The sequence below is a fragment of the Oncorhynchus tshawytscha genome, linkage group LG08 (assembly GCF_018296145.1).
Source record: "Oncorhynchus tshawytscha isolate Ot180627B linkage group LG08, Otsh_v2.0, whole genome shotgun sequence".
In the NCBI taxonomy this organism is placed as follows: Eukaryota; Metazoa; Chordata; class Actinopteri; order Salmoniformes; family Salmonidae; genus Oncorhynchus; species Oncorhynchus tshawytscha.
The window spans coordinates 70,455,825-70,527,913 of record NC_056436.1 but is presented as its reverse complement, the minus strand read 5'-3'; positions in this window follow the sequence as shown (position 1 = coordinate 70,527,913).

The following is a 72,089-nucleotide window of genomic DNA, read 5'->3' as shown; positions in this document are numbered from 1 at the left end:
CAATGGTCATTATGGCCAAACAGCTCTACTTTTGTTTCATCAGACCAGAGGACATTTCTCCAAAAAATACAATCTCTGTCCCCGTGAGTAGTTGCAAACCGTAGCCTGGGTTTTTTGTTGCGGTTTTGGAGCAGTGACTTCTACCTTGCTGAGCGGCCTTTCAGGTTATGTCGATATAAGACTCGTTTTACTGTGGATATTAATACTTTTGTACCTGTTTCCGTGAACATCTTCACAAGGTCCTTAGCTGTTGTTCTGGGATTGATTTGCACTTTTCGCACCAAAGTACGTTCATCTCTAGGAGACAGAACTCGTCTCCTTCCTGCATGGCATGACGGCTGCGTGGTACCATTTTATGAGGTATTGGCTGATTTCGTCTGATTTTCCCATGATGTCAAGCAAAGAGGCACTGAGTTTGAAGGTTGGCCTTGAAATACATCCACAGGTACACCTCCAATTGACTCAAATGGTGTCAATTAGCCTTTCAGAAGCTTCTAAAGCCATGACATAATTTTCTGTAATTTTCCAAGCTGTTTATAGGCACAGTCAATTTAGTGTATGTAAACTTTTGACCCAGTGGAATTGTGATACAGTGAGTTATAAGACAAATAATCTGTCTGTAAACAATTGTTGGAAAAATGACTTGTGTCATGCACAAAGTAGATGTCCTAACCGACTTGCCAAAACTATAGTTTGTTAAAAGACATTTGTGCAGTGGTTGATAAACAAGTTTTAATGGCTACAACCTAAGTGTATGTAAAATTCCGGCAATTACATTTACTTGTGATACTTTTGATACTGAAACCAAATACTTTTCGACTTTTACTCAAGTAATATTTTACTGGGTGACTCACTTTTACTCGAGTAACTTTCTATTCGGGTACAGTGCCTTGCGAAAGTATTCGGCCCCCTTGAACTTTGCGACCTTTTGCCACATTTCAGGCTTCAAACATAAAGATATAAAACTGTATTTTTTTGTGAAGAATCAACAACAAGTGGGACACAATCATGAAGTGGAACGACATTTATTGGATATTTCAAACTTTTTTAACAAATCAAAAACTGAAAAATTGGGTGTGCAAAATTATTCAGCCCCTTTACTTTCAGTGCAGCAAACTCTCTCCAGAAGGTCAGTGAGGATCTCTGAATGATCCAATGTTGACCTAAATGACTAATGATGATAAATACAATCCACCTGTGTGTAATCAAGTCTCCGTATAAATGCACCTGCACTGTGATAGTCTCAGAGGTCCGTTAAAAGCGCAGAGAGCATCATGAAGAACAAGGAACACACCAGGCAGGTCCGAGATACTGTTGTGAAGAAGTTTAAAGCTGGATTTGGATACAAAAAGATTTCCCAAGCTTTAAACATCCCAAGGAGCACTGTGCAAGCGATAATATTGAAATAGAAGGAGTATCAGACCACTGCAAATCTACCAAGACCTGGCCGTCCCTCTAAACTTTCAGCTCATACAAGGAGAAGACTGATCAGAGATGCAGCCAAGAGGCCCATGATCACTCTGGATGAACTGCAGAGATCTACAGCTGAGGTGGGAGACTCTGTCCATAGGACAACAATCAGTCGTATATTGCACAAATCTGGCCTTTATGGAAGAGTGGCAAGAAGAAAGCCATTTCTTAAAGATATCCATAAAAAGTGTTGTTTAAAGTTTGCCACAGGCCACCTGGGAGACACACCAAACATGTGGAAGAAGGTGCTCTGGTCAGATGAAACCAAAATTGAACTTTTTGGCAACAATGCAAAACGTTATGTTTGGCGTAAAAGCAACACAGCTCATCACCCTGAACACACCATCCCCACTGTCAAACATGGTGGTGGCAGCATCATAGTTTGGGCCTGCTTTTCTTCAGCAGGGACAGGGAAGATGGTTAAAATTGATGGGAAGATGGATGGAGCCAAATACAGGACCATTCTGGAAGAAAACCTGATGGAGTCTGCAAAAGACCTGAGACTGGGACGGAGATTTGTCTTCCAACAAGACAATGATCCAAAACATAAAGCAAAATCTACAATGGAATGGTTCAAAAATAAACATATCCAGGTGTTAGAATGGCCAAGTCAAAGTCCAGACCCGAATCCAATCGAGAATCTGTGGAAAGAACTGAAAACTGCTGTTCACAAATGCTCTCCATCCAACCTCACTGAGCTCGAGCTGTTTTGCAAGGAGGAATGGGAAAAAATGTCAGTCTCTCGATGTGCAAAACTGATAGAGACATACCCCAAGCGACTTACAGCTGTAATCGCAGCAAAAGGTGGCGCTACAAAGTATTAACTTAAGGGGGCTGAATAATTTTGCACGCCCAATTTTTCAGTTTTTGATTTGTTAAAAAAGTTTGAAATATCCAATAAATGTCGTTCCACTTCATGATTGTGTCCCACTTCTTGTTGATTCTTCACAAAAAAATACAGTTTTATGTCTTTATGTTTGAAGCCTGAAATGTGGCAAAAGGTCGCAAAGTTCAAGGGGGCCGAATACTTTCGCAAGGCACTGTATACAGGTAAAGAGTTCAAACAGGTGCAGTGAATACAGGTAATGAGTGGAGAACAGGAGGGATTCTTAAAGAAACACTAACAGGTCTGTGAGAGCCGGAATTCTTACTGGTTGGTAGGTGCTCAAATACTTATGTCATGCAATAAAATGCTAATGAATTACTTAAGAATCATACAATGTGATTTTATGGATTTTTGTTTTAGATTCTGTCTCTCGCAGTTGAAGTGTACCTATGATGAAATAATACAGACCTCTACATGATTTGTAAGTAGGAAAACCTACAAAATCAGCAGTGTATCAAATACTTGTTCTCCCCACTGTAAATATATTCTTACAACTACTAATGAAGCACTGTCAGACCCTATGGGGTCCTGATTTTTTCCAGGTTAGGTTACCAGATTAGGAAAAGCTCCAGGCCTTATGGAAAACAATCCTCTGGGGTCTGTGGTACCACGTCTGCATCAGGGTGTCATCGGTCCCAGAAATCATTGCATTCTGGTTTCAAAGACTATGTGGTAGTGGGATGAAAAAAGGGATGCAGTTTGTAAAACATGTGGGTCCAAAATTACTGATGCAATGCAATGAAATTGGCATAAAACATTTAACCATTGACTGTAAATCGCTTTGGATAAAATTGACTAAATTATACATTAAATTACTTGAGGACCCGAATCCCAATATGATGGACATTTGACTTAACTAGACTTAGCTTTGGAACTTTACTTTACTTGAGACCTGCCCACTATTAGTTGTGACTTGACTCGAGACTCAAAGGTTAAGATTTGAGACTTGCTTAGGACTTGTAAAAATTGTGACTTGGTCCCATCTCTGGTGGATGTAGTGTGTGTGTTTGTATGTGTCTCTGTGTGTGCGTTGGGGTATCAGTGTAAGTCTGTGTGATATGTTATGCTTGATACACAAATTACAATCCGTAAAATATTTTAGAAAATTGCAATTCGTATGATATGTTACGATGCTGCTTTGTTGTGACTAACGTTAGCTAGACTGGTGTTAGGGGTTAAAGTTAGGGTTAGGGGTTAAGGTTAGGGATTAGGGTTAGGAGTTAGGGATAGGGGTTACGGTTAGGAGAAGGGTTAGATAATATGTTAAGTAGTTGCAAAGTAGCAGAAAAGTACTGTGTAGTTGCAAAGTTGCTAATTAGCTAAAGTTGCCCGTGAAGTGATCTACTATGTTACATCTTGTCTTTGTGGCTGTAGGTTAGGTTACAGTGAAAAATGCTTAACCCTTGTCCACTGACGACCTTTCAACACAGTATTTTTCATGCCAATGGCTATCATCACTGTAGGCCACCGAGGGAGTTTCAATCAAAGGCCATTGCCAAGAATTTTCCAGATCCAGGATTAATGGGTAAGGCCACTGAAGCCTTTCAATTCAAACCGTTCAATGTGACATTTTGGTAAAATATCTCTCAATCTAAGCTTAGAGAGATCCATAGAGATCCCTCTACTGGGGAGATGGGTATTTGGGACTAAATCCTCCCAGAGACAGACGATCATTATCTTTGAGTTTCACAGTCCAAGCTCACAGTAAAATAAGAGACAGAAGTTATACCACCAAAAAAAGTGGCACTGGAAGCTCAACGTTTTCTGAATGCACCATTGAATTAGAATGAAACTACAGTGGAGTTCTGAAGCTTGAACAGTGTGCTAATAATTGAGTCTACCTAAAGCTCTACCCTTCGAATTTCACTCTCTAGAAGAAACAGGTTTGAAAGGTTTCCACACAGTTGCTGGCTTGATGATAACGAACTCTATGTGTAACCAAGCTCCACATCTGCTGTATTCAGACTCTCTCGTGGGCTGAAGTACCTCATCCCACTAAATCATCCCACGACTACAAGCATGTTCATGTATAGATAATTCATTGCAGGAGGACACTTTACTTCCACATCAAGCTTGACCAATGACTCAGAAATGCACTGGACTGAGAATAAAAGCCTTTAAAGCGTTTGACTCTCTGTGCAAAGTGATTGGCTCCTGACTGGGAGATCTCCTCTACCTGTCAAAATAGCTTATTTTAATCTTCGAGTACTGTACATCTTTAATGTGGTGACAGCCCTCACAGGGACAGTAACACAACAGAGGTGAATTACCTGATTGGGTCGTCTACACTCTCCCTCCCATACCCTCCCTCCCTCCCTCCTCCCTCCTCCCATACCCTCCCATGGCTGACACATGTAATCTGTTCTGTGGTTAACTGCATGAAAGTGATGGCATGCCATAATCACATGTGTTCACCTGCTTTCACTAATTGCGTTAGAAGCTAGGAATTTTGGTTGAGAACCAGAAAATTAAATTGCTTTCTTTTGAATTGCCAGCTCATTGAATCATCATACTTCAAGTCAAATGTTATTTGTCACATGCATCAAATACAACAGGTGTAGACCTTAACCAAACAAGATTTTAAAAAGTAAGTAAGAACATTTTGCTAAATGAGCTAAAGGAAAAATAGTAGCACAATAAATTAACAATAACGAGGCTATATACAAGGGGTACTAGTACCGAGTCAATGTGCTGGGATACAGGTTAGTCTAAGTAAATTGAGGGAATATGTTCCTGTAGGTAGGGGTAAAGTGACTATGCTAGGGAATAAACAGAGAGTAGCAGGAGCGTGCGTGAAGGAATGTGAATACAGTACCAGTCAAATGTTTGGACACACCTACTCATTCAAGGGTTGTTCTTTATTTTTTACTATTTTCTAAATTGTAGAATAATAGTGAAGACATCAAAACTATGAAATAACACATGTGGAATCATATAGTAACCAAAAAAGTGTTAAACAAATCTAAATATATTTGAGATTCTTCAAAATAGCCACCCTTTGCCAGCTTGGTACACTCTTGGCATTCCCTCGACCAGCTTCATGAGGTAGTCACTTGGAATCCATTTAAATGAACAAGTGTGCCTTGTTAAAAGTTAATTAGTTGAATTTCTTTCCTTCTTAACGCATTTGAGCTAATCAGTTGTGTTGTGACAAGGTAGGAGTGGTATACAGAAGATAGGCCTATTTGGTAAAAGACCAAGTCCATATTATGGCAAGAACAGATCAAATAATCAAAGAGAAACGACAGCCCATAATTACTTTAAGACATGAATCTGGAAAATTTCAAGAACTTTGAAAGCTTCTTCAAGTGCAGTCGTAAAAGCCATCACCTGCTATGATGAAACTGGGGACCGCCATAGGATAGGAAGACTCAGAGTTACAGTACCTCTGCTGCAGAGGATAAGTTCATTAGCTACCAGCCTCAGAAATAGCAGCCCAAATAAATGCTTCACATAGTTAAAATAACAGACACATCTCAACATCAACTGTTCAGAGGAGACTACGTGAATCAGGCCTTAATGGTCGAATTCTGCAAAGAAACCACTACTAAAGGACACCAATAATAGGAAGAGATTTGCTTGGGTCAAGAAACACGAGCAATGGACAGTAGACCAGTGGAAATCTGTCCTTTGGTCTGATGAGTCCAAATTGGAGATTTTTGGTTCCAACCGCTGTGTATTCATCCCTAAAGCCAACACCTCATTTGGCCGCCTTTCGTTCCAGTACTCTGCTGCCTGTGACTGGAACGAATTGCAAAAATCACTGAAGTTGGAGACTTTTATCTCCCTCACCAACTTCAAACATCAGCTATCTGAGCAGCTAACCGATCGCTGCTGCTGTACATAGTCTATTGGTAAATAGCCCACCCATTTTCACCTACCTCATCCCCATACTGTTTTTATTTATTTACTTGCTCTTTTGCACACCAATATCTCTACCTGTACATGACCATCTGATCATTTATCACTCCAGTGTTAATCTGCAAAATTGTAATTATTCGCCTACCTCCTCATGCCTTTTGCACACATTGTATATAGACTCCCCCCTTTGTTTTCTACTGTGTTATTGACCTGTTAATTGTTTATTCCATGTGTAACTCTGTGTTGTCTGCTCACACTGCTATGCTTTATCTTGGCCAGGTCGCAGTTGCAAATGAGAACTTGTTCTCAACTGGCCTACCTGGTTAAATAAAGGTGAAATAAAAAAAATTTAAAAAAAATTCATGAGACGCAGAGAAGGTGAACAGATGATCTTTGCATGTGTGGTTCCCACTGTGAAGCACGGAGGAGGAGGTGTGATGGTGTGGGGGTGTTTTGCTGGTGACACTATCGGTGATCTATTTAGAATTCAAGGCACACTTAACCAGCATGGATACAACAGCTTTCTGCAGCGATACACCATCCCATCTGGTTTGTGCTTACTGGGACTAAGACAATGACCCAACACACCTCCAGGCTGTGTAAGGGCTATTTGACCAAGAAGGAGAGTGATAGTCTGCTGCCTCAGAAAACATGGCCTCCACAATCACCTGACCTCAACACATTTGAGGTGGTTTGGGATAAGTTGGACCGTAAAGTGAAAGAAAAGCAGCCAACAAGTTCTCAAACATTTGACTGGTACTGTATGTGTGTGTGTGTGTGGCATCAATATGCATGTGTATGTGTTTTGTGCGTGTCCGTGTGTATGTGTTGTAGAGTCAGTGTAGTATGTATGAGTGTGTGGTTGGAGTCCAGTGAGTGTAAATCGAGCTTGTGCAAGAGAGTCAGTGCACAAAATTATAATAAGTCCGGGTGGCCATATGATTTACTGTTCAGCAGTCTTATGGCTTGGGAGTTTGAGTTTGAGTTTATTTTATTTTTAAAGGGACAGTGCACATTAATCAACGTTTCAGTAAAAGTGCCGGTTTTAGCCAGCCGGCTAATTTTAAACGGCAGTCCCTGGGCAGGTTATTAAAAACAATTACAATATAGACAATAGCAACACAGGACAAGCAAGACATAGCATACAGACAGAGCAACATAGAACAAGCAAGACGTAGCATACAGACATAGCAACATAGAACAAAAAGCAGCAAGACAAAATTCATAAAAGCAACAAAGTGTTTCCACACCTCACAAGCTACAGACAACAGACAACATGGAAAGCGGCAACACACAGCTAGGGACCATGTTCACAAATCTGATTGACCTTTATCCATGTCATCAAGCATTTTGTGAAAGTGTGATATGTGGTGCAGTTATGTGTGTCTGATGGCAGTGTATTCCAGACATGGGAAGCTCTCACAGAGAAAACAGATTTACTAAAGGTGCTTTTCCTTAAGGGAACTATACAGTCACCTCTCATGGCAGACCTTGTGGATCTGCTGCCATATGTTTGGGTTTTCTTTAACAAAAATACTGAGTGGAGGGGGAGCCAGGCCATTTAGGATCTTGAATACAAGACATGCGTCGGTATATTGCACAAGATTTTCCCAACTCAGGAGCTCATGCTTTCTGAGGATGTAACAGTGATGATGGCTATTGGGCTTCCTATCAAGCTCTTTGAGAGCATGTTTGTAGACAGACTGAATAGGTCTTAATGTTGGTCAGCAAGCTTGGGCCCAACTAGTCAAGCAGTATGTTAAGTGGTGGAGTATCATAGATTTTAAGTACAGTTTTGCTACTGTAGAAGCTCCGGTACCGCTTACCGTGCGGTTGCAGAGAGAACAATCTATGACTTGAGTGGCTGAAATCTTTGACAAGTTAACCTTAATGATCACAGTCAATGGGTGATTCATCATCCTGGGTTATCCTACCTGCAACATGGAGGAGGGCAGCACTTTCAGGGTAGTCATCTACTCATGGTTTCTTTGATTCGCATGAAGGGCTGGGGTCTAAACAAGCCCTTGAATACTGTAGGATAACTTCAAAGCTAAAATACGGGGTTTAAGTGTCAGTGCTTATATCAATTTCAGCCTCATTGGTCAATTGATCTTGACCAGCCTCATCGTATTTCATCAAACTGCATGGAAACAATAAAAATTAGTCTGTGCATATCTTGTCTTTAAATGTCAGAGCAATAGGTGGAGAAAAGTCTATGTTGATCTGTGCTGAGCAAAACATTTTATTAATTACAAACATTGATTGATCAGAGGCTGTTGGTGAAGAGTATTGATTGGGTACTGTAAGTGCACTACATTGATCCAAACTGTACCCTCACACTTGACCCTGAACCTCCTCTCTGTCCCTGTACTCCTCGCTCCCTCTCTTGCCCCCTATCTCTCTTGCCAGAATTCAGTCAAAGTGCTTAGAAGATTGCAATGCATTTCCTGTCACGTTGTTTACATTGTGTTGGTTTGTCAACGTTGTTATGTTACTCCTCTGAAGCGCTAAACAGTTACTGAAAAACACTTGTGGATGACTTCAAAACCTTGTGAATAATTTCCCCCATCTAAACTTCCAAGGTCAGTTAGCGCAAGGACCTCCCCCTGAGGGGTGAGAAACCATTTACAGGGAGTAAATTAGTTTGCTTCAATTATCACATTATATTCAACCCATTATCACTAAATACTGACATACTTAGATAATTAGAAATTAATCCTCCATTTTTAAGCAAATTACCTTTGGACACAACAGAACACTGGATGAGAAAACAAAACAGTTTTTCATTATACTGTACCTTTTTTCTTTCAATAACGTCATCTCTGAACCAAACAGAAACCAGAAGCAAGACGTTTCATGACACTTGGCTAGTGATTATATTTATAAAGATACAGGGCGAGAGCCAGATGCAGACACGTGAGGCAGATAGTTTGAATCTCTGATATTTATTATAAAATATGGGGCAGGCAAAAGACAGGTCGTGGACAGGCAAAAGATCATAAACCAGGGCAGAGTCCAGAAGGTACAGAGTGGCAGGCAGGCTAAGTGTCAGGGCAGGCAAAGGTCAGAACTGGGAGGACTAGAAAAACAGAGTCTTGTAAAAAGCAGGAGCACGGAAAAAATACGCTGGTTAACTTGACAAGACAAGACGAACTGGCAAAAGACAAACAGAGAACACAGGAATATATATCCTGGGAATAATTGGGAAAACGGGTGACACCTGGAGGTGGGTGGAGACAATCACAAAGACAGGTGAAACAGATCAGGACGTTACAATATTAGTTTAATGAAAACATGTTGGCAGGCTTTGGAGATGAATCAATGGCCAGCCATGATCATAATAATCGTTATGATGTGGGATACGGGCCAATATCGCCATGAACCTCTGAAAGTCTGCTCTGAGAAATGGATGCCCAACCATATCATAATCATTTGGGAAATTCCTCACTAGTGGTACATCTACTATGTTTCTTAAGAAAGAGGAACATCTCAGCATTAACCATGTTTCAAAACAGGAGATCATATCTTGTCTCTCCATTAGAAAGGCACCCAGTCATTTCTCTGCTGGTAAGACGACTTTGACAGAATTGACATGTTGTTATTGAAACGACCTACTGTCAGCTCGACTGAACTGACAAGTCATCATGAAACTGACATTTATGGTGACAGGGGCTCCTGTGGAGGGATGCCAAGGGGAGGACATGTCAGCAGCCTTTTTGTGAATACCGAATATACATTACCTCTCCTAAGCATTGCTATCACGCATACTAAAGCACTGAACTGTTTCTCTCACTGTCTTCAGAGAGCCCATCACCCAAGGCTTATGGTATGTATGCCTTGAGTAGAATGACATTTCAGTAACAATTCTTGTTCTTTCTATTGTCCTGTTCAATGGGTACTCAGTGTACTATAATCATGTCCCATTTCTACATCAGTTTGACTGTTCTGGTATGCTTCTAGTCATCAACGTTAGCTTAAGAACACAATACTTTCCACAGTTTATCCGCTCTGTCCATTTCTCCTTTAGTCCATTGGATTACAACACTATCTGAGCAGTACAGCTCACTACATTTAACAATGAACATCAAAAGTAAAGCACATTTGTCACTTGACCCAAAATGTTGCTTGTGAATAATAGAGTTATAGAAGCAGTACAACTGGAATAAGGAAAGGCAAACAATGTCACTCCAACAGAGCAATGGCAGAGATAACGACACACGGCTCAGGAGAAATTTCACAGGAGAACGCCTTTCTGCATTTGCTTTCACTTATATTCCTATTAAAGTTCTAACTACACTACATTGTTTGTTATTGGATGAAACACATCATGGAACTCACCCTCTCGGTTTCAGTTTCTGGTTTGAATGTAGAGTAGGTCTTCATGTTCTTGGCTGTGAGGTGCTTAACATGAAACAGTGACAGAGAAGTCATATGTTCAGTAATACCTAATCATTTGAATACGATTTATTTCCAATAGAATTGTGCAATCATTATTGGCATGGTGTCATTGAACTTGACAAGAAGCATGGTCCTGCAATTCAATAAAGGTAGCCTATGTGGTTGGAACCAATGAGAGTGCTGGCTTCATTATAAATGTCATATTACTCCTATAATTACGTGCTGTTAGCTGTTGAAAGCGCACATTTATGGCTGTTCAGCAAGAGTTAAGGTCAATGACCAGAGTACATTTCAATATATTTGCATAAAATGTCCATATCAATCTATGCATGAATTTCATGTAATTAAGAAATCTATAACGCACACTGACTGTCACAATTACCATTTACACGGTCCCCTTGGATATAAATGTGTCATTATATTTAAAGTGTTAGAAGGGAGGTACAGGGTGAAGTGTAGAGTTTGAGATAGGCTTCGTGGTTTTTGAAAATACCGTACATGTAATTAATAATGTCATTCATTGTGCATAATCATGTATCTTTCTCTCTTTTCACTTCTCACCACTTATGCTAATCTGGTTTGAAAGTCCAAAGTGTAAACAACTTACATTTCCTATCAAGACACGTCCTAGAAAATATAACAGATATAAACCCTAACCTTTATTCTAAACCTAACCCTAACCCCAACTCTAACCTTAGCAAGCAGTTTTCATATCTCATGTCAGTCACACAGTATTTGGATAGTCCGGATTGTCCACCTGTCATACTATCAACAAACTATCTGTTGATAAACAACTGACTATCTGTTGATAGCATGACCATCTGTAGAGCATCTACAGATGGACAATCCGGACTATCCAAATAAAGTGTGACAGATATGAGATATGAAAATAACGCCATCTACAGAATAGAATATATCAAGCAAATCAATAGGTGTCAAATCCTCACTTAATTAACCCCGTAGAGTGCATAAATCAAAATTACATAACAAAAAATCCCCATCAAAATCCGTCGGTTCAAAATAGAGATATATTTTTGTATTGTATGCGTCTCAATCCACTGCATCTGCCAGTGTCACACTTCCTCATTAGTGGTGAAAGATGGCGGAGCTAGAGTGGTGTTTGTCAGACCATGACATATCACGAAAGTCTTATCACGTAAACATCTGTAGCGTCTGAACGGTTTGACCTACAAACTATTATGACTCTCAAATCAAATCAAAAAAACGCTTGTGTTCCTAGCTCCAACAGTGCAGTAATATCTAACAATTCACAACAATACACACAAATCTAAAAGTAAAATAATGGAACTAAGGAATATATAAATATTAGGATGAGCAAAGTTGTGGTGGCATTGACTAAAATACAGTAGAATAGAATACAGTATAAACATATGAAATGAGAAAAGCAGTATGTAAACATTATTAAAGTGACTAGTGATTCCATGTCTATGTATATAGGGCAGCAGCCTCTAAGGTGCAGGGTTGAGTAACCGGGTGGTAGCCGGCTAGTGATGGCAATTTAACAGTCTGATGGCCTTGAGATGGAAGCTGTTTTTCAGTCTCTCGGTCCCAGCTTCGATGCAGCTGTACTGATCTCGCATTCTGGACAATAACTGGGTGAACAGGCCGCAGCTTGGGTGGTTGATGTCCTTGATTATATTTCTGGCCTTCCTGTGACATCGGGTGCTGTAGGTGTCCTGGAGGGCAGGCAGTGTCCCGTCGGTGATGCGTTTGGCAGACCACACCACACTCTGGAGAACCCTGCGGTTGCGGGCGGTGCAGTTGCCGTACCAGGCGGTGATTCAGCCCAACAGAATGCTCTCAACTGTGCATCTGCAAAAGTTTCTAAGGGTCTTAGGGGCCAAGGGGAATTTCTTCAGCCTCCTGAGGTTGAAGAGGCATTGTTGGACCTTCTTCACCACACTGTCTGTGTGGGTTGACCATTTCAGATCATCAGTGATGTGTGTGCCGAGGAACATGAAGCTTTCCACCTTCTCCACTGCGGTCCAGTCAATGTTTTCCTGAAGTCCACGATCAGCTCCTACGTTTTGTTGGCGTTGAGGGAGAGGTCATTTTCCTGGCACCTCTCAGCCAGGGCCTTTACCTCCTCCCTGTAGGCTGTTGTTGGTAATCAGGCCAACTACTGATGTGTTGTCAGCAAACTTGATGATTGAGTTGGATGCGTGTGTGGCCACGCAGTCATGGGTGAACAGGGAGTACAGGAGGGAGCTGAACACGCACCCTTGTTGGGCCCCTGTGTTGAGGATCAGTGAAGTGTAGGTGTTGTTTCCTACCTTCAACACCTGGAGGAGGCCTGTCAGGAAGTCCAGGACCCATTTGCACAGGGTGGGGTTCAGACCCAGGGCCCTGAGCTTGATGATGTGCTTGGAGGGTACAATGCTGGTGAAAGCTGCGCTAGAGTCAATGAACAGCATTCTTACATACTGTAGGTGTCCCTATTGTCCAGGTGGGATAGGGCAGTGTGCAATTCAATGGCGATTGCATCGTCTGTGGATCTAAGCAAAATGAAGTGGGTCCAGGGTGTCAGGTAAAGAAGAGGTGATATGATCCTTAACTACCATCTCAAAGCACTTCGTGATGACAGAAGTGAGTGCTACGTGGCCATAGTCATTTAGTTCAGTTACCTTTTCTTTCTTGGGTACAGGAACAATGGTGGACATCTTGAAGCAAGTGGGGACAGCAGACTGGGATAGGCGGAGATTGAATATGTCCGTAAACACTCCAGCCAGCTGATCTGCGCATGCTCTGAGGACGGGCTAGGGATGCCGTCTGGGCCGGCAGCCTTGCGAGGGTTGACATGCTTAAATGTTATTTCCGGCTCTATGTAATAACACCAAAAACGTTCTAGGCTAATAGTGTGGGAAGTAACACGTAAAAAGTTGCTTAGCAGCTAAACTCAGCAAAAAAAGAAATGTCCTCTCTGCACAGAGCCCTGAACTTCACCCCATCGAACACCTTTGGGATGAATTGGAACGCCGACTGCGAGCCAGGCCTAATCGGCCAACATCAGTGCCCGACCTCATTAATGCTCTTGCGGCTGAATGGAAGAAAGTCCCCGCAGCAATGTTCCAACATCTAGTGGAAAGCCTTTCCAGAAGAGTGGAGGCTGTCATAGCAGCAAAGGGGAGACCAACTCCATATTAATGCCAATGATTTTGGAATGAGATGTTTGACGAGCAATTGTCACATATTTTTAGCCATGCGGTGTGCTTCCAGACACAAATGAGAGAACACCTCACTCTGACCGTTTTAGATTCGCCCTAGCCTCGCTGGTTAGGCTGTTACATGTTATCTAGAGCGTTCGTGATTAACTATTACTTTCTTTGCCTACGTTTATTGAAACCGGTCATATTCAGCAGGTGTTGCACGTTCCTAAATGAATCTGTTATACTGCACTCTGGCACAAAGACGAGAGTGCTCTGAAGTCAGAGTAGATAGCCAGAGTGAATTTGTGAATGCAAAAGATATGCTAACTGGACAAAAGTCATTCAAGCTAACCAAATGAGACCTGCATCTCAGGCTGTATATAGCCACCAAAAACAATATGAGGGGAAAAAGTCAGTCACTTACCCACTCCTCCAATAAATGACATCCTCCTAGCATCTAGCTAGCTATCTAGCTAAAATTAGGCTCCATGTTTTTAGCTTGCTACATAAATAGATATGCTAGCCTATTAGCCGTGTTATTACTGACTTGTGATCATTGCCCTTGTTAGTTTGATTGTGTTGACATTCCCAGCCTTAGTTACATTCATCCGTCTTTGTCCAAAATATTGAGTCATTGAAACTGAAACAGTGCATCCCGAATGGAGGCAGAAAACAACGTACCAGGCCAGCTGGGATTTACAACCTAGAAGCAATATTTTTTGAACTACCAAGAAATGTATTGGTGAATTATATTAATCATGCACTAAACTGCATCAGTATGTTCCACCAACAATGTCTTAGTGTACGTCATAGAATGTTGAGTAAAAAATAACCTATTTTAATAAAATCAGTTGGTTTCGGTTAAGACAGTATAAACTGTGTTCAATACCGAAGGAAAACAAAGTGTAGCGAGCTTTCAGTTCACGCACCTCTATTAAACAGTACACTTCACTCTACACTCATTCTGAACAGGGATACTTCTTCATTACACAAAGGAAAAACCTCAACCAATTTCTAAAGACTGTTGACATCCAGTGGAAGTGATAGGAACTGCAAACATATTTCTATTAAATCGGGCTTGCCATAGAAACCTAATGGAAAACAGATTGACCTCCAAAAACAATTCCCTGGATGGATTGTGCTCGGGGTATCGCCTGCCAAATACGTTCTGTTATTCTCACAGACATCATTCAAACACTCAGTGTTTTCTATCAAATACTACCAATTATATGCATATCCTAGCTTCGAAGACCTGAGTAGCAGGAAGTTTACTTTGGGTACCTCAGTCATCCAAACTTCGGAATACTGCCCTTTACCCCGAAGAAGTTAACTAGCAAGAACTTGAACGACTTTTGTCCAGTTTGCATATCTCTTGCGTTCACAAATTCTCAGCAAACTTATCACGTGTAAATATTTGTATGAACATAACAAGATTCAAAAATTGAGACTTAAACTGAACAAGTTCCACAGACATGTGACTAACAGAAATTGAATAATGTGTCCCTGAACAAAGGGGGGGTCAAAATCAAAAGTAACAGTCAGTATCTGGTGTGGCCACCAGATGCATTAAGTGCTGCATCTCCTCCTCATGGACTGCACCAGATTTGCCAGTTTTTGCTGTGAGATGTTACCCCACTCTTCCACCAAAGCACCTGCAAGTTCCCTGACATTTCTGGGGGGAATGGCCCTAGCCCTCACCCTCCGATCCAACAGGTCCCAGATGTGCTCAATGGGATTGAGATCTGGGCTGTTCGCTAGCCATGTCAGAACACTGACATTCCTGTCTTGCATGAAATCACGCACAGAATGAGCAGTATGGCTGGTGGCATTGTCATGCTGGAGGGTCATGTCAGGATGAGCATGCAGGAAGGGTACCAGATGAGGGAGGAGGATGTCTTCCCTGTAACGCACAGCATTGAGATTGCCTGCAATGACAACAAGCTCAGTCCAATGATGCTGTGACACACCGGCCCAGACCACGACGGATCTTCCACCTCCAAATCAATCCCGCTCCGGAGTGCAGTCCTCGGTGTAGCGCTCATTCCTTCAACGATAAATGCGATTCCGACCATCACCCCTGGTGAGACAAAACCTTGACTCGTCAGTGACCTTGACTCGTCACTTTTTGCCAGTCCTGTCTGGTCCAGCAACAGTGGGTTTGTGCCCATAGGCGACATTGTTGCCGGTGATGTCTGGTGAGGACCTGCCTCACAACAGGCCTACAAGCCCTCATTCCAGCCTCAGCCTATTGTGGACAATCTGAGCACCGATTGAAGGATTGTGCGTTCCTGGTGTAACTCGGGCAGTTGTTATTGCCATCGTGTACCTGTCCCGCAGTTGTGATATTCGGATGTACCAATCCTGTGCATGTGTTGTTACACGTGGTCTGCTACTGCGATGACAATCAGCTGTCCATCCTGTCTCCCTGTAGCACTGTCTTAGGCATCTCACAGTACAGACATTGCAATTTATTGTCCTGGCCACATCTGGAGTCATCATGCCTCCTTGCAGCATGCCTAAGGCACGTTCACGCAGGTGAGCAGGGACCCTGGGCATCTTTTTCAGTAGAAAGGCCTCTTTAGTGTCCTAAGTTTTCATAACTGTGACCTTAATTGTAAGCTGTTAGTGTCTTAACGACCATTCCACAGGTGCATGTTCATTAATTGTTTATGGTTAATTGAACATGCATGGGAAACAGTGTTTAAACCCTTTACAATGAAGATCTGTGAAGTTATTTGGATTTTTACGAATTATCTTTGAAAGACAGGGTCCTGAAAAAGGACATTGCATTTTCTTTATTTTTTTTAGAAGCAGAGTTGCCATGTCTGTCGACGTCATCTTACTCAACGCGATGGTGTTAAGCGTTGTCCGTTTTGCTCTACGACCCCCACAAGTGTCACGGTACTTTCCTGCCTACCCCAAAAAATGGATTACTATTTGTAAAAAAATATGTTCCAGTCAAAAGTTTGGACACACCTACTCATTCTTGATATTTTTCAAAGTAGCCACCCTTTGCCTTTATGACAGTGTTGCACACTCTTATCACGGCTCCTACCGAAGGTGGCTCCCCTTCCTGTTCGGGTGGCGCTCGGCGGTCGTCACCGGCCTACTAGCTGCCACTGATCCTTTTTCCTCCCACTTGTCTGTTTATTAGTTACACCTGTGTTTAGTTAGGTTAATTGGTGTTGGGCTTTATTATCCAGCCGGCCCGCCTGCTGGGTGTGTGGGATTGTTTTATGTGTACTCTTGTGCACGCCTGTAAGTCACGTTTTTCGTGTACGTGTGTTGTTCGGGACTGTTTAGTTCCTCTGTGTTTTGGGGCATTTGTTTGAGTGGCGTCGTTTTCCCCTGTGTGGTGAATAAAGAAGTATCGCTACTCTGAACTCTCTGCTTCCTGCATCTGACTTCTTCCTCCACTACAACCCGGGCATTACAACTCTTTGCATTCTCTCAACCAGGTATTCATTTCAATTAGCAGGTGTGCCTTGTTTAAAGTTAATTTGTGGAATTTCTTTACTTCTTAATGCGTTTGAGCTAATCAGCTGTGTTGTGACAAAGTAGGGGTGGTATTCAGAAGATAGGCCTATTTGGTAAAAGACCAAGTCCATATTATGGCAAGAACAGCTGAAATAAGCCAAATGAAACGGCAGTCCATCATTACTTTAAGACATGAAGGTCAGTCAATCTGGAAAACTTCAAGAACTTTGAAAGTTTCTTCAAGTGCAGTCATAAATGATGAAACTGGCTCTCTTGAGGACAACCACAAGACTCACCAGCCTCAAATTGCAGCCCAAATAAATGCTTCACAGAGTTCAAGTAACAGACACATCTCAACATCAACTGTTCAGAGGAGACTGCGTGAATCAGGCCTTCATGGTCAAATTACTGCAAAGAAACCACTGCTAAAAAGGACACCAATAATAAGAAGAGACTTGCTTTGACAAAGAAACCGGAGCAATGGACATTGGACTGGTGGAAATCTGTCCTTTGGTCTGATGAGTCCAAATTGTATATTTTTGGTTACAACCACTGTGTCTTTGAGAGAAGGTGAAGAGAAGAGAAAGTGAACAGATGTTCTCCGCATGTGTAGTTCCCACCATGAAGAATGGAGGAGGAGGTGTGGTTGTGTGGGGGTACTTTGCTGGTGACACTGTCAGTGATTTATTTCGAATTCAAATCACACTTAACCAGCATGGCTACCACGGCATTCTGCAGCGATACGCCATCCCATCTGGTTTGTGCTTAGTGGGACCAACATTTGATTTTCAACAGGACAATGTCCCAACACACCTCCAGGCTGTGTAAGGGCTATTTGACAAATGAGGAGAGTGATGGAGTGTTGCATCAGATGACCTGGCCTCTACAATCACCCGACCTCAACCCAATTGAGATGGTTTGGGGTGAGTTGGACCTCAAAGTGAAGGAAAGGGATCCAACAAGTGCTCAGCATATGTGGGAACTTTTACAAATCTGTTGGAAAAGCATTCCAGGTGAAGCTGGTTGAGAGAATGCCAAGAGTGTGCAAAGCTGTCATCAAGGCAAAAGGTGGTTACTTTGAAGAATCTTTAAAAAATAACCTTTTTTTGGTTACTACATGATTACATATGTGTTATGTCATAGTTGCTATGTCTTCACTATTATTTTACAATGTAGAAAATAAGTTTAAAAAAAAATTAAAACCTGAATGAGTAGGTGTGTCCAAACTTTTTATTGGTTCTGTATATATAAATATTTCCAGACTTTTTTTATATCTTTTTTTTTGTTGTTGTTTTTTGACTTCCCTTTTTGCCATTTATGAATGGGTTATTCCATGTGTTTCTATGGGCTATAGTACTAAAGGCCAACATTTTGTAATATATTTTTTGATTCCTAAAGGGGGCCCACAATTCATACTTAAATAGCAACATTGTCCATAGTATGACCGTCTTAAAACAATTCCATATGTCAGCTTAGCACCCCCAATTCCCCAACGTCGTAGACTCTAAAGAATGAATGTAGTCAAATCAAATCTACATTGATAAAGCTCAGACACCCTGCAACGTGTCAATATAGCATGATGCCTCCAGTAAAGAGGCCTGGGAAAACAAGTACATACATTGAACCACCTTGTCTGAGCTAATTGGACCAGCAATACCTTTAGAATATTTACATAACAGAATCAATAGCCCTGCATACACTTACTTAGAATCTAGATGTAAGCATTCCCACTGGAAGTACCATCCACATCCACACTCAAATCAGCAAAATCAAAGGCCCCCGTCTCAAATGCGTTAATAACCCTGAAAGACCATGTTAATGGGTTTGCTTGGCATTTGACAGTAGCCTGGTATTGGTACCAAACAGATGGGCAGGCTAATTGGATGGGTACTTATAGCTTGGTTGCTTGTGTTCCTTTGTTCCCGTTGTTGGGGTTGTAATTGGAATACACTGCATTCTGTTGGCTTGACATGCACATATGTAACTGTAGTGTGTAGTGCTCTTGCTGGCTATGCAGTACGGTTTAAATACGTAAATCATATTGTGGTTGATCCCAGGTGAGTTCTTATTAGACAACTGATGTCATTCTTGGCATTCAGCACTTCAGAGAAGGGTTAACCTATAGGGAAATTATGTAAATCACTCTGGATAAGAGCGTTTGCTAAATTACCTAAATGTAAATTAATTACTGTATGAATAATGTATATATGTCTGCAACCATGGTAGGGTAGCATCATTGTCAGTAGTAAAATGGGTGAATTCTATGTTACTACTGTGAAACAGTACAAATTAAACCGTGGAAGACTTTACCCTTGACTCAGAAAGAGTTGAGCTTTCACTTATCAGAAAACAAGTGAATACAGTACACTATATTAATTCAATGTCTTGTGGGAATAAGCCTCTGCCTACGATAAACGTGTCATGGGGTTCATGTTTCTCATTTTCGATTAGTAGGTAGGTCAACTTTTTGATGTGGCCAAGCCCTAGTCCATTTAATTAGAATTCCTATCTTGTCAAATTGAACAGTGCATGGCCTCCAGCATGCCATTGCTGATTTAAATGTGGTACAACTTAATACATGTTCCCTTATCACATCATTCTCATTGACTACAGGTGTAGGATCTTACTTTCACCTCTCCTTTTTTTGCTGAGAATTTTCTTGCACCACAGGAAATGCAGATGAGTTTCGTGATTTACATAAATTCACTGAAAATCCACTTCAACACGGTTATATTAACAGTATAGCACTTTTCATGTAGCCTACTTTTGTCCAGCTAAAAGCCTAATCAAGCAACATTATGGACTAAACGTTCAAATCCTGTTGCTGCAGGATTATTTTGCTGTGACAATATAGGTCAAATTAAGGTCCTACGTCTACAGCTAAAGCTCCTGGGTCTAGCATTCTGCATTAAACTTAGCTGTCACAAGGGAACTATGATCATTTTTAGCTTTGCTCTGCCAGATCCTGTTACTTCCTGTTTTAGTCACAGTAACTTTTTAAATATCTTCCACTGGGTAAAGAATAGCTTATCTTCTCTTTGATTTGTCACTTGCATAAAACTTAGAACTGAACGCGTCACACTTTGTTGTTTGATGAAAATGTGTTGATGGTGACAAATAATGTCTCCATACACCCCTGTGAATACAATATGTTCATCGAGATACAAAAACCTATGGAAAACATACTAAGGAAGTGATACAGTATGTTTATTTGACTTGGGGAAATATTGGGCTTAGGATCACTGCTTGGGAAATGTACTGCTGCTGTTACAGTGGTCCATGGTTAAGCAGTTTCTGATCAATATAACTTGTAGGTCATTCTTGATAAATGGATGTGGAGCTGCACACCAATGAAATCAGCCACATGTGTATTGTAGAAGAAAATGTCTAAGATAATGGCTAAATTATTTAACAGGATATGCCTGCTTTCACATGCCTTGGCCGATTAGAGTCTACTACTTTACAATGATTTCGGCTTTACACTTGTTGTTCATCTAAGGACGTATTCAGGAAAAAGTCATATTTATTTAACTGACTTTAGTTCATCTCTAAACCCTGGTATTGATTCGACTAATACACGTGATGAAGAATTTGGATCTCCTCCTGGCCATCAAGCTCTGCAGATTTCATTAAGAAGACCCTTCTTTCTGGCATTCATATCTCAGGGGAAAAGATATGTGGACACAATTAAATAAAAAAAAGAGGTAGAGAACTCTTCATTTGACAGAATTACCTTCATGTCAAACCAAAAGACTGATTAATTCAATAGGTCAATAGACATTTAATTTTAAATGGACTGAGGGAATTAAAACGAGAGTGTAGAATAGTTTGACGATGAGAAATCTTCCTCATTATGAGTGGTGGAGAAGGGTTATGTATAATACCAATGATTAGGCCCAACAGGACTGGAATGGTTATACATAATGCCAGTGATTAGGCCTAACAGGACTGGATTATAGAGTGAGGCATGTACACACTGACAGACATGCATAGCCATTGCCAGTTTCTAAAGAAGTTATATGAATATGTACATATATATGTTATCCTGTATGTTCGCCTTTCACTCTTGAATAGAAGATCTGGTCAGATTACACAGCTTGATGGGAAACCATTTTCTAACCCTACAGATTGTATATATGGGCTGCATAAACGGTCAACATAGTATGACTTGACCATATTGACCATCTCACATGTTAGAAAACATAAAATCTTAGGACATCTGTTCTCACTTTCAAGAGTCATGGTTGAAGGGAAAAGCATAATGGCATGTTGTCAAGAAGACCTTTAGTGGTAGGGCTTTATGTTCAAACTAAAGTCAGAAGATTTGTAATGTTAGACAGTGTTCTCTTCTCATAGTAGTAGTAGTTGAAACACATTACATTATTTAGGGTGATTCAAAGAACTTAATTACACAGATTTCTACAAAAGTTATTTCCTTCCCCTTATCTGAAAGATCTGTTTCTACAAGGTGAATCACTCCATTAGATTCATTTGGTGAGTCAACACACAGGACAGCATGTATTTAGTAAGTTTTGTTGACAGCAACAGATGGAGCCTTACCCCAGGGTAGCACATGAAATAGCTTGACAAAGAGCCATATTTTATATTTAAATACCCACACCAGAAGTGGAATCAATGTGTATGTAGTGCATAGTCACTCAGGGGAAGATAAACATTGCACACAACACTCATCTCTGCTCCGCAAACTATGATGCGGATATAATGAATGTATCTTAGTAATGCTGTTGTTCAATTAATTATATGTCAACCTACAGTACATGGAATTACATGGGCTTGTTGGATCCATAGATAAGGGGAAATGATTCATTTCTGGAATTCATAAACACTTTCAGTAGAAGTTTGACATTTCCTCTTGAATAATAACAACAGAAATTCTTCAAATCCCAGTCTTTCAAAAGTATCTTCTTCTTGTATTTAAATCTTCATTCCCGGCTCCCGTTTCATAACGCAGAAACACGGCAACAAAAATAGGCCATAAAGACAAATACATAAATTAATGACAGAAAATGAAATTCAATTTCCAGAGGCAAGTTGATGTACCATTTTTACCCTCTCGGATCGTAATTAAAAGGCAGTGAGCTGGAGAGGTGTTAAGGAGCCCAGCAGCGAGGGAACGTAAAGGCCTTTTTCATCATCCCAGTTGTGTTGCATGGTGAAATCCACAGAGAACACAAGTGCCTGAGGAACGAGACAGGAGACACTTCTTCCTCGCCATGTGACGCTCCCACACTCCCCCACTCCACCCTCAGCCAGCTGTGACAGGCCCCCAAACAACAGCAAGGTTTATGCTCTAACAATCCCACATAAACAACATTCACCTGATTTGTTTTTCTCCCCTCAGAGCATCAGTGTACTCGTGTGTATATATTTTTCAGTGATACATTGAATAGTATTGGCAGCTTTGTTCACTGTGAGGAGTACAGCCACTAATGATCACACATTATACACAAGCTATTCAGCTAATTCATTAGCAGTGACAACCTTAATACTGAAGTCAATGTGGAAAAAGGAAAAACGGCTTTGTAGTTTTTTTCTTCTTCTCGTAAATATGTAGCAAGCTATTTCAACATCCCTAAAATTGCTGTCTCAATGTGAACATTGACATCCATGTCCGTCCTTCATGAGTCTCTTGTTTGAATGAAGCGTCATATATATGTGTGCATGGACAGTAGTTGCAGAAACAAAGATGCTGTATAAATGCTGATAGGGCAGGATTAATACCAGCGCTAACACTTTATTTGGGTATGGTGGTCCATCTGTAGACTATTTACAGATTATTTACAGATTATCAGTCACATTTCAACTAACTATCTACTATTCCTAACCCTAGCACTAACTTAAAATGAAATACAAACATTTATAAAATGTGATTTTTTTTTCTACCGATGTCTATATACTCTACATTTTCAAAGTTAAAGAACAATTCTCAGTAATTGTACAAATAAAAAACATGTCAAATAAAAGATGTCCTGATTGCGTATGTCTTTACATCCCAGAGTTAATACTTGGTGGAAGCACCTTTGGAAGCCATTACAGCTGTAAACACGTTTTTACAAGATTCTATCAACTTCGCACAACTCTTACGGCAACACACAGTACCGGCTAAAAGTTCGGACACACTTACTCATTCAAGGGTTTTTCTTTATTTTGACCATTTTCTAAATTTTCTACTATTTTCTACAATTTTTTTTTAAATTACTGCATGATTCCATATGTGTAGTTTCATAGTTTTGATGTCTTCACTATTATTCTACAAACCATGGAATGTCTGTCACGCCCTGGTCTTAGTATTTTGTGTTTTCTATATTTATTTGGTCAGGCCAGGGTGTGACATGGGTTTATTTTGTGTTGTGTTTATGTATGGGGGTTTTTCATAGGTTTCGGGATTGTGGCTTAGTGGGGTTTTCTAGCAAAGTCTATGGTTGCCTGAGGCGGTTCTCAATCAGAGGCAGGTGATTCTCATTGTCTCTGATTGGGAACCATATTTAGGCAGCCATATTCTTTGAGTGTTTCGTGGGTGATTGTTCATGTCTCTGTGTGTGTTAGCACAAGATAGACTGTTTAGGTTTTCACGTTACGTTTGTTGTTTTTGTTTTGTTCGTTTTTTCTTCGTTATTAAACATGTATCTAACTTACCACGCTGCATTTTGGTCCGACTCTCTTTCGACGGAAGAAAACCGTAACAGAATCACCCACCACACCAGGACCAAGCAGCGTGGTGACAGGCAGCGGCAGCAGGAGCAACCAAGGTTGGAATATACGACTTGGGAGGAAATAGACAGGTGGGCGGTCAACCCAGAGAGAGTGCCGGAGCCCTTCTGGGATTCGCTGGAGCAGTGCGAAGAGGGCTATAGGAGAATGGAATCGAAGAGACAAGCATGGCGGCGCAGAAGGAAGCCCGAGAGTCAGCCCCAAAAATTTATTGGGGGGAGGGGCTCAGGGAGAGTGCGGCAGAGTCAGGGTTCAACCCTGAGCCAACTCCCCCTGTTTATCGCGAGGAGCAGCGATCACAGGACTTCTGGACGTGGGAGGAGATATTGGACGGAAAAGGACCCTGGACACAGCCTGGAGAATATCGCCGCTCCAAAGAAGAACTGGAGGCGGCGAAAGCGGGAAAGGTGCTGGTATGAAGAGGCAGCACGGCGACGCGGATGGAAGCCCGAGAGTCAGCACCAAAAATGTATTGGGGGGAGGAGGGCTCAGGGAGAGTGTGGCAGAGTCAGGGTTCAGACCTGAGCCAACTCTCCTTGTTTATCGTGAGGAGCCAAGGATGAGACCAGAACCAGAGACGGTGTTGGAGGTGAGTGAAGCAGAGACTGTGAAGGAGTTAATGGGGAAAGTGGAGGAGAGAGTTATGAGGGAGTTGCTAGGTTGGTGCTTTAGATACGATATTCGCCCAACGGAGCGTGTCGGGGATTTGATGGCACCTGGGTCAGCGCTCCATACTCGTCCTGAGGTGCGTGTTAGTCGGCTGGTGAAGAGTGTGCCAGCCTCACGCACTAGGCCTCCTGTGTACCTACCTAGCCTTGCACGTCCTGTGACAGTCCTGCTCTCAGGCTCTCCAGTACACCTTCACGGTCCGGTCCATCCTGTGCCACCTTCACACACCAGTCCTCCGGTGGCAGCTCCTCGCACCAGGCTTCCTGTGCGTGTCCTCGGCCCAGTACCACCAGTGCCAGCACCACGCACCAGGCCTTCAGTGCGCCTCGCCTGTTCAGCGCTGCCAGAGCCTTTCTCCTCTCCAGCGCTGCCGGAGTCTCCCGCCTGTTTAGCGCTGCCAGAGCCTTCCTTCTTTCCAGCGCTGCCAGAGTCTCCTGCCTGTTCAACGCAGCCAGAGCTGCTAATCTGCATGGAGAAGCCAGAGCTACCAGTCTGCATGGAGCAGCCAGAGCTGCCAGTCTGCATGGAGCAGCCAGAACTGCCAGTCTGCATGGAGCAGCCAGAGCTGCCAGTCTGCATGGAGCAGCCAGAGCTGCCAGTCTGCATGGAGCAGCCAGAGCTGCCAGTCTGCATGGAGCAGCCAGAGCTGCCAGTCTGCATGGAGCAGCCAGAGCTGTCAGTCTGCATGGAGCAGCCAGAGCTGCCAGTCTGCATGGAGCAGCCAGAGCTGCCAGTCTGCATGGAGCAGCCAGAGCTGCCAGTCTGCATGGAGCAGTCAGAGCTGCCAGTCCTTGTCTCTAATTTTCAAGCTGATTTAAATCAGGAACACTCAACACCTACTGGAAAGCCATTCAGGTGTGTCTTTGGCATTAAAATGTATATAATTACTCTACTGAAAAATTAAACTTTTATCCCAGGGTTAGGCATTCAGAAGACTGAGGCAGGGATCCTTTAACTTTTTTTATCTGGACTTCGCTCTTTTCATATTTATTTTATCCTGACAAACTCCCCAGTCCCTGCCGGTGACAAGCATACCCATAACGTTATGCTGCTACCACAATACTTGACAATACAGAGGATCAATAACATTGCATTCACTCATTACCGGTCTTTATGACAAAGTGAAAAGAATGAAGCCTGTATAAAAATAAAATCCATTCCAAATAATCCATTCTGTTTTCAACAAGGCTGTTAAGTAATACTGCAAGACAACACGACAAATAAATGACCTTTTGGGAATAAATTAAAAACTACAGGTTTGAGTCAAATTCAATACAAGTGAAAGAGTGAAACCCTCTCTATTTTCAAGTATTGTGGTTGCAGCATCATGTGAAGTAAGTTGTGTACATCGGTAGAACATTTGGCAGCAAAATGTGAAGACTGTGCAAGGTGTGTGTAGACTTTCACTAGGCACTGTAGTTTGTTGATTTTGTGACCATCTGTTGAGCATCTAAAGATGGAAAATCAATACTATCCAAATAAACTAAACTGCATCCAGACCTAAATGTCCAACAACAGTAGTCACACACAGATCCCACAACCTGCAGCCTAAAAAACCTGGCAGATACTGTGCTAAAGGTGCCAGACACTGTGATATAGGTAAGGGTGCCAGACACTGTGAGAGGTAAGGGTGCCAGACACTGTGAGAGGTAAAGTAGAATAGGTATTATTTTCCTGTCCGGCAATGTACTTGATGCATCATCTTCCCTCCCAACACATTCAATGGGGTGACATGGCGTAATTGAGTAAAGGTTCTGCACACCCCACACAATTGGAGATCGCCTTGCCGCCCAATGAGTTCCGTGCCCCAATGGTTAAGGTCATCAAACTGACACAGACAAGGCTTTTTGGGGATGCAGCTGGTGGTTGAGTGGGAGCCAGGCTGGCTTAATGGAGAGAGGGCAGGGGGAGATGGAAGAGCAGCTGCAGGTAATGAGAGGGGCACCGGTATATCCAGAGGGCTCAGGAGGGTAAGGCAGGAGAGGAGAGGTGGCAGTACAGGAGAGCTTCTGCTGATGAAATGCGGGGCAGCATTTAGCCACTGTGTGCTGGATGGCTGGATGATTCATCAGCCTCACTGAGTCAGGCAGTACCTGATTATTTGCATTTTCCCAACTAAGTCACCATGGGGGCTTTTTGTGACGGATTCTCCTCCATTGTTCTATAATCATATTCTAAATCGAGGTCATACATCTTGATTAGTCTTCCTACATGTACAGTGCCTTCAGAAAGTATTCATACCCCTTGACTTATTTCACATTTTATTATGTTACAGCATGAATTTAAAAAGTATTTAAAAATAATAATAATTCTCACCCATCTATACACAATACCGCATAATGACAAAGTCGAAACATGTTTTTATACATCTTTGCAAATTAATTGAAAATGAAATGCAGAAATATCTAATCTACATAAGTATTCACACCCCTGAGTCAATACATGTGACAGTGATTGTACACCTGGATTGTACAATATTTGCCTATTATTATTTTTAAAATTCTATTGGTTGTTGATCTATCAAGTTGGTTGTTGATCATTGCGAGAGTCATTTTCAAGCAGAATTTAGTCAAAACTGTAACTTGGCCACTCAGGAACATTCACTGTCTTTTTGGTAAGCAATGACAGTGTAGATTTGGCCTTGTGTTTTAGGTTATTGTCTTATTGTGAATTCATTTTCCAGTGTCTGGTGGAAAGCAGACTGAACAAGGTTTTCCTCTAGAATTTAACCTGTGTTGCTTCATTCCATTGCTTTTTTTAAACCCGGAATAACTCCTTAGTCCTTCACGATTACAAGCATACCCTTACATGATGCAGCCACCATTATGATTGAAAATATGGAGAGTGGTACTCAGTGATGTGTTGTGTTGGTTTTGCCCCAACCATAACACATTGTATTCAGGAAAAAAAGTGAAGTTCTTTGCAAAATTTCTGCAGTATTGCTTTAGTGCCTTGTTGCAAACAAGATGCATGTTTTGGAATATTTTTATTCTGTACATGCTTCTTTCTTTTCACTCTGTCAATTAGGTTAGTATTGTGGAGTTACTCAAATGTTGTTGATTCATGCTCAGTTTTCTCCTATCACAGCTATTAAACTCTGTAACTGTTTTAAAGTCACCATTGACCTCATGGGGAAATCTCTGGGTGGTTTCCTGAGTTAGGAAGGACACCTGTATCTTTGTAGTGACTGGGTGTATTGATACACCATCCAAAGTTTTATTAATAATGTCACCATGCTCTAAGGGATATTCAATGTCTGCTTTTTTGATAATTGTATGTGTTGGTGCAGAGATGAGGTAGTCATTCAAAAATCATGTTAAACACTGTTATTGCACACAGAGTGAGTCCATGCTAATTATTATGTGACTTGTTGAGCAAATGTTTACTCCTGAACTTATTTAGGCTTGCCATAACAAAGGGGTTGAATACTTATTGAATCAAGACCTTTCAGCTTTTACTTTTTCAACATTTTGAAAAACACAATATTCCACTTTGACATTATGGGGTATTGTGTGGAGGCCAAAGACAACGCATCTTAATTTAATCCATTTTAAATTCAGGCTGTAACACAACACAATATGGAAAAAGTCAAGGAGTGTGAATACTTTCTGAAGGCATTGTAGGTGGTGTTCTCTCCCCAAGTAAATGAAGAAAGAGATCCTCCTTTCACCTTATTACCAGGAACCAAGTCCCACCTTGAATAATTACAGCCATAATCATGTAGGTCAGCTCATGATTAAAAATAATTACAACTGATTACAGCTGATTAAGATGAGCAACAAATCAATATCAACGCACATTCATACCACACTGCCTTGTAGTTGAAGAAGAAAATTAAATAGAAAATGGACAGAGAGGGATAATTAAATATGGTCTATCATGTGTTCAGAAATGTCAAGGTTTAATAATGTAGAACATTTTGGATGAACCTCATTCCATCATTGAACTGAGAAATAGGTATTTACAAGAAATCCTCCTCCTGCAAATCTTGCAGTGAATCATTTCAAACATAATTTACATTGTTCCATAAGTGTGATATTAATTACACTGTGATATTGGCATGCATAGATAGTGGAGCAGGAACACAAGTAGAATCAACAAGTAAACATGTGGCATATATACAATTGCTCATTAACAATCGGTTACATTCAGGAAACAGCGTAGAGAGCTAACCTGTTTTTGTTCACCTCTGGGGTAAAGGACTAGGAAAGACGAGAATGTAATGTAAACTCTGACCCACACATGCAGAGTACAGGACAAGATGCCCTGGATAGCCAATGGCCCCATTCATGAAATATTTCAAATAGAGAAGACATCCAGTGTGAGCTTCAATCCACCACTCACCTTTCCACTCAACCAACCCAACATTTATTTTTGTCCAGAAACAATGCCACCCAACAATAAACCCCATTCTCAGGAAATTAAGGGAAGTGATTAATATGAAGAGGGATTCATTAAAGTGTTTAAAGTCCTCGACAACAAAGCCTAAGCAATGTCCCAAAATATCCCCATGAAGATATTTTAGGAAAGGACTAAGACATTAGCATTACAAAGAGGAGGATGGCGGCATTGCATGGGGATTGTCAGTAGGACGCCAGCCAATCTATTTCTGCTGTGTGGGGAAATGAGCCACAGATATCCCTGGCATAGACACAGGCAGAGAGACACAGAGAGAGGGAGAGAGAGAGAGAGAGAGAGAGAGAGAGAGATGGAGAGGGAGAGAGAGAGAGAGAGACAGAGGGAAAGTTGTAGACTGCATGTCATGAAATAATATAGTCTTGTAAAAGGCAGGGTCAATCTAATCCCATAGTCTAATCCTGTGATCTAATCCTATATGTCCTCAGGTGCCATCAGCCCTGCTGTATCAATCTGAATATGTAAGAAAGTTGTTGAAATACATAATCCAGAAGGTAGAACAAAAATCGACCAGTTCTATATCTTATTAGTGATACAAAATGTGAGAATTTGTGAAATCTATCATTTATAACAACCATATTTATTGTGATGTAATGATACCAAATCAAATTATTTGAATCTGAATGTGTATTCAATACTGGAGAGATATAAGAAGGGAGTTACTTTAATATTAACTTTAATATTAACTGTCAGGCGGTGGTTAACTGGTGCAGTGAATCAGGTGCAGGAGAGCAGAAATGAGTGTACAAGGTGTTTAATTCCATGACAGCACCATTATACAGACAATACTCAAAGTGCAGAGAAATACATGTCACTCGAAAATAACGGGCGTAAATACATAACCCGGCAAACATAACCAGCCGACAAGTACCACCATGAACAATCAATAAACACGCACACTAACATGTGGGAAACAGAGGGTTAAATAATAAACATGTAATTGGGGAATAGAAACAAGGTGTGTAGAAAACAAAGACAAAACAAATGGAAAATGAAAAGTGGATCGGCGATGGCTAAAAGACCGGTGACGTCGACCACAGAACGCCGCCCGAACAAGGAGAGGGACGGACTTCGGCCTCGCGGCCCGGTGCACATGAGCGGCGTCCCATGTCTCCTCCAAGCGCCTAAACCATTCGTCCACCGCAGGAGCCTCGTTCTGGCTCTGATGCCAAGGCGCCAGAATTGGCTGGTACCCCAGTACGTACTGGAAGGGGGAGAGGTTAGTGGAGGAGTGGCGGAGCGAGTTTTGGGCCATCTCTGCCCAGGGTACGAACACAGCCCACTCCCCTGGCCGGTCCTGGTAATAAGACCGCAGAAACCTACCCACATCCTGGTTCACTCTCTCCACCTGCCCGTTACTCTGAAAACCTGAGGTAAGGCTGACCGAGACCCCCAGACGTTCCATGAACGTCCTCCAGACCCTTGAAGTGAACTGGGAACCTCGATCTGTAGTGCTGGAAGACGTGTGTGAACAGGGCCTCCGCAGTCTGTAGGGCCGTAGGGAGACCGGGCAAAGGGAGGAGAGGGCAGGACTTAGAAAACTGATCCACAACGACCAGGATTGTGGTGTTAGCCTGTTAGGAAGTCCCCCGACAGGTGCGACCACGGCCCGTTGTGGAACGGGTAAGGGTTGTAACTTCCCTTTGGGTAGGTGCCTAGGGGCCTTGCACTGGGCGCACACCGAGCAGAAGGAAACATAAACCCTCACATCCTTAGCCAAGGTGGACCACCAGTACTTCCCACTAAGATAGCGCACTGTCCGACCGATGCCCGGATGACCAGAGGAGGGTGACGTGTGGGCCCAATAGATCAAAAGGTCGCGGACAGCAGACGGAATGTACAGATGCCCAGCTAGACACTGGAGGGGAGTGGGCTCTGTACGCAATGCCCGCTCAATGTCCGCGTCCAGCTCCCACACTACCCGTGCCACCAGGCAAGAGGCCGGGAGTATGGGCGTGTGATTCATGGACCGCTCCTCCGTGTCATACATCCGGGTCAGTGCGTCTGCCTTAGCGCTCTGGGAACCCCTGGTCTGTAGGACAGGGTGAAGACAAAACGGGTAAAGAACATGGCCCACCTTGCCTGGCGAGGGTTCAGTCTCCTCACCGCCTGGATATATTCCAGATTGCGGTGGTCAGTCCAGATGAGAAAAGGGTGTTTAGCCCCCTCAAGCCAATGTCTCCATGCCTTCAAGGCCTTGACGACAGCCAACAGCTCCCGGTCCCCCACATCATAGTTTCGCTCCGCCGGGCTGAGCTTCTTTGAAAGGGGCAGAACTTTGGTGGCGTACCCGAGCTCTGAGAGAGCACGGCTCCTATCCCAGCCTCGGATGCATCCACTATGAACGCCAAAGAGGGATCCGGATGAGCCAGCACGGGAGCCAAGGTAAGGTGTCCCGGGACAGTTGTAAATCATGCAGCAGGATAGCAGATTTTAGAGAAACGACAAATGTCAGTACATATAAGTGTCTTATATCGGCTGAAAGCTTAAATTCTCATTAATATAACTGCACTGTCCAATTTACAGTAGCTATTACTGCGAAAAAATGCCATGTTATTGTTTGAGGAGAGCTCCTAACAATAAAACACTTTTTCCACCGCGATAGGTTTGATAAATTCACCTCTGAAGGTGAAATGTGTACTTACATTCTGAAATCTTGCTCTAATTTATCATCCAAAGGGTCCCAGAGATAACATGAAGTGTCGATTTGTTAAAAAAAATCATTTTTTCATAACATAAAAAGGTCCATATAGCATGCACGATTGATTATGTATTTCATCTCGTTCAATTTGCAAAGAAAGGAATCTGTGAAAATCGAACCCTAAACAATGTTTCAACCAGTCAAATCATGTTTGTAATTATTCCTCAGAGATCCTTAAACGTAACCACACTTACTATATCATTAGGGGTGAAGTATATCCTATAGGACACCAAATTTGTTCAGAGTGCGATGCCTTCATGGCACGCCGATGATGCGGGGGGTCTTCACTGGATTGACTGTAACTTTGTCAAATAAGCACCAATCGGGTTCAAACTAAGCTAGCTAGATAGCCAATGAGTTGGGCTTTACGGGAGTATCGGGAAACCCCGTATCGATCGCAAAATGTAGCTGCTAACCTTGTGTGACTGCAAGCCTTTTCCTTTTGGACAGAAATGATAAGAATATGGCGAGTTATGAAGTTATGAAAACTGGGTGTTTTGCAAATGTTGAACTTATAATATGGCTACTAATACTGGAAAAGATAAATCAAAGTCCAAGTATACAGATTTGACAATATTCTTGCAGAAAAATGTAATATGAATGTAAATGTCTCCTTCGCGATTTGCCAAAAATATACCTGGGTGACTTCACACTAAATGTCATGTAGTTTGCTCATACTTCAAGTTATCCGTCTGACACTTTGCACATACACTGCTGCCATTTTGTTACAACCAGAGTGATGGCTAGATGTGGGACCTTTCTGTTGCATTTCAAAGACGGTGTATTTTCTTCTACCAGATCTATTGTTTTATATTCTCCTACATTCAATTCACATTTCCACAAACTTCAAAATGTTTCCTTTCAAATGGTACCAAGAATATGCATATCGTGCTTCAGGGCCTGAGCTACAGGCAGTTAGATTTGGGTATGTCATTTTGGTGAAAATTGAAAAAAAAGTGGGCTATCCCTAATTAAGTACATTTTTACTCCTTATTTTAAGGCTTGGCATAACAAAAGGGTTGAATACTTACTGACTCAAAACATTTCAGCTTTCAATATTGTAAAACAATTGAAAAGCATACTTCGACTTCGACATTATGGGGTATTGTGTGTAGGCCGGTGACAAAAATCACGATTTAAACCATTTAAAATTCAGACTGTAACACAACAAAATGTGGAAAAAGTCAAGGGGTGTGAATACTTTCTGAATAATATGTCTGACATCACTTAACATTAGACCTTGAATGCAGCACATCTGGATGTTGCTCTCCTTCGGCAAAACTGCTTGTAATTGTAAAATGTAAAAATTGGTTGAAATGAAGTAATTTATTCCAGTTTTGCCCACTGAGTCAGTGGTGGCTGACAGCATTATTAATAGTCAGACAGTCTATCAAGGTATTTAGAGAAAGGAGAGAAAGGACAAAACTATTCCATCATTCCCTCTTTTCCCTTTAAAGAACTTGAAAATAACCAGGATTTTCTTTTAGAAAATATCTTACTAGACTGAGGAGTGGTTCCGGGGACCACCGAATCACTTTTGAGGACCACTATTCGCAGATTTTTTTTACATAAAATATCTTGCCGGTCAAATTTCAAGTACATTTTATGAGATTAAAGGCTTATTATTATTAGAAACTATTTGCATTGTGAAAAGTTATTCTGAGTTCCTCTTTATACCATTAATACTCCCCCAAAATTGTATTACCTTTGAAGAACAATTTTTTTGGACACCCTGCAGACCACAGGTTAAAAACCACTGCTCTAGCTAGATACTAGATGTGTTAATCTACAGAATGACTCAAATAAAATAAAAGACAGCCAATCTGATCAATTATACAAACACACCTAAGTGGTCTGAGTACCTAACGCCACAGAGGAGTCTAATTTAGCTTTGGAGCAGTGATGTTACATGTTATCTGTCCTTGTGAAAAAAGGACCAGCAAAATGCAAATGTATTCCCATTTCATATAGATCCATCCAGCTTCAACAAATTGATGCACAACTTATTAGCGCCATTATTTCCCTCCAACTAATAGACTAAATCATTGACATAGCCTGTTTCCATGACAACATATTCTCTTTTGCATGCTGGTCAGACCAGCATTGTGAAGCCTGTCTCTCAGTATTTATTAATTCTATCAACACTAGAGACAAATACAAGACCTACACAACAAACCAATGCTCACAAAACATCCCACATGACAGTTTCATATGATTGTGTCCTTGACACGCGAATCCTGAGGATAACTTGAATCAAGATGATGATTTCAGGGCTATGAGAAAATGTTTACATACCACACTGTCTACTTACAACTGCAGAGACCCATACGCACACACAAATGTAACTTTTTGACAAATTAATTTTTGCAAGAAAGTTTGTTGAAATGTGTTGCATGAAAAAGCTACCACAGCTAGTAAGACATAAACCAAATACAAAAGGCATAAATACAATCACACACGCAACCCTCTTTTACTACAGTTTAACAACTGAGAGCGCTGACACTGCAAAGTCAGTAGTTGAATTTAAAGCTGCTGTCATTTATTGAAAAAGTCACGAGGGCAAAGCAGCAGTAAAAATGATTACCGTGTGCTTTTCTGGTGCTCACTAGTGGATTTGGACTTTAACAAGCTCAGAGGTGGGCAGTGAGAATTTGTCTGATGAGCAACGGCTATGGCTACATAACATGGATATGACAACAAAGTAAAGCCATATCCTTCCAGCTAGCGACCGGCACAATACACTACTTCATATCTCAAGAGAGCTGTTTTGGTGGAAAAAATAGATAACCAGAGCAAAAGTTGCCGAATACACAGGTTATTTGTTTCCATGCCTGAGTCTGTTTGAGCCTGACAGTTATTTACTCCCATTTCCCTAAAGCTTGATGTGACATACAGAAGACTGATACAATGAAGCACAGACGGACCAGCTCTATCCACTATTGACAATTGGTGAGACTAGAGTGTGAATAGTCAGCCCTACACCTCCCCATGTCTAAACATGAAAATGTTATTTTGCGTTTCTCTGTCACCGTTTGAATCAGTAGCCGTGTACATGTCAGCAGAGAGCACCGTTTGAGTCATTAGCAGAGAGCACTGTTTGAATCAGTAGCCATGTACATGTCAGCAGAGAGCACCGTTTGAGTCATTAGCAATGTACATGTTAGCAGAGAGCACTGCTTGAATCAGTAGCCATGTACATGTCAGCAGAGAGCACCGTTTGAGTCATTAGCAATGTACATGTTAGCAGAGAGCACTGTTTGAATCATTAGCCGTGTACCTGTTGGCAGAGAGCACTGTTTGAATCATTAGCTGTGTACCTGTTGGCAGAGAGCACCGTTTGAGTCATTAGCAATATACATGTTAGCAGAGAGCACTGTTTGAATCATTAGCCGTGTACCTGTTGGCAGAGAGCACTGTTTGAATCATTAGCTGTGTACCTGTTTGCAGAGAGCACTGTTTGAATCATTAGCCGTGTACCTGTTGGCAGAGAGCACTGTTTGAATCATTAGCCATGTACCTGTTGGCAGAGAGCACTGTTTGAATCATTAGCCATGTACCTGTTGGCAGAGAACACTGTTTTAATCATTAGCCGTGTATATGTTAGCAGAGAGCACCGTTTGAATCATTAGCCGTGTACATGTTAGTAGAGAGCACTGTTTGAATCATTCGCTGTACCTGTTAGCAGAGAGCACTGTTTGAACCATTAGCCATGTATATGTTTGTAGAGAGCACCGTTTGAATCATTCGCTGTACCTGTTAGCAGAGAGCACTGCTTGAATCATTAGCCATGTATATGTAAGTAGAGAGCACCATTTGAATCATTCGCTGTACCTGTTAGCAGAGAGCACCGTTTGAATCATTAGCTGTACCTGTTAGCAGAGAGCACTGTTTGAATCATTAGCCGTGTACATGTTAGCAGAGAGCACCGTTTGAATCATTCACTGTACATGTTAGTAGAGAGCACCGTTTGAATCATTAGCTGTACCTGTTAGCAGAGAGCACTGTTTGAATCATTAGCCATGTATATGTTAGTGGAGAGCACCGTTTGAATCATTAGCCGTGTACTTGTTAGCAGAGAGCACCATTTTAATCATTGCCACCAATGTTCCTTATATGATGCATCACTGCACTGCACTACTCCTATGCAAACAAGGCCATCTCTGTATACTACATTCAAGACCCACCGGTTGATGCTAATTTCTAAAGCCCTCTTAGGCCTCACTCCCCCCTACCTGAGATACCTATTGCAACACTCATCCTCCACATCAGGGGTGTCATACAGCCCATTCAATCCGGCCCTCGGGTGGTTTGAGTTAAAAATGTATAAAATAACAAATACGACCTAAATCAACATTGAAATGACTAAAACCAGATGGAAACTGTGTAGAAATTATAATGGACCTACATTTAGAGTCTACTCACTCTGTCCAGCTTGACAACAGTCATTTATAGTCTCTTCACTCTGTCCAGCTTGCTAGCAGTCATTTATAGTCCCTTCACTCTGTCCAGCTTGACAACAGTCATTTATAGTCCCTTCACTCTGTCCAGCTTGCTAGCAGTCATTTATAGTCTCTTCACTCTGTCCAGCTTGCTAGCAGTCATTTATAGTCTCTTCACTCTGTCCAGCATGCTAACAGACATTTATCGTCTCTTCACTCTGTCCAACTTGCTAACAGACATTTATCATCTCTTCACTCTGTCCAGCATGCTAACAGACATTTATCATCTCTTCACTCTGTCCAGCTTGCTAGCAGTCATTTATAGTCTCTTCACTCTGTCCAGCATGCTAACAGACATTTATCATCTCTTCACTCTGTCCAGCATGCTAACAGACATTTATCATCTCTTCACTCTGTCCAGCTTGCTAGCAGTCATTTATAGTCCCTTCACTCTGTCCAGCTTGCTAGCAGTCATTTATAGTCCCTTCACTCTGTCCAGCTTGCTAGCAGTCATTTATAGTCCCTTCACTCTGTCCAGCTTGACAACAGTCATTTATAGTCTCTTCACTCTGTCCAGCTTGCTAGCAGTCATTTATAGTCCCTTCACTCTGTCCAGCTTGCTAGCAGTCATTTATAGTCCCTTCACTCTGTCCAGGTTGACAACAGTCATTTATAGTCTCTTCACTCTGTCCAGCTTGCTAGCAGTCATTTATAGTCCCTTCACTCTGTCCAGCTTGCTAACAGTCATTTATAGTCCCTTCACTCTGTCCAGCATGCTAACAGACATTTATCGTCTCTTCACTCTGTCCAGCTTGCTAGCAGCCATGTATAGTCTCTTCACTCTGTCCAGCTTGCTAGCAGTCATTTATAGTCCCTTCACTCTGTCCAGCTTGCTAGCAGACATTTATCATCTCTTCACTCTGTCCAGCTTGCTAGCAGCCATTTATAGTCTATTCACTCTGTCCAGCTTGACAACAGTCATTTATAGTCTCTTCACTCTGTCCAGCTTTCTCACAGTCATCGAAACGAAAGCTAGACAGTCAGGGAGCATTCACAATTCCAAAAGATATCGATTGAGGAAACATTTTTTGGCAAATTTTTACAGTGAGGAAATATAATACATTTTAAGTGTGGCCCCCCCGGATCTCGGTGAAGACAGAATGCGGCCCGTGGGGCAAAATGAGTTTTACACCACTGTTCTACATAAAGCAGCATATCTGCCAATCATACACTGTTAAATATCCCAAACACATCCATGGATATCTCCTCTTTTCAGTTTGCCACAGCTAGCGACTGGAAAGATTTGCAAAAAATACTGAAGCTGGAAAGTTTGATCTCTGTCTCAGCTTTCAAGGACTCAATCAAGGAGATTCTCACTGACAGTTGTAGCTGTTATGTGTGATGTGCTTTGTCTCTGCCTATTTTGTCCCTCGTGCTGTTGTCTGCACTCAACCATGTTGTGTTGTTGTCTGCTCTTAATTGTGTTGTTGTCTGCTTTGAAACATGTTTATTTATTTATTTTATTGAACGTTTATTTAACTGGCAAGTCAGTTAAGAACAAATTCTTATTTACAATGACGGCCTACCAAAAGGCAAAAGGCCTCCTGGGGGACTGGGACTGGGATTAAAAATACAAAATAAAGGAAAAAACACACATCACGACAAGAGAGACGCCACAACAGTACAAAAAGAGAGACCTAAGGCAAGAACACAGCATGGAAGCAACACAACATGACAACAACAAAACATTGTTAAGAGCAGACAACAACAGAACATGTTGTGTTGTTGTCTGCTCTGAACCATGTTGTGTTGTTGTCTGCTATTAACCATAGTGATGTCTGCTCTTAACTATGTTGTGATGTTGTCTGCTCTTAACCATGTTGTGATGTCTGCTCTGAACCATGTTGTGTTGTTGTCTGCTATTAACCATAGTGATGTCTGCTCTTAACTATGTTGTGTTGTTGTCTGCTCTTAACCATGTTGTGTTGTTGTCTGCTCTTAACTATGTTGTGTTGTTGTCTGCTATTAACCATGTTGTGTGTCTGCTGTATGTTCTGTGTTGTGTTGTCTGCTCTTAACCATGTTGTGTTGTCTGCTCTTAACTATGTTGTGTTGTTGTCTGCTCTAACCATGTTGTGTCTGTCTGCTCTTAACTATGTTGTGCTGTTGTCTGCTCTGAACCATGTTGTGTTGTTGTCTGCTCTTAACTATGTTGTGTTGTTGTCTGCTATTAACCATATGTGATGTCTGCTCTTAACTATGTTGTCTGCTCTTAACCATAGTGATGTCTGTCTTAACTATGTTGTGTTGTTGTCTGCTCTTAACTATGTTGTGTTGTTGTCTGCTCTTAACCATAGTGATGTCTGCTCTTAACCATGTTGTGTTGTTGTCTGCTCTTAACCATAGTGATGTCTGCTCTTAACTATGTTGTGTTGTTGTCTGCTCTTAACTATGTTGTGTTGTTGTCTGCTCTTAACTATGTTGTGTTGTTGTCTGCTATTAACCATAGTGATGTCTGCTCTTAACTATGTTGTGTTGTTGTCTGCTCTTAACTATGTTGTGTTGTTGTCTGCTCTTAACTATGTTGTGTTGTTGTCTGCTCTTAACTATGTTGTGTTGTTGTCTGCTATTAACCATAGTGATGTCTGCTCTTAACTATGTTGTGTTGTTGTCTGCTCTTAACCATGTTGTGTTGTCTGCTCTTAACTATGTTGTGTTGTTGTCTGCTCTTAACCATGTTGTGTTGTCTGCTCTTAACCATGTTGTGTTGTCTGCTCTGAACCATGTTGTGTTGTTGTCTGCTCTTAACTATGTTGTGTTGTTGTCTGCTCTTAACTATGTTGTGTTGTTGTCTGCTCTTAACTATGTTGTGTTGTTGTCTGCTATTAACCATGTTGTGTTGTCTGCTCTTAACTATGTTGTGTTGTTGTCTGCTCTTAACCATGTTGTGTTGTCTGCTCTTAACCATGTTGTGTTGTCTGCTCTTAACTATGTTGTGTTGTTGTCTGCTCTTGACTATGTTGTGTTGTTGTCTGCTTTTAATCATATTGTGATATCTGCTCTTAACCATGTTGTGATGTCTGCTATTAACCATGTTGTGTTGTTGTCTGCTCTGCTCTTACCATAGTGATGTCTGCTCTTAACTATGTTGTGATGTCTGCTCTTAACTATGTTGTGATGTCTGCTCTTAACTATGTTGTGTTGTTGTCTGCTCTTAACCATGTTGTGATATCTGCTCTTAACTATGTTGTGTTGTTGTCTGCTCTTAACCATGTTGTGTTGTCTGCTCTTAACTATGTTGTGTTGTTGTCTGCTCTTAACCATGTTGTGTTGTCTGCTATTAACCATAGTGATGTCTGCTCTTAACTATGTTGTGTTGTCTGCTCTTAACCATGTTGTGTTGTCTGCTCTTAACTATGTTGTGTTGTTGTCTGCTCTTAACCATGTTGTGTTGTCTGCTCTTAACTATGTTGTGTTGTTGTCTGCTCTTAACCATGTTGTGTTGTCTGCTCTTAACTATGTTGTGCTGTTGTCTGCTCTGAACCATGTTGTGTTGTTGTCTGCTCTTAACTATGTTGTGTTGTTGTCTGCTATTAACCATAGTGATGTCTGCTCTTAACTATGTTGTGTTGTTGTCTGCTCTTAACCATAGTGATGTCTGCTCTTAACTATGTTGTGTTGTTGTCTGCTCTTAACCATAGTGATGTCTGCTCTTAAGTATGTTGTGTTGTTGTCTGCTCTTAACCATAGTGATGTCTGCTCTTAACTATGTTGTGTTGTTGTCTGCTCTTAACTATGTTGTGTTGTTGTCTGCTCTTAACTATGTTGTGTTGTTGTCTGCTATTAACCATAGTGATGTCTGCTCTTAACTATGTTGTGTTGTTGTCTGCTCTTAACTATGTTGTGTTGTTGTCTGCTCTTAACTATGTTGTGTTGTTGTCTGCTCTTAACTATGTTGTGTTGTTGTCTGCTATTAACCATAGTGATGTCTGCTCTTAACTATGTTGTGTTGTTGTCTGCTCTTAACCATGTTGTGTTGTTGTCTGCTCTTAACTATGTTGTGTTGTTGTCTGCTCTTAACCATGTTGTGTTGTCTGCTCTTAACCATGTTGTGTTGTCTGCTCTGAACCATGTTGTGTTGTTGTCTGCTCTTAACTATGTTGTGTTGTTGTCTGCTCTTAACTATGTTGTGTTGTTGTCTGCTATTAACCATAGTGATGTCTGCTCTTAACTATGTTGTGTTGTTGTCTGCTATTAACCATGTTGTGTTGTCTGCTCTTAACTATGTTGTGTTGTTGTCTGCTCTTAACCATGTTGTGTTGTCTGCTCTTAACCATGTTGTGTTGTCTGCTCTTAACTATGTTGTGTTGTTGTCTGCTCTTGACTATGTTGTGTTGTTGTCTGCTTTTAATCATATTGTGATATCTGCTCTTAACCATGTTGTGATGTCTGCTATTAACCATGTTGTGTTGTTGTCTGCTCTTAACCATAGTGATGTCTGCTCTTAACTATGTTGTGATGTCTGCTCTTAACCATGTTGTGATATCTGCTCTTAACCATGTTGTGATGTCTGCTCTTAACCATGTTGTGTTGTCTGCTCTTAACCATGTTGTGTTGTTGTCTGCTCTTAACCATGTTGTGATATCTGCTCTTAACCATGTTGTGATGTCTGCTCTTAACCATGTTGTGTTGTTGTCTGCTATTAACCATAGTGATGTCTGCTCTTAACTATGTTGTGTTGTTGTCTGCTCTTAACCATGTTGTGTTGTCTGCTATTAACCATAGTGATGTCTGCTCTTAACTATGCTTTGTTGTTGTCATCTCTTAACCATGTTGTGTTGTTGTCTGCTCTTGACTATGTTGTGTTGTTGTCTGCGTTTAATCATATTGTGATATCTGCTCTTAACCATGTTGTGATATCTGCTCTTAACCATGTTGTGTTGTTGTCTGCTCTTAACCATAGTGATGTCTGCTCTTAACTATGTTGTGATGTCTGCTCTTAACCATGTTGTGATATCTGCTCTTAACCATGTTGTGATGTCTGCTCTTAACCATGTTGTGTTGTCTGCTCTTAACCATGTTGTGTTGTTGTCTGCTCTTAACCATGTTGTGATATCTGCTCTTAACCATGTTGTGATGTCTGCTCTTAACCATGTTGTGTTGTCTGCTCTTAACCATGTTGTGTTGTTGTCTGCTCTTAACTATGTTGTGTTGTTGTCTGCTCTTAACTATGTTGTGCTGTTGTCTGCTCTTAACTATGTTGTGCTGTTGTCTGCTCTGAACAATGTTGTGTTGTCTGCTCTTAACCATGTTGTGTTGTCTGCTCTGAACAATGTAGTGTTGTTGTCTGCTCTGAACAATGTAGTGTTGTTGTCTGCTCTGAACCATGTTGTGTTGTCTGCTCTGAACAATGTAGTGTTGTTGTCTGCTCTTAACCATGTTGTGTTGTCTGCTCTGAACCATGTTGTGTTGTCTGCTCTAAACAATGTAGTGTTGTTGTCTGCTCTGAACCATGTTGTGTTGTTGTCTGCTCTGAACCATGTTGTGTTGTCTGCTCTGAACAATGTAGTGTTGTTGTCTGCTCTGAACCATGTTGTGTTGTTGTCTGCTCTGAACCATGTTGTGTTGTCTGCTCTGAACAATGTAGTGTTGTTGTCTGCTCTGAACAATGTAGTGTTGTTGTCTGCTCTTAACCATGTTGTGTTGTTGTCTGCTCTGAACAATGTAGTGTTGTTGTCTGCTCTGAACCATGTAGTGTTGTTGTCTGCTCTGAACAATGTAGTGTTGTTGTCTGCTCTGAACCATGTTGTGTTGTCTGCTCTGAACAATGTAGTGTTGTTGTCTGCTCTGAACCATGTTGTGTTGTCTGCTCTGAACAATGTAGTGTTGTTGTCTGCTCTGAACAATGTAGTGTTGTTGTCTGCTCTGAACCATGTTGTGTTGTCTGCTCTGAACAATGTAGTGTTGTTGTCTGCTCTGAACCATGTAGTGTTGTTGTCTGCTCTGAACAATGTAGTGTTGTTGTCTGCTCTGAACCATGTTGTGTTGTTGTCTGCTCTTAACCATGTTGTGTTGTCTGCTCTGAACAATGTAGTGTTGTTGTCTGCTCTGAACAATGTAGTGTTGTTGTCTGCTCTGAACCATGTTGTGTTGTTGTCTGCTCTGAACCATGTTGTGTTGTCTGCTCTGAACAATGTAGTGTTGTTGTCTGCTCTGAACAATGTAGTGTTGTTGTCTGCTCTGAACCATGTTGTGTTGTCTGCTCTGAACAATGTAGTGTTGTTGTCTGCTCTGAACAATGTAGTGTTGTTGTCTGCTCTGAACCATGTTGTGTTGTTGTCTGCTCTGAACCATGTTGTGTTGTTGTCTGCTCTGAACCATGTTGTGTTGTTGTCTGCTCTGAACCATGTTGTGTTGTTGTCTGCTCTGAACCATGTTGTGTTGTTGTCTGCTCTGAACCATGTAGTGGTGTTGTCTGCTCTAAACCATGTTCTACCATGTGGTTTTGCCATAGGTCTCCCTTCATTTAGTGTGGTGGTGTCTCTCGTTATTGTGCTTTGTTTCCACTGTCTGTCTGCTGATGTATCTGTGCTTTAGTCTTCCATCTGTGGTGTCTTTCCTGTTTTTCACTTTTAATCCCTGCCCTTTTCCCCCACAGGAGGCCTTTTGCCTATTATAAAATAGAATAATTGTCATGCAGTCATTGTAAATGAGAATTTGTTGTTAATTGATTTGCTTGTGAAATTAAGGTAAAATAAATAAAACATGAAATAGAAAGGATTATCTGCAGCATGTGCATGGAGGACAAAATATTTGGCACCTCAGGTATAGATAGCATTTATTCTCACCCCTCACTTAAGTAAGTTAACATGTTGTCCTGGAAACTACCAGATATTGAATATAAAATAGAAATGGATTGCATGTCGTGGGGAGGACATCTATGGAGATTTTCATCTGTATCCTATATGTGATGCAGGTAGATTTGATAGATATATAGATAGATAGTAGATCATACATGAAGCTGACTCTTTTAAGGTAAAATAATTCTCCTGCACTGATTAGGGGAAACTGTGGTGTCCATGGAAACGATCCTACTGGAGGGTTTTTAAAGTGAGATTAGACCATTGTGTATGTCACACTGCAATGAGAAGCAGAATTTGCCTGGCTTAAAGATAGCCTTTATTGTGCACTATGCAAGAACCCACTAAGCCTCCATATGTAGTATACTATTGCTGTATACAATGTTTTAACTGATATTTAATTCAAGTAGCATTTAAAAACGACAATTCTTAGGTGAATATGCCAATGGATTCACATCAAAACTAAAGATCACTATCATTATCGTTGTTGAGTTCAAAATAGTTAATTCTGTGTGCTATAAGACAGTTAAAGAGAACAATGTTTTGAATAGAGATACAATGCTGGAGGGAGTGAGCAACATCATTATCTATCATTATGACTATTGTTGGGTTCGAGTTTGAAATACGTGCTATTCTAGAAGTTAATGGTAGCGTCTATGAGGAATGTATATGGTGGGGCCAATGGAGGTTGGATAAGAGCCAGGGGCCTGGAAAGTTACTAAGTAAGGGAAAAAGGCAATCACATGGTTGCGGTCACTGATTAGGCTGGAGAGCTGTGGATTAGTGAGGAATGTGGGCCAAAGTCAGGTCAGGTCACATGAATGGAGAAGGAACGGTTTTATTACACACATCACTTAAGTTCCCGCCTAGCAACAGATCATTCATCATTATGACTATCTATCATTCTGACTATCTAGCAGTATAACTATCTATTATTGACTATCCATCATTATGACTATCCATCATTATGACTGTCCATCATTATGACTATCTATCATTCTGACTATCTAGCAGTATAACTATCTATTATTGACAATCCATCATTATGACTATCCATCATTATGACAATCCATCGTCATGACTATCCATCATCTTGACAAACCATCATCATGACTATCCATCATCATGACTATCCATCATTATGACTATCCATCTTTACGACTATCCATCATTATGACTATCCATCATTATGACTATCCATCATTATGACTATCCATCTTTATGACTATCTATCATTATGACTATCCATCTTTATGACTATCCATCTTTATGACTATCCATCTTTATGACTATCCATCATTATGACTATCCATCATTATGACTATCCATCTTTATGACTATCCATCTTTATGACTATCCATCATTATGACTATCCATCATTATGACTATCCATCTTTATGACTATCCATCTTTATGACTATCTATCATTATGACTATCTATCATTATGACTATCTATCATTATGACTATCCATCATTATGACTATCCATCATTATGACTATCCATCTTTATGACTATCTGTCATTATGACTATCCGTCATTATGACTATCCGTCATTATGACTATCCATCATTATGACTATCTATCATTATGACTATCCATCATTATGACTATCCATCATTATGACTATCTGTCATTATGACTATCTATCTTTATGACTATCTGTCATTATGACTATCTTATCTTTATGACTATCCATCATTATGACCATCCATCATTATGACTATCCATCATTATGACTCTCTATCTTTATGACTATCTGTCATTATGACTATCTATCTTTATGACTATCCATCATTATGACTATCCATCATTATGACTATCCATCATTATGACTATCCATCATTATGACTATCCATCATTATGACTATCCATCTTTATGACTATCCATCATTATGACTATCTATCATTATGACTATCTGTCATTATGACTATCTATCTTTATGACTATCCATCATTATGACGATCTATATTTATGACTATCTAGTATAACTATCTATAACTATCTATTAGTGACTATATATCATTGACTATCCATAATTCTGACTATCCATCATCATGACTACCTATCATTGACTATCCACCATTCTGACTGTCCAACCTTCTGACTATCCACCATTCATCATCATGACTACCTATCAATGACTATATATCATTGACTCTCTATCATTCTGACTATCCATTATTCTGACTATCCAACATCATGACTACCTATTATTCACTATCTATCATTGACTATCCACCATTCTGAATACCCATCATTCTGACTATCAATAATTCAGACTATTTATCATCATGACTACCCATCATTATGACTATCCATAATTATGACTATCCATCAGTATGACTATACATCATTATGACTATCTATCATTATGACTATCTATCATTATGACTATCTATGGTTATGACTATCCATCATTATGACTATCTATCATTATGACTCTCTATCGTTATGACTATCCATCATTATGACGATCTATCATTATGACTACCCATCATTAAGACTACCCATCATTAAGACTATCTATCATTATGACTATCTATCATTATGACTATACATCATTGTGACTATCCATCAGTATGACTATACATCATTATGACTATCTATCATTATGACTATCTATCATTATGACTATACAAAATTATGACTATCCATCAGTATGACTATACATCATTATGACTATCTATCATTAACTATCTGTCATTATGACTATCTATCTCTGGCTCTTGATCATTAACTATCTATCATTGACTATCCATCATTATGACTATCCATCATTATGACTATCCATCAGTATGACTATCTATCTTTGGCTATCTATCATTAACTATCTATCATTGACTATCTATTATTATGACTAATTCTCTGCCATGACATTCTGCAGTGAGCATGCACTCCCCATTCTCCCATGGGTTTGCATTGTTTGCTATTCATGTGTCTGTTGTCACTTTGTGATCTGAAAAGGTTAAGCCAAGGTGATGTGATGCAGGGAGTGAGTGGGTGCACTGTTGCTATAAGACCTCCAAATGACTGAAAACCTGGGGCAGAGAGAAAACAAACCCCAGCCCTCACTGAATCTTACTGCAGTGTTTTATATCCAATCAAAATGCAATACTGACCCCTAGTGTCACAGGCTAGATTGTCAGCATTATACGCCTTTTTCCTGGAGTAAGTAAAGGGTTAAAACTTAAAAGCCATGGAAGTCTAATTGTATTGATCCTTCTCCTAGAGTAGTTGTTCTAGGTGGCATTTGAAGCCTGCTTTTTTGTTGACAAACTGTTTTGAATAAATGCCATATTCCTGTCACAATGAGTAGTAGCTCTTGTGAGTTCTCTGTACAGCTGTGTGCCAAGGTGTCCACCAGATAACACTGTTGTGGGACTATGTGTCACAGTGTTTGCAAAGCTTGATAACAAATGGAGCAGTTAAGACAAAGTCCAGGCCAACAATAACACGCTGCTATGTATGCCCTCTGCTATAAATTATTAATAAAACTGCTGATGTTATAAGCAGAAATTGCATAAGTCATTTTAGCCTGTAGAGGAGACGGATAGGCTATCAAGGCAGTAGGGGGATTCGACAATACACTCGCCTCACTTTTGTCAAATTTTCTCATTCAGAACAAAACAGCATGGCAGCCATTATAATAGTGCTGGGGAACTGAACGCAGCATACAAAAACCTGTTTCTCACTGATAACTATAGATATTAAATCCGTATGTTTGTATTAATCTACACTGATCAAAAGTATAACCGCAACATGTAAAGTGTTGGTCCCATGTTCCATGAGCTGAAATTAAAGATCCCAGAAATGTTCCATAAGCACAAAAATAGTATTTATCTCAAGTTTTGTGCAAGAATTAGCTTACATCCATATTAGTGAGCAAATCTCATTTGCCAAGATAATCCATCCACCTGACAAGTGTGGCATATCAAGAAGTTGATTAAACAGCATGATCATTTCATAGGTGCACTTTGTGCCGGGGACAATAAAAGGCAACTCTAAAATGTGCCGTTTTGTCATGTAACACAATGCCACAGATGTCTCAAGTTTTTATGGAGTGTGCAATTGTTATGCTGACTGCAGTAATGTCCACCAGAGCTGTTGCCAGACAATTTAATGTTCATTTCTCTACCATAAGCCACCTCCAACATCATTTTAGAGAATTTGGCATTACGTCCATCTAGCCTCACAACCGCAGATCACGTGTAACCACACCAGCCCTAGACCACCACATCCAGTTTCTTCACTTGCGGGATTGTCTGAGACTAGCCACCCTGACTGTGGGTTTGCACAACCAAAGAACTTCCCCACAAACTGTCAGAAACCATCCCAGGGAAGCTCATCTGGGTGCTCGTCTTCCTTACCAGGGTCTACAACTTCTGCAGTTCGGTATTGTAACTGACTTCAGTGGGCAAATGTTGACCTTCAATGGCCACTGGCACGCTGGAGAAGTGTGGTCTTCGTGTGGATAAGCGGTTTGTTAACGTCAACGTTGTGAACAGAGTGCAACATGCTGGCGGTGGGGTTATGGTATGGGCAGGCATAAGCTACAGTGAACAGATAAAATGCAATTGTGGCAATTGGAATGCAAAGTGCAAAGTGATACCGTGACAAAATCCTGAGGCCCGTGGTGTCATTCATCCGCCACCATAACCTCATGTTTCAGCCTAATAATCCACGGCCCCATGTTGCAAGGGTCTGTACAAAATTCCTGGAAGCTGAAAATGTCCCAGTTCTTTCATACTCTGCATACTCACCAGACATGTCACCCATTGAGCTTGGGATGCTCTGGATTTACGTGTATGACAGCATGTTCCAATTCACTCCAATATCCAGCAACTTCCCACAGCCATAGAAGAGGACTGGGACAACATTCCACAGACCACAATCAACAGCCTGATCAACTCTATGCGAAGGAGATGTGTCGCGGTGCAAATGGTGGTCACACCAGATACTGACTGTTTTTTTTTCCACGCCCTTAACTTTTTTCAAAGTTTTCTGTTACCAACATGCATATCTGTATTCCCAGTCATGTGAAATCCATAGATAGGGCCTAATTTATTTATTTAAATTGACTTGATTTCCTTATATGAACTGTAACTCAGTAAAATCTTGCATGTAGTGTTAATATTTTTGTCCAGTGTAATGGCACACTGAATTATATTGTGGCCAACTATACTGTAACAAATCATTGCTATGAGGGTTTAAGGAAAACATTTTCCACAAGATGGCAATGTAGCTTCACTTATGTTTCTCTCTTTTTCTAAATAGCAGATTCTGCTCCCTGTGGCACAGTCTAATCTACATTAGGTTTAGTGTATATGTATGTGCATGTGTATGTATATGTGTATATCACTGTTAATCACTACACAGTAGGATGCAGTGGGAGCTAAGTACATCACTGTTAATCAGACAACTACACAGTAGGATGCAGTGGGAGCTAAGTACATCACTGTTAATCAGACAACTACACAGTAGGATGCAGTGGGAGCTAAGTACATCACTGTTAATCAGACAACTACACAGTAGGATGCAGTGGGAGCTAAGTACATCACTGTTAATCAGACAACTACACAGTAGGATGCAGTGGGATCCAAAACACAAGTGAGCAAATGTACAACCCTATCGAAATGCTGTGTGCAGGAGTAAACAATCTGTCAAAACAATTCATGCTTGTAAAAAATGACTTAGTATTGAATTTGTATTTATGTGGTCTCCTGTAAGAAGCTGACAGCCCCCAAAAGGACAAGTTGTTAATTAATGGTTGAGAGAAAAGTTATGGCCTGCCATGTGGACAGGCCTAGGGCTGGGGCTGGTGCTGGTGCTAGGCCTAGGGCTGATGCTCTGGGCCACAGTGAGGCTGGGATGCTGGGGTTATTTTACTTTGAATAGGGAGGAGGCCCTCTCTCTGCAGCCTGGCACTGCCATAAAGAGCCCCGTTATGGGCAGCGGAGGCGGGTTGGGTAGGGAGGGCAGGCCTGGGTCTGGGGAGTACCTGTCCCAGGCAGAGACAGAGTGGGGATTGTGTGGGAGGCCTGGGCCAGCTGGGGAGGGACAGAAGGCGCTCAGTGGAGGGCAGGAAGTGGCCCTGTGTGAGGAGGGAAGGACACACACGCACACTCGCATATACACACAGACACCACGTACACACACCACTAACACACACGCACAAACACACACACGATAGCACACTGAAGAGCGATGGGGTGGTACTTTGCAGACTCCGCTGCAAGGTCACTATGGACGCAGTGCGTTTCAGATGCTCCTGGGCATAGATGCTGACAGACGAGATGTCCCTCTTTGCCGGTGACATTTAGCCTGACAGGAGAGGCTTGGCCCTGTAGCTATCTGTAAACCCTATAGGCCGAACAGCCTTCATCTACACATTGGAGGTATTTTGCATTCATAAAGCCCATTTACTAATTAATTTATCATTGTATCATCAAGGACATGGAGACGCCCTTACCCAGGGCAGCAAACTGTGAATACATGACATCATTTAACTGCTTGGCTGGCAAGCTTATTCACAGTATCTTTAACTTCACATTCTATCCATCTATACAGATGAATCGTTACATTAATTAAATAATCCAAGAAATACCCATCTCAAAGGTACACATCAGTATCCCCATAAAGATCATGTCATCATTCTGTCATTATTCTGTCATTATTATACAGGCATAGTGCATGGGTAGTGACGGTCTTTAAAACAGCATTCAAAAGGAATGATGAAATCACTGATCAGATCAGTTAGTATGCATGACATTTCCCTGATGTTATGGCTGAAGGCGTATGTGATAGAAAACGTTACCATTGAGGTACCAAATGTACATATTGTTCATCAGTGTTCTCAATGCTTATGGAGGGTGGGATAAGTCTAGGAACTTCAAAATCCCTTCAGAATCCTGATTTCTGGTACATTGCATGACCAAAGGTATGTGGACATCTCATTCCAAAATCATAGGCATTAACATGGAGTTGGTCCCCTTTGCTGCTATAACAGCCTCCACTCTTCTGGAAACAATTTCCACTAGATATTGAAACATTGCTGCGGGGACTTGCTTCCATTCAGCCACACAAGCATTTGTGAGGTCTGGCACAGATGTTGGAGGATTAGGCCTGGCTCGCAGTCAGAGTTCCAATTCATCCCAAAGGTGTTCGAGGTCAGGGCTCTGTGCAGGCCAGTCATGTTCTTCCACACCAATCTCGACAAACCATTTCTGTACGAACCTCACTTTGAGCACTGGGGCATTGTCATGCTGAAACCGGAAAGGGCCTTCCCCAAACTGTTGCCACAATGTAGCAAGCACAGAATCACCTAGAATGTAATTTTATGCTGTAGTGTTAAGATTTCCCTTCTCTGGAACTAAGGGGCCTAGCCTGAACCATGAAAATTCCCCCTCCACCAAACGTTACATTTGGCACTATGCATTCGGGCAGGTAGCATTCTCCTGGCATCCTCTGAACCCAGATTTGTCAGTCTAAATGACAGATTGTGAAGAGTGATTCCTCACTCCAGAGAACACGTTTCCACTGCTCCAGAGTCCAATGGCGGTGAGCTTTACACCACTCCAGCTGACACTTGGTATTGCGCATGGTGATCTTAGACTTGCGTTCAGCTGCTCGGCAATGGACACCCATTTCATGAACCTCCTGACGAACAGTTATTGTGCTGACGTTGCTTCAAGAGGCAGTTTGGAACTCGGTAGTGAGTGTTACAACTGAGGGCAGATGATTTTTACACGCTACACGCTTCAGGTCCCGTTCTGTGAGCTTGTGCCTACCACTTTGCGTTGTTGCTCCTAAACATTTCCACTTCACAGTATCAGCACTTACAGTTGACCGGGGCAGCTCTACGTAGCATGACAAACATTTGACGAACTGACTTGTTGGAAAGGTGGCATGTTATGATGGTGCCACGTTGAAAGTCACTTAGCTTTTCAGCAAGGCCATTCTACTGCCAATCTTTGTCTATGGAGATTGCATGGCTGTGTGCTTGATTGTATTTTATACATCTGGCAGCAACGGGTGTGGCTGACATAGCAGAATCTCCTCATTTGAAGGCGTGTCCACATACTTCTGTATATATAGCGTAAATCTGGCAATGATATGCCATCTCTCCCCTTTCTCCTTTTCTTAAGCCCAACAAGTAGATCTCTGGATGTCAAAGGCATCTCAGATATGAGTATTTTAATGTGGATGTTTGAGCACAGCACTGAAATACTGTCAAAACAGTGGGGAACTCTCTGAAGTCAGAGTGTTGTTACCAGTGATGGAAAAAGTAATTGTCATACTTGAGTAAAAGAAAAGTTATTTAGAAAATTACTCAAGTAAGTCACCCGGTAAAATACTACTTGAGTAGGTCTAAAAGTTTTAGGTTTTAAATATTCTTAAGCATCAAAAGTAAATGTAATTGTTAAAATGTACTTAAGCATCCAAATTAAAAGTATGAATTATTTCAAATTCCTTATATTAAGCAAACCAGATGACACAATTCTCTTGTTTACATTTTTTTGGACGGATAGCCAGGGGCACACTCCAACACTCAGAAATAATTTACAAATGAAGAATTTGTGTTTCTGCCAGATCAGGTAGTAGGGATGACCAGAGATGTTCTCCCGATAAGTGTGTGAATTGGACCATTTTCCCATCCTGCTAAGCATTTAAAATGTGACGAGTACTTTTGGGTGTAATGGAAAATGTATAGAGTAAAAAGTACATCATTTCCTTTAGGAATGTAGTGAAGTAAATGTTAATGTTGTCAAAAATATAAATAGTAAATTAAAGTACAGATACCCTCAAAATGACTTAAGTAGTACTCTAAAGTATTTTTACTTAAGTACTTTACACCACCGGCTGTTACCAATGCTGTTATAGTAAAATGGTAATTCTTTACCCTGAAAATGTTAAAGTCCTCCTGAACTATCCTCTAACTTTCTTTTATCCAAAAGAGATGTGTAGACTGAAGCTTTTCTTTGCTAATCTACATCAATACTTTTCAACATCCAATGGGCATGTTAGCCAAGCGATGCTAACATTAATTATAATTAATGCATTTAGCCTAAATCATCAAAGGTACGTGCACCGTGATTTAATCAAAAGATATGTCATCTTAACAAGGTTTTAGGGCTTTGGCAGAAATGTTTTATAATGCAGTCACATTCAGTTAGAGCACAGGCAACGATACCTGAAAGTTTGGACTTGACAAGAGGGCTGCCAAAAACAGCAGGAGAAACTCTTGCTCTGTAACTATTTCCAGCAGGCCTTTGTCTTGTCAGGCTGTGCTCCAATCTAGTCCCCTGGGTAGTAGGCCTCGTCACCCCTCTGACTGTGTCAGGTCCACAGTGTAGGACACCGCAGTGAACCCGCCATGATGCATCCCATTCCCACTAGGCCTCCTTACCAGCCATGGTTGTGCTCATTACAAGGGTTTTGGGTTGTGTATACTACTAAAATACTATTCTGTTCTCTCTCAGTGCCAATCCACTATGACGTATTGTCAAGTTTGTGCACACAGAGAAGATATCCAAAGGCGTATTGAACAAAGCTAGTGCTAACATTCGCTAACAATCAGCCTTGTTGAATTTTAACGGTCAGATCGCAATACACCCGACACCTAAATGGAAAACTAATGGAGGGCACACATGTATTTCAAATAATGATGTGTATTCATAATCAGATAATATACAGAATCAAAACCATCAGATAGCATACAGGATCTAACCTATCAGATAGCATACAGAATCAAACCCATCAGATAGCATACAGAATCAAAACCATCAGCTGGCATACAGAATCAAACCCATCAGATAGCATACAGAATCAAAACCATCAGCTGGCATACAGAATCAAACCCATCAGATAGCATACGGAATCAAACCCATCAGATAGCATACAGAATCAAACCAATCAGCTGGCATACGGAATCAAATCAATCAGCTGGCATACAGAATCAAACCCATCAGATAGCATACAGAATCAAACCCATCAGCTGGCATACAGAATCAAACCCATCAGATAGCATACAGAATCAAACCCATCAGCTGGCATACAGAATCAAACCCATCAGCTGGCATACAGAATCAAACCCATCAGATAGCATACAGAATCAAAACCATCAGCTGGCATACAGAATCAAACCCATCAGATAGCATACGGAATCAAACCCATCAGATAGCATACAGAATCAAACCCATCAGATAGCATGCAGAATCAAACACATCAACTGGCATACAGAATCAAACCCATCAGATAGCATACAGAATCAAACACATCAGCTGGCTTACAGAATCAATCCCATCAGATAGCATACAGAATCAAACCCATCAACTGGCATACAGAATCAAACCCATCAGATAGCATACAGAATCAAACCCATCAGCTGGCATACAGAATCAAACCCATCAGCTGGCATACAGAATCAAACCCATCAGCTGGCATACAGAATCAAACCCATCAGATAGCATACAGAATAAAACCCAAATATCTCTCAAATGTATAGGCTCAGTCTCTGAATCATCTGGAAATGCAAAATCAAATATTTGTCTCCTTTCTATCTAAAAAAAACACTACTGCCATGTATGAGAAATGCTTTTGCGAGATATGTTTTCTAAGAACATCTTACCTAAAACAAATAATTTTCAAGATAACAACAATTGCTTCTGTGAAAATCTGAAGAATACATCGTAGAACAAGCAGGCAGAATGTGGTGAATGCACAGTTTTCTGAAGCTGAGATATGATGCACAGTTTTTATGGATGTGACGGTATCGTAATGAAAAAATTCTACTAACACTGATATATATATATATATATATATATATATATATATATATATATATATATATATATATATATATATATATATGTGTGTGTATATATGTATATGTATGTAGATTATATACCTCATAAAACCTTGAAGAAAGCTAGCTTCATAGAGACAGTTCCAGGGTCTGATGTAAGGTTTTAAAATACCTTTTTCTGAAATACTATGATGTTACAATTGCCTGTCCCAGTAACCCCCGATTTACAAGACTGTAGAACACATCTTAAGATACTTAAATTTGGTCTGTATTGCTTTTTTAACATCTTAACAAACACTGGGGGACAGCTGAGTGGAACAATTTGCTCTGTGAGCACTTTCTGAAATAGCCATAAAATATGATTGACCAAAAAGCCTTGAGAGTTGGCATCCTACTATTTAATAGCCAAAATTCATGCAATTTCCTACTTAAATTGGTCAAATAAAGCCTGCACTCCAACATACAGTACTGTAGACCTTAAAGATGTAATCCTCATGTTGGGAAACAGCACCACTGTTCCCCCAGCGCCTTTGTTATTGCTTTTGTTTTGTTGATGGAACGGAGGAGAGGAGCGTCTGGCAGGGTGGTAAAAAAGCAGTACATATTGGGCTGATCCATTGCGCGTGCAAGGATGTTAGAGAAAAAACTGTGTTTGTTGTTTGCAGTAACTTATTTGCTGTTGTAATATCCCAAACGGACGGGGCAGTTTCACCAATGAAGAATTATAGTTTTAAAGATAATTATATATATGGGTTCATTTGGAAAATACTAACTTTATTTTTGCCATGGAATCACCCTTACCCAACATTTCCAACCATGAAAAGTAGCCAATATGGCTTTTCCCTTTCTGACACACCCCCTCAAACAAGGAAGTGACAATGTGGCTAGGGAGTGACCAGGGTGGAGCCCACTGGTTATGCACATCTCAAGGAACCATGGAACGTTGTGGGTTACAGAATACACCCCAGGATAGCACACCTTTAAGGAACTTCCCACCTCTTAATTTGTATCAACCTCTCAACAACATGGAGCAGCCCCATGTGTAATTATTCAATCTAGTCAAAATCTTATTCCCTTATTAATTAATCAAACTCATTTGATTGCAAATGATGGCTGTTGTAATGAGATCTCCTGTTTCAGCAAGAGGTGAATGAGCAGTTTGCCAGGCGGTAATCATATTCACTAATTAGTCAGTTAGAGACCAATCAAAACCCTGTGTGGTTCCTGTTACAGTTATGGTAAATATTGCAAATACCAAGAGCTTGTCATTTTTGTAAATTCTGAATTTACTGAGGATGCTGTAAGTTTGTGTTTTATGTGAAGAAGAGAGTGAATTTCTCATGCATTTGAAAAGTATTTTTTTGTCAAGAGTGAGTTCATAGTGCTTTGACACTGTTCCCTGCTTTAGCAGATTCCACTATTAGCTTTCAATCTCTGTCGCCCTCCTTGGCACCATTGACTTTACTCACCCTACTCAAGAGATCTTTGGAAATGCAGTCAAGATAATGGAAAATAAAGCACACATTCAACACATTGACACCCTCATTTCCTGATAGAAGTTATGTTTACCAAATCACAGCTTCTCTTGGTTAAAATGGGTGGCTAAATGTATTTGTACTGATGGTACAGGTGCAGATAGGAGCTGAAAACAACATGAATTACTTATATGCCTATATTGGATATTAATTTCATGTTTGACAATATTTTCAATTATTCATTGCCATATTGCCCTATTATCATAAAGGGTCAGTTAATGGCAAGATCCTTTTTGCCAATGAGAGATGATTGGATAGTTGCAGTCACTGATGCGCACACACACACACACACACACACACACACACACACACACACACACACACACACACACACACACACACACACACACACACACACACACACACACACACACACACACACATTTGTTTCATCCAGTTGTTTTCTGCAGTACATTCTTATAGTATGCATCAAAATAAACAAAGCTAGACTGGACTTGTTCATTTCATTCAACATTAGCAAGGCAAGGATGAAGGTTTTCTGTCTAAGGGGGAAACAACCAGTTATTTCACTATTTTTGCTCTAGAGTTAGTGGTCTCTTTCCAGAGATAATTCTCTAGTTGTAGTAATCCTTACTATTACAGGAGAGAAGACACTGTACCTCAGGGAAGGACAGTGGACGACTTACAGTTATGTGTCCATTTTGTATAGCTCATAGTCATAGAAACTGGATGGGAGAAAACTGCCTATAAGATGTCATATTTAGCTAGAGTAAGTGTGCTGTGTCTATTTAGCACTCAGAAAAGCCCAATCTTCCAACTCATGCTATAGCCTCATGTTGTTGGTTTATACCGGCATTTCAAGGTTAAGGCTTGATATTGGGTGATTTAACTTTCATTCCTCTGTGTTGATCTGTTTTATTTTCAAGCACATAAGATTGAAGGGAAAAACTGCAAAGGCAAAGCATGTTTTTATATAAAGTATATATATATTTTTTACATTGGAATAAAACTTACCCTGTCCTATCTAGTCTATCCATTGTTCTGCATTTATAAAAGTCAATGTTTTCTTCTCCTGATCAAAGTGCAACCGTAGAAAACTTTGGAGGACAACTGTGATTTTTTTTAAACAGGAGGGGAATATTAAAAGTTCCAATGAAAGCTTCAAGAGGGCATAGACACTTTGTGTTTGATGGTTGCGTAGGCTATCGTTAAGGCATATAGGCAGGAATCCATTCGTCTTTTCTCTATTCTTGTCATTTGAACTATTCTTGCATCGGACATTGCTTTAGTCTCTGTAATGGTTTTCTTCATCTGAACGAGAGGCGGACCAAAGCGCAGCGTGGTTGTTTTGATTAATGTTTTAATAAATCCCTTTACATGAACAAACTAACAAAAACAAGAAATGTGAAAACTCAAAACAGTCCCATCTGGTGCAAAACACAAAGACAGGAACAATCACCCACAAACACACAGTGAAACCCAGGCTACCTAAGTATGATTCTCAATCAGAGACAACTAATGACACCTGCCTCTGATTGAGAACCATACTAGGCCGAAACATAGAAAACCCCAAATCATAGAAAATCAAACATAGACTGCCCACCCAACTCACGCCCTGACCATACTAACTAAACACAAAACACAGGAAATAAAGGTCAGAACGTGACAGTCTCACTAGTTGTTCAGTAGAAGGAGGTGATACTACTTACTCTGGTAACTGGGGTTATTGTGATCTTTGCTATACAGTCACTGATGATTTCATAATGATTTCATGTTATAGACTCCTGTTTGAGGCACCCTCAGGCCAAAGCCAAACAGAGTAGTATCAGCAAAACAATGGTGATATACATATTGCGTTAAGATATAATTTATTCTGACTTCTACAAACCGTTGTGCAATTCCTGCACTGAAATGAACCATGTGAGTGCCTCCAACAGTTACGTTGCTGCATCTCAGTCCACAAGGGGGCAATCTAATATTAAACACAACGGGGAGGGAGAAAGGAAAGACAACCACCCAAGGAGGATTTAACCCAACCAGGATGCTTATCTAATTCAGTGTTGGCACACTTCAGACGGGGTTTGACGGAAATACAAGCCACATTTAATTTAGTGAGCTTAGCATGAAGAGCTGGTGGAGATGATCTGTGGCTTAGAAGAGACTGTTCTAACCCTTGGCAGAGCAGTGATCATGCACATACTTAATCCCACGGTACTTACAAATGTTCTCATTGAAAAATATATATGTTCCTCTTTAATGCAGAGGCCATTGCTGCTATTAGGCTTTAATAGAAAGCATGTAGACATTTTGTCTCTCTCTCCCATTGCTACTTCTTGCTACCTCTCTCTCTCTCTCTCTCTCTCTCTCTCTCTCTCTCTCTCTCTCTCTCTCTCTCTCTCTCTCTCTCTCTCTCTCTATTCAATTCAATCAATTGGGCCTTATTGGCATGGGGAACTACTGTTTACATTGCCAAAGCAAGTGAGTTGGATAATAAGCAAAGTGAAATAATCTGAAATGAACAGTAAACATTACACTCACAAAAGAAGAATAGAGACATTTCCAATGTTATTATGGCAATGTACAATGTTGTAACAATATGCAAATAGTTGAAGTTCAACAGAGAAAATAAATAAACATAAATATGGGATGTATTTAAAATGGTGTTTGTTATTCACGGGTTGCCCTTGTGGTCACAATTTTTGCTGCTGTGATGTGACACTGGGGTCGTTCACCTAATAGATATGGGCTTTTATCAAAATTGAATTTGTTTTGAAATTATTTGTGGGTCTGTGTAATTTTGTGACTCCTTTCAGGAAACAAGGCTTATGTTGCACGTCACTACTTCATAGGAGCAGCATTTGAACGTAAAAATATTATTTTGGGGGGAGAGATGCCTTCTGAAACATGTGAACTTTCATGTGCCTGAATAACAAACTGGTATTCCATCCATAAATACAAATCAAATTGTTCAATTACGAGCCTAGTTGGTTTAGCCCTGGAAAAAGACAGGAACATTCCTTCTAGCCATGATTGGCTGAGATAATGTATGGGCTGGACATGCCGGGAGATGAGTTTGGATTGGTCTACCATGTAGCGCGCTTCTATTTATAACGTGAGCTGTTCAGTATGTGGTGACAGTCCTTTCTACCACACCGCTTTTGAAAGATATAACGTTAGCCATCGAGAATTACAAAAGTTTTGCTACTTTTTTCAACAACATTGATACCCTGAATTTAGCGAGCGCTATTGACAGATCAGTAGGAAAAAGTGATGGATTACTTCGTGCACACGCCACTGTCAGTGTGAACCGGACGGACTTGACACAAAGCTAGCCAAACAATAGTTAAATGGTTCCAGTCGGCCGTGAAGCATTCATCCATGTATAAATGGGTAAGAGTCTAGCTACATTTTCAGATATAGGCTTCTAATTTTGTTAGAAAGTAATTTTTATTGCTAGTTAAAGCATACTGTTAGTTAGCTAACAAATGTTAATTTACTGGCTCGCTAGCTAACGGTACGTGTACAATCTGTGTAGTAATATTATATGAATCAGAAATCCATTTGCATTGCTAGTTATAGCCTAATGTTAGGTGGTTAACATTGAACCTAGTTTGTTAGCTTAAGCTACCTGCAGATTCCTACTACAGCTTTGACAATGCTTGTATAGGTAGTAGTGTGAGTTGGGGTTATACCGGTTCAATGTTTAGCTAGCTAGCTACCTAGCTACATGTCTAAACAAAAGACTCCACTTCGGCTGGATTATTACCTGTCCCATCAATTTAGACAAGTGTGTCGGGTAAGCACATCTAATAACGATAAAATATTTATAAAATATTTTTATCTGGACACTTTCTGTTTTTTAAATTGCTACTATGCATGTACTATCACTATGCTGTTTACACCTTCTGTATCCTGTGTTTTTTGTATCCTGTGTTTTTTGGTTAATTCTTTCCAAAGTGTCAAGTTATTTTCTTTTTGTTTTCTCATGATATGGTTGGGTCTAATTGTGTTGCTGTCCAGGGGCTCTGTGGGATCTGCTTGTATTTGTGAACAGTGCCATAACCTACTGTCTGAGAGGACTCTTTTCTAGGTTCTCTTCTAGGATCTCTTTAGGATTTCTAGGATCTCTTTGTAGGTGATGACTTGTTATGGAAGGTTTGGGAATCACTTCCTTTTAGGTGGTTGAATAATTTAACATCTCTTTCCTGGATTTAGATCCTTATCTGCAAAAAATAATAATTCTGCATGCAATAGTTGGTGTTATACTTTGTACACAGAGGATGTTTTTGCTGAATTTTGCACGCACAGTCTAAATTTGGTGTTTGTCCCATTTTGCAAATTCTTGGTTGGTGAGCAGACCCCAGACCTCACAACCTTAAAGGGAAATGGATTCTATAACTGACTCAACTATGTTTAGCCAGATCCTAATTGGGATGTCACATTTTATGTTCCTTTTGATGGTGTAGAAGGCCCTTCCTGCCTGTCTCTCAGATCTTTCACAGCTTTGTGGAAGTTACATATGGTGCTGATGTTTAGGCCAAGGTAGGAATAGATTTTTGTCTGCCTTAGGGCGATGGTGTGTAGTTGGAATTTGTATTTGTGGTCCTGCCAACTAGACCTTTTTTGGAAGACCATTATTTTTTGTCTTACTGAGATTTACTGTCAGAGCCCAAATCTGTGCAGAAGGTTGCTGTAGGTCCTCCTTGGTTGGGCCTTCTTGGTTGGGGACAGACACCAGATTATCAGCAAAGAGAATACATTTGATCTCAGATTCTAGTGGGGTGAGGCCGGGTGCTGCAGAGTGTTCTAGTACCCTCGCCAATTCGTTGATCGAATGTTGAAGTGGTTGGGGCTCAAGCTGCATCCCTGTCTCACCCCATGGCCCTGTGTAAATAAATCTGTGATTTTTGCCATTTTTAACCGTACACTTGTTTGTCTACATGGATTTTATAATGTCGTACTGTACGTTTTCACCAAACACCGCTTTCCATCAATTGGTATAGCAGACCCTCATGCCAAAGCTTATTTTTTTACGAAGCATGAGAAGACTTGTTTGGTAAATTTTGTAAAAACCCAATTTGACATTTGAGGAAGTCCCCCACCCTCAGAGAGAGAGAGAGAGATATTGCCTCCTCTCAGACAGCTATGTATTTCACATCTCTGGAGAGAACATGATGTTTTGACAGATTTTAACTGGAGTGGGCTTGGAGATGTTTTGACTGGTTTAACCCTGGTGTTTTGCTGAAAGAAAATGACATCCATTGTGTTATGGGTCAGAGTGACCCGCACAGTTTAAACAAACTCAAGACAGTCAAAGAATCAAGTAAAAAGAGCCCAAAAAATATTTGACTTGTCAGACCTTTCAGAAAGAAGAAATACAAGAACATTTGATTTCAAAAACTCTAAATTTAAGAATAATTTGTTAACATATTTCCCTCTGACAAACAAGCATTTACTATTTCCCCAAGTAGGCATTTTTCTTATATTTCCCAGTAACAGTACACTTACAGCAGAAGTTGGAAGTTTACATACACCTCAGCCAAATACATTTAAACTCAGTATTTCACAATTCCTGATATATAATCCTAGTAAAAATTCCCTGTATTTGATCAGTTAGGATCACCACTTATTTTGAAATGTCAGAATAATACTAGAGAGAATGATTTATTTCAGCTTTAATTTTTTTCATCACAATCCCAGTGGGTCAGAAGTTTACATAAACTCAATTAGGATTCGGTAGCATTGCCTTTAAATTGTTTAACTTCGGTCAAGTGTTTTGGGTAGCCTTCCACAAGCTTCCAACAATAAGTTGAGTGAATTTTGGCCCATTCCTCCTGACAGAGCTGGTGCAACTGAGTCAGATCTGTAGGCCTCCTTGTCACACATGCTTTTTCAGTTCAGCCCACACATTTTCTATGGGATTGAGGTCAGGGCTTTGTGATGTTCACTCCAATACCTAGACTTTGTTGTCCTTAAGCCATTTTGCCACAACTTTGGAAGTATGCTTGTGGTCATTTTCCATTTGGAAGACTCATTTGCAACCAAGCTTTAACTTCCTGACTGATGTCTTGAGATGTTGCTTCAATATATATACCAACGCATCTCCTTCCTGAGCGGTATGATGGTTGCGTGGTCCCATGGTGTTTATACTTGTGTACTATTGTTTGTAGAGATGAACGTGGTACCTTCAGGTGTTTGGAAATTGCTCCCAAGGATGAACCAAACTTGTGGAGGTCTACAAATGTTTTTCTGAGGTCTTGGCTGATTTCTTTGATTTTCCCATGATGTCAAGCAAAGAGCCACTGAGTTTGAAGGTATGCCTTGAAATACATCAATTAGCCTATTAGAAGCTTCTATAGCCATGACACCATTTTCTGGAATTTTCCAAGCTGTTTAAAGGCACAGTCCACTTAGTGTATGAAAACTTCTGACCCACTGGAATTGTGATACAGTGAATTATAAGTGAAATAATCTGTCTGTAAACAATTGTTGGAAAAATTACTTGTGTCACGCACAAGTAGATGTCCTAACCGAAAACTATAGCTTGTTAACAAGACATTTGTGGAGTGGTTGAAAAGCGAGTTTTAATGACTCCAACATAAGTGTATGTAGACTTCCGACTTCTACTGTTGGTTTGATTTGACCCTATTGGTCAAAATGATCCCTTCAGTCTTTCTCTCCACATGTTGAACACAATTTACATTTGTGCTTTCTGCAGATGTATTTATTGCATTCTACTCAATTGGTGCTGGTTGGCGAGGGGGGTAGAGAAAATCGTGTAGGCCCTGGAACAATTTTGATTACATTGGAAGCTGACAGTCTACCTTGACTTTGTTGTGGTGACGATGACCATTCTATATGACCATCTTTAGACCTCCATGCCCTCTCTTCTCTGGATGATGGTTGTTGCATGCTCTCTCTCCCTCTCATCTGATGGAGGGGATGGTATAGCAGACTCCTCCTCTGAATCCTCTTAACCAAAGAAAAATTCCCAATCTGGATCATCAACAGCATTGTTCTCCATCTCTGAAATGTCCTCGGCCTTTGTGATAAGACTTAATTGACTGAAAATCTTTTGGAGTTCATTTTTGAGTGTCTGTGTCAGAGATCTGATGCTCTCGCACTGAGAAAGAGAAGCTTGGGAAAGCTCCTCTTCACCCAAGCGTAAACAGAACCAGTCAAAACAATATACATCAAATACTCTTGTTTTATTTGGAACTATGCAAATATGTAGTGTGGAACCCCTTATTATTGGCATATTGAACAGCGTTAAAGAAATATATTACCTTCAACAGTGTTATCTTGTGATCAAGCCATCAATGTTTTGTGATTATTGGTGTCGTAAAAATGTTAGCTGACGGGTCAGCAATTAGCATGTTTGACATTTCATTGGAAATACTATTACTATCTGTAACGGTTTTCTTCTGGGGAAAGAGAGGCGGACCAAAATGCAGCGTGGTTAGTTTTGTGCATCTTTAACAAAGATGAAAGTACAACAATCTACAAAAACAAGAAACGTGAAAAAACCAAAACAGTCCTATCTGGTGCCACAAACACAAAGACAGGAACAATCACCCACAAGAGACCTAAAGAATATGGCTGCCCAAATATGGTTCCCAATCAGAGACAATGATAAACACCTGCCTCTGATTGAGAACCACTCTAGGCAACCATAGACTTACCTAGAGTACTACTCTAACCACAATCCCATAACTACAAACAACCCCAGACAAAACAAACCACATAAATCCCCATGTCACACCCTGGCCTCACCAAAATGCTAACGACAACACAGAATACTAAGGCCAGGGCGTGACAGTACCCCCCCCCCAAAGGAGCGGACTCCCGGCCGCCACCTAAATCCATAGGGGAGGGTCTGGGTGGGCGTCTGTCCACGGTGGCGGCTCTGGCACTGGACGTGGACCCCATTCCAACATAGTCTCTGTCCACCTCCTTCGCGTCCCTGGATTAGCGACCCTCGCCGCCGACCCAGGCCTACTAACCCCAACAAAGGGCCCACCTGGACTGAGGGGTGCCTCACGACTGAGGGGAAGCTCAGGACTGAGGGGAAGCTCAGGACTGAGGGGAAGCTCAGGACTGAGGGGAAGCTCAGGACTGAGGGGAAGCTCAGGCAGGTTGATGGATCTGGCAGATCCTGGCTGGCTGGTTGTTCTGGTAGATCCTGGCTGACTGGTGGTTCCGACAGATCCTGGCTGACTGGCGGTTCAGGCTGATCCTGGCTGACTGGCAGTTCTGGCCGATCCTGGCTGACTGGCAGTTCTGGCAGATCCTGTCTGACTGGCAGTTCTGGCAGATCCTGGCTGACTGGCGGATCCTGGCTGACTGACGGCTCTGGCAGATCCTGGCAGACTGGCGGCTCTGGCGGCTCCTGGCTTACTGGCGGCACTGGCGGCTCCTGGCTGACTGGCGGCACTGGCGGCTCCTGGCTGACTGGCGGCTCCTGGCTGACTGGCGGCACTGGTGGTTCCTGGCTGACTTGCGGCACTGGCGGCTCCTGGCTGACTGGCGGCACTGGCGGCTCCTTGCAGACTGGCGGCACTGGCGGCTCCTTGCAGACTGGCGGCACTGGCGGCGCTGGTCAGACTGGCGGCGCTGGGCAGACAGGTGGCTCAGGCGGCGCTGGGCAGACGGGTGGCTCAGGCGGCGCTGATGGCAATGGGCAGACGGGTAGCTCAGACGGCGCTGGGCAGACGGGAAGCTCCGGCAACGCTGGAGAGGAAGGCTCCGGCAGCGCTGGACTGAGGAGCTCTGGCGCCTCTGGACTGAGGGGCTCTGGCGCCTCTGGACTGAGGGGCTCTGGCGCCTCTGGACTGAGGGGCTCTGGCGCCTCTGGACTGAGGGGCTCTGGCGCCTCTGGGCTGAGGGGTGGAAACTCCGGAAGCGCCAGACAGGCGGGAGCACCCGTGTTGATGGGACGGAGAGACAGCCTGGTGCGGGTGCCGGCACTGGTGGTACCGGGCTGGGGACACGCACCTCAGGGCGAATGCCTTGCATACTATGCCAAACCAACTGCTCACTCTCTTCACACTCCCCCAATTCTATTAACACCTCCTCGAGTGTCTCCTCATCTCCCATCCATTCACTCTCCTCCATTCTGTCCAATAACTCCTCAACCCTCTCAGACTCAGCGCTCAGCTTCGCCGATAGCTCCGATAACATCCATGGCTCCTTACGGTAAACAGGGGGAGTTGGCTCAGGTCTGACTCCTGACTCTGCCACACTCTCCCTGTGCCACCCCCAATACATTTTTGGGGCTGCCTCTCCGGCTTCCAGCCGCTCTGCCGTGCTAGCTCCTCATAATGCCGCCTCTCTGCTTTCGCTGCCTCCAGCTCGGCTTTGGGGCGGCAATATTCCCCTGGCTCTGCCCAGGGTCCTTTCCCGTCAAGGATCTCCTCCCAAGTCCATTTCTCCAAATAGTGCAGCCTCTCCCACTGCTGCTGCTGCTGCCTCTGTTGCTTCTCCTGCTGCTGCCTTTGCTGCTGCTGCTGTTGCTCCTGCTGCATCTGTCACTTCTCCTGCTGCTGCTGTTGCTGCTGCCTCTGTTTACCACGCCGCTTGATCCTTGGTTGGTGGGTGATTCTGTAACGGTTTTCTTCTGGGGAAAGAGAGGCGGACCAAAATGCAGCGTGGTTAGTTTTGTGCATCATAAATAAAGATGAAAGCACAACAATCTACAAAAACAAGAAACGTGAAAAAACCAAAACAGTCCTATCTGGTGCCACAAACACAAAGACAGGAACAATCACCCACAAGAGACCTAAAGAATATGGCTGCCTAAATATGGTTCCCAATCAGAGACAATGATAAACACCTGCCTCTGATTGAGAACCACTCTAGGCAACCATAGACTTACCTTGAGTACTACTCTAACCACAATCCCATAACTACAAACAACCCCAGACAAAACAAACCACATAAATCCCCATGTCACACCCTGGCCTCACAAAAATACTAACGAAAACACAGAATACTAAGGCCAGGGCATGACACTATCAGCTTTTTGATAAATGACTTAGCAAAATAATACATCCCGTATTATCGCATACGGTCCCCAGTTGTTGGCCAACTTACTATTTTGTTCAATTGCAATATATATCTGTTTAAAAAATATATATCTGTAAAAAAAAAGACTTGCATGTCAACTTTTCATTCCGTAGCCCGGTGAGGCTTTCCTGTGGACTCTTAAAAAATGGTTCTTCACCGACATATTCAGTGATGTAACCAAATAATGTCTAATTTCTTTTACAGATTAATCTTATGCTTTGAGAAAGTAGATACATGTTTAAACTAAAATATGAATGAGTTTAAATAAGTACAACTTTAATTTCAGTCATGTACATTTTCATGGACTCCAATAGTGTTTTAATCGTTTGTGAAATACATAAGATGGATTGTATCACGTTTGTAAGTAAGACCCAGGTGCAGACAATGTCGAAGTAACAAAAGTTTATTGATTGGAACACGGGCAGGTAAAGGTACAGGAGAGTGGGCAGGCTCAGGATCAGGTCAGGCAGAGGTCGGTATTACAGAGTAGTGGGGCAATGTACCGGACAGCAGGCAGGCTCCGGGTCAAGGCAGGCAGAAAGGACAAAACCGGGAATCCTAGAAAACAGTCAAATAGTCCAAGGCAGGAGCAAGGGAGAAAATGCTGGTAGGTTTGAGGAACAAAACAAACTCTCACAGACAGACAGAAAACACAGGTATAAGTACCCAGGGGATAATGGGAAAGATGGGGGTGGAGACAAGCACAACGACAGGTGAAACAGATCAGGACATGGCAGTACCCCCTCTAGGGACGCACCCTGGCGTCCTACCTGGGCACATAGCTGGAAGAGCGGGGTGCGGGCGCTGGAACTCAGAGATGAGGCCTGGGTCCAGGCTGTCCCTTGTGGAGACCCAGCACTTCTCCCCCGGGCCATAACCCTCCCAGTCAACCAGGTACTGGATTCCCCTGCCCCGAGTTCGAACCTTCAGGAGACATCTCACCGTGTACACCGGTTGGCCGTCGATGAGACAGGGGAGAGGGGTGGGCCTGGAAACAGGAGACAAGGGGCATTCAGACATGGTTTTAACTCTAGACACGGAAAAGGTAGGGAGAATACAGAGGGTACGGGGTAACAGAGGATGAACAGCAGAGGGGCTAATGATCTTGGAGCAGGGGGGAAAGGTAACGGTGCCTCAGGCTTGACCTTCTTTAATACCAGGCGGTTCTGCAGAAGAGATGTGGCCTCGGCCTAAGTGAACCCCTCCCGGAGGACCTGGTACTCTGCGGAGCTGGCGGAGAGGTCCGAGGCCATTTCCAAGCCCATCGGAAGATGTCCTGCGGCAGGCAGAGCTGACTTCAGGCAAAGAGTGTTGCAGGATGGGCTCCAGCCCACGGTGGCACCAGTAGGAAGTCAATGGAGGGATTGTGTCACTGGAGCCAAGATAATTCCAATACCATGGGAACCTGTGGAGACTCAACCAGCAGGAATTGGATTGTCTCGCTGTGGTTCCCCAACACTCGGGGGTGGTCTGGTGGGTGACCCGGCTTATAGAGGGCCCATCCATGTCACTAACACCCATTGGAATGGAAAGGGGTTGAGTGGGGATGCCCAACTCGGATGCCAGGGTAACGTCCATGAGACTCACATCGGCCCCCGAATCGATGAGTACCTGGAGAGATTTGGACTGGTCACCCCCACCGCAGGATGACACGAAGAGTGGGGCGAGCCAGGGGAGATGACAAATGATCTTTAAGCCCCACCAGAGTACTCAATCCAGCGAATGAGTTAGGTCTCTTGAAGGGACAGGTAGACACATAATGACCGGCAGTACCACAATACAGACAACTCTGGCTCTAAATTCTGGATACATTTTCGGTTGGAGACAGCCTAGCCCCACTGAGCTTCCACGGCTCGGGAAGAGGTGAATCGGCAGTGTCCAGGGGCTCTTGGAGGGACTTGGGTAAACTCGGAACCTCTCAGGGACATAGACGCCGGGGATTTCGTGAGTTTATCAGATGCAAGGTGGAATCCCAGAGTGAGCGATTGGGACCACAGTCGTACCTCTTCTCCCTCCTACGTTCCCGTAGTCGACCATTGATCAGGATGGTTAACTTCTTACGGCTGAGATCCCGCTAACAGGATCGATATGACAACAGCCAGTGAAAGTGAAGGGCGCCAAATTCAAACAACAGAAATCTCATCATTAATATTCCTCAAATATACAAGTATTTTATACCATTTTAAAGATAAACTTGTTGTTAATCTAAAAACAGTGTCCGATTTCAAAAAAGGGTTTACGACGAAAGCACTACCAAACGATTATGTTAGGTCAGTACCTAGTCACAGAAAAACACAGCCATTTTTCCAGCCAAAGTGAGGAGTCACAAAAAGAAGAAATAGAGATAAAATTCATCACTAACCTTTGATGATCTTCATCAGATGACACTCATAGGACTTCATGTGTAACGTTCGTCGTTGGGAGAAAGAGAGGAGGACCAATGCGCAGAGTGGTAAGTGTTCATAGCTTTTAATGATGTACTAGAACACTGAACAAAACAATAAATAACAAACGAACAGTCCCGTAAGGTGAAAGACAAAAACACTAACCAGGAAATAAGCACCCACAACTCAAAAGTGAAACCAGGCTACCTAAGTGTGGTTCTCAATCAGGGACAACGATTGACAGCTGCCTCTAATTGAGAACCATACCAGTCCAAACCCAGAAATCCCAAATCATAGAAAAAAGAACATAGACAACCCACCCAACTCACGCCCTGACCATACTAAAACAAAGACATAACAAAAGAACTAAGGTCAGAACGTGACATCATGTTACACAATACATGTATGTTTTGTTCGATAAAGTTCATATTTATATCCAAAAATCTCAGTTTACATTGGCGCGTTATGTTTTGTAATGTTTTGCTTCCAAAACATCTGGTGATTTTGCAGAGAGCCACATCAATTTACAGAAATACTCATAATAAACATTGATAAAAGATACAAGGGTTATGCATGAAACTTTAGATAAACTTCTCCTTAATGCAACCGCTGTGTCAGATTTCAAAACAACTTTATGGAAAAAGCACACCATGTAATAATCTGAGTACGGTGCTCAGACACAAAAACAGATACCCACCATGTTGTGGAGTCAACAGAAGTCAGAAATAGCATTATAAATATTCACGTACCTTTGATGATCTTCATCAGAATGCACTCTCAGGAATCCCAGTTCCACAATAAATGTTTGTTTTGTTCGATAAAGTCCATCATTTATGTCCAAATATCTCCTTTTTGTTCACGCATTTAGTTCACAAATCCAAATCCACGTCGCGCAGGCCAGATGAAAAGTCAAACAGTTCAGTTACAGTTCATAGAAACATTTCTAACGATGTATAGAATCAATCTTTAGCATGTTTTTAACATAAATCTTCAATAATGTTTCAACTGGAGAATTCCTTTGTCTTTAGAAATGCAATGGAACGCAGCTACCTTTCACGGGCTTGCTCCTGACTGAGCTCATGGCCTTCTGCCAGACCTATGGATGAAACAGCTCTCATTCTCTCCCCCTTAACAGTAGAAGCCTCAAACAAGGTTCTAAAGACTGTTGACATCTAGTGGAAGCCTTAGGAAGTGCAATCGGACCAAATTTACACTGTATCTTGGATAGGAAAAGAGTTGAAAAACTACAAACCTCAGATTTCCCACTTCCTGGTTGGATTTCTTCTCAGGTATTTGCCTGCCATATGAGTTCTGTTATACTCACATACATCATTCAAACAGTTGTAGAAACTTCAGTGTTTTCTATCCAAATATATTAATAATATGCATATCTTCATTTCTGGGCCTGAGTAGCAGGCAGTTTGCTCTGGGCACCTTATTCATACAAGCTACTCAATACTGTCCCCCAGCCATAAGAAGTTAAAATGATGAGTGAATCGAGATCCGTCGGTAGTTCTCAGGCTGCCAGCTCATCCTTTACCTCCTCGATAATGCGTGCAGAAAAGTGTCGAACAGTGCTTCTTGGTTTCATGTACCCTCCTCTTCTAGTGTGCGGAACTCCACCACATAGTCTGCCACCCTGAGGGTATCCTGCCGAAGCTGGAGTAACTTCCGGGCATCCTCTCTCCCGGACACCGTAGCCTCAAACTTTTCTTACCTCCGCCACGAATATCTCCAGACTGAGACAGATGGCAGATAGTTGCTCCCACACCGCCATGGCCCAGGCAAGTGCCCTCCCAGACATCAACGTAATAATGTACGCTATCTTCGAGCGGTCTGAGGGGAACGAAGAAGGCAAAGGCTCGAAAACAAGGGAGCACTGGGAGAGAAAGGCCCGGTAGCTTCTGCAATCTCCATTGTAGCGCTGCTACCAGCCAGGTTACTGAGGGGCTGGGAGGTTACCTTTGTGGTAAGCTGCCTGGTTGGCAACCCACAGAATTACTCCTGCAGTGTGTGCAATGCTAGGTCGTGTGCTGGAACCCTTCCATCAGACCGCGAAGCAACTCCTCGTGTCTACTAATGATGGCTCCTTGGGAGGAGATGGCGTTGTGGAGCTGGTCCAAGTCTGCTGGGTCAGTCATGGCGAGTTCGTACTATCACGTTTGAAGGTAAGACCCAGGTGCAGACAATGTCGAAGTAACAAAAGTTTATTAATTCGAACACGGACAGGCGAAGGTACAGGATGGCAGGCACGCTCAGGGTCAGGTCAGGCAGATGTCGGTAATCCAGAGTAGTGGGGCAAAGGTACCAGATGGCAAACAGGCTCAGGGTAAATAAACTCTCACAGATTAGACAGAAAACACAGGTATAAGTACCCAGGGGATAATGGGGAAGCTGAATGACACCCAGAGGGGGGTGGAGACAAGCACAAGGACAGGTGCATCAGATCGTGGCGTGACAGGTTGAAAAAATATATATTATATTTTAGACGTATTTTTTTTAACAAATCAATAATTTAATATGAAAACAAACAAAACAAAGGATTAAATCTCGACCTCTATCCCTATATGGTCACAAAAATCACAATAAATCCAACTCCACCTCCACCTCTAAATCCCACTGCACACACCTGCAGGGGAACCAGTGCTGACAGAAGTCACAGCACACCCATGGCACCTCGGTCCAACACTCCTGCGGGGAGCTTGCAGGTGGATCACTCTCCCTGCAGTGAGCACAGCAGGTGGTTTTATTTGGAAAAAAAATACAAATAAAAACACATACAATTGATTTGCTCAATGTAGAGCAACAACAGTAATTGATACAACAGAGAGAAAAACAAAGATTGTGAAGTACCTGAGAGTGCTGCCATGGGTGGCGTGACAGAGGTGGCCAGTGGAGCTTTTCCCTTCCTTTTCTGTGCTGCAGTTAATTAATAGAAAAGTAGTGTAAGACAGAGCATGTTTCATGAAAACCCTTTTCAACTTTCTTTCAACAAATACCCTCTGGAGGATGCTGCAGAAGTTTTGGAGGAGGTGGAAATGTCTTGAGGGCTGGTGCTATGGACTGTAGATATGTAAAGATATATATGTTTCAAACATTGCAGTTTTATAAAACACCATTTTTGTTGTAATTTAACATGAGCTTTCCTGTGGAGGTGACTGTATTCAAATTGCAGGGGGCGGCGACACCAGACGATACTGCTATGGTGGTGTGACCAGGGGAGACGAAGGAGGCAGTTGGTCCAGAGGAGGCCACGTTGGTGGTGACAGACAGAAGGGGTGGTGTGCATCGTGGTGGTGGTGGATGAAACCGGCGACGATGTCTTGGAGGAGCTGGTGTTTGTAATGGTGGGATTGAGGTGCCGACGATGGTGTGGCCATGTGTATTCCTCCCCGGTGAGGCATGTGGCTACAGGGAGTCTTCTGTATCAGTCTAGCCAATACTTCAGGACTGTAAGGATGTGCCCCAGGTCCTTCACTATCAGCCCTCACTCTATTAGGGGTGCTCTTCTAGAGCTAGAGCTGGGGCTGGGATTGGAGCAGGGACTGGGACTGGAGCAGGGGGACTGGAGCAGGGGGACTGGAGCAAGGGGACTGGAGCAGGGGCTGAGAGTCCTCCTGTGGTTGCTGGGGAGGAGGTGCGGATGGACGGCACAGTGCTGCTGGTTCCAGGAGAGGTGGTAGTGGGACCCGGTAGGGACCGAGACATTATTAAACGGGACCCTTCAATGGCTGATGGCTCAAAGGGGAAGAGGCCACACTTCTTAAACTCTTGCACCACATAGGGCATGTCCTTGCAGCGCTGGTACAGGTAGCGGAGTACTCTGGCAAATTCTGATTTGTTTATAACGTAGGAGTGGTCAAAATGGCTGAGGTCTTAGCCTTTAAAGGGCCAAAGGGCCAAAGTATGCCACGTCCAGCGGCTGCAGGACATGGGTGTAGTGTGGTGGAAGACAAAGAAGTAAAACCCCTCTGGGTCCATGTGGCTCTTGTGTCCATTGAAGACGAGAAGGAGAGGGCGGTCCTTCACTGCATGCTGAATGAAGTGCTGAAACCACTTCCTGAACAGGTCCCTCGTCAATGTAGCCACTGTTTGACCGTCCATACAAGGCTTGGGGGGGGCTCCCAGTGTTTATTGGCCACCAGGAAAACACTTGAGGTAGATGATAAACAGGGAGACATCCTCCCGAGCTGCATTGAAGCAGGCCAGCCCCGTGATGTGCTCCTTGGTCCCTGAAGCCTGCTGGTACATGTGCTTTGTT